The sequence below is a fragment of the Aegilops tauschii genome, chromosome 7 (genome assembly GCF_002575655.3).
Source record: "Aegilops tauschii subsp. strangulata cultivar AL8/78 chromosome 7, Aet v6.0, whole genome shotgun sequence".
Taxonomy (NCBI): domain Eukaryota; kingdom Viridiplantae; phylum Streptophyta; class Magnoliopsida; order Poales; family Poaceae; genus Aegilops; species Aegilops tauschii.
Window position 1 is genome coordinate 577,346,110 of NC_053041.3, and position 72,089 is coordinate 577,418,198.

Sequence of the window (72,089 nt, forward strand, 5' to 3'; positions counted from 1 at the left end):
TGCAATATAGGCCATCCGATTTATATCTGACAGATATGAAGGAAACTATGGCAATTTTGCAAAAAGATACCCACACCCCTCTCCACATTTGCAAATAAGGCATTCCCTTGTTCATCCTTTTCTCCCACAAGATAAACTACTCATACAAATGCATCTTGATGTTCCGTGCAACGCATGGGCATCTTGGTAGTAGGGAGAAGGAGTTTGTGTGACACATATCTATATTAAGGGATAGGTAGATAGCATGTGTGTGAGGCATACTTAAAGCATCACGAAGATAAACAAACGGTGTGCGTGCAAGTGCCGGAAAAAATGAAGCGAGAAACAATGTCTAAGCGCGTGCACGCACGCGCGCGCGCATGTGTGCGTGTGTGTGTGTGTGTGTGTGTGTGTGTGTGTGAAAGAGAGAGAGAGAGAGAGAGAGAGAGAGAGAGCGAAATCTCAAAACAAAAGGTACTCTGCTGGAATCCCATTGTATGTATTCATATGGTTCCGGAACTCGAGTTAACCTTAGGCATATGTGTGAGAGACATAACTATACTTTGAGACATTAGTGGCTGTGGGTGGGCGGAATTAAGGGGTGGGCGTGTTCGACAGAGAGAGCCTGTGTGTTGCTGTGCGAGAGACTTGTAGGATGGGGTAGAAAGACGAATTATAACCTTGACGGAGGGAGAGAAATACATGAAGTGCGTATGTGTGATTCCGATGCCCACGGGGAAATGAGATATGTATGCGTGTGAGAGAGATTGCACAATTCATTCACGTATCACTATCTAGCGATCGTGGACGTGCATTGCTTGAACATAAATCAATATCTACTTCGTATCATGGCCAAAGGTACAATATCGATTCAACGCTATAAAGTTTGGACACTCACATATCACATTTTTTCTATCTAAATAAACCTTTTCAATTGTGCATGCCAAAGTTATAGTGGTGTTTCTTCAAACAACCAATGTAGCTATCATGTACATGCACCATTGTTACTCTTGCATTCAAATTCATTAGTCTTGGATGATTTAAGGTTCTATTATGAAGTAATATATGTAATATTCATATATGAATTCAACGGGTACGCAGTTTATGAAACGGAGGCTATGTAATCATATGAGGTAACACTTTTAAGTAGCGGACTACAATATCCATTTCTTTTGTGGGACTACAATATCCATTTCTTTTTGTGCGCCTCTACACTAACACGTCAACGCATTATGTTTAAAGTACACTAAATTATCTATTTACACGAGAAATGCATAGGCTGAGGGTTTGATCCCTTTTTTTGTGAATGCGCCTCTACACCCGTACGATTGGTCGCGCCCGTGTGAACGTCCAAGTTATCGGCGCATCATCCCGAGTTATTGTCTTTTTTTCTGGGGTGGACTTCACACCAGTTATTAACTGCTGACGCGTGCCCCGTGTACATAGTCTCGCATGACCTTCCCGCTAGCACGGTCCAAAATTAGTTGAAACTGGATACGAATGATTCCTCGGGCGGCAAAATCTCCGGCCTCCTTCTAAAATTTCCGCCACCTAGTCTTTAGTATGTGAAATTCCCCTTTTGTCCTTGGTGCACGGAGAACAACAGTTACAATACCGCCCTCGTCTACATATAAGGTCGGGGCTGCTTTGGTGACTTCCGGTTCCCCCCACCACATGGCACCCCCATTTCCTCTCCCCCTCCCGCAAAAACGACTAACTCCACAGCACCAGAGCATCTTACATCACGCCATCCGTACTTCATCGGCCTTTCTACCCCCCCTCTTGAAACCCTAGACTGCTCATCCACCGGCATATGAGAGCCCATTCACTGCCAGCGGCGTCCACCTCGCCGGAACTGCTTCTGCGGCCGCATCTACCCCACCCACCTCCACTAGAAACAAGTAGACTACTCATCCACCACCGTACCACAGCCCATTCAGTGCCGACATTGTCCACGGCGCCGGATCTGCTTCGCCGGTACTCTCGTCAACCGCAGCACATCTGCAGCGGCTCATTCATACTCCCCACGGGAGACGCTTCGTCCAACCCCCCCCCCCCTAGCCGCCCCACCGACGGCCCCGGCGACAGCCTCTGATCCTCTTTGCCGACACCTTCATCAACCCTACCGGAGCCGCTTCGCCAACACCATCGTCAACCCTACCGGAGTAGCTTCGCCTATACCATTCTCAACCCTACCGGGGTCGCTTTGCCAACTCACAAGTCCACGGCCTCAGATCCGCTTCGTTGCACCCTCATCCAACCTACCGGAGCAGCTTCTGAAGCCCCGTCAACGGCCGCAGATCCGCATCATCGACACCATCCTTAACCCAACAACCGGAGCAGCTTCACCGACGCCCTCATCCACGGCCACAGATCTGCTTCGCCCACACCGTAGTCCACCCTACTGGAGCTGCTCCACAAACACCCTACTCGACGGTTCTAGCTCTCCTTACCGGACCCAGACAGCCAGCACAGCTTCATCACCCTTGACGTTTCTAACCTGATTCCCACCATCTGGCAAGATGCCAAGCACCCGCCACGGCTTAGGTACCTGTCACCTTTAAACCCGTCCAGCATCACCTGCCCGATGTACTTCAAATATACTAACAGGTCGCTGTTACCTGTTATGCAGCTGGCAAAAACTACAAGGACGACGTTTTTTCTGGATCTAACAGCTTGGCCAACCAAGATCCTGGACTGAGGCATTGCTATGATCTTGTAAGTGTGTCTCTCTCTCTCTTGTATTGTTGTGTGTCTGCCAGTGTGCTTTGCTAGGATTTTCGACCAGTAATCCCTTTGTGCAGACAAGATTTCTACTACTTGCTGCTAAATTAGATATGTAGATGTCATACATGATACTACCTCATACCTCCGTTCCTAAATATAAGTCTTTCTAGAGATTCCACTATAGGCTACATACGGAGCAAACGAGTGAATCTACATTCAAAAATGCATCTATATACATCTGTATGTGGTCCATACTGGAATCTCTACAAAGACATATATTTAGGAACAGAGGTAGTACATTACACAAAATCATAGGTGGCATGTAGGAATTCCAATGCACTACATTAGGCTCCCTTAGAGTGCCTGCTAGTCCAACACACAGAGTCATGGCTAGTTTATGCTCCGCACACAATCGTTAATTGGTGGTTTAAATATGCGCAAGGGATATGCAATGTGTTATCATGTAGAGATGTCTGAAATTAGTCGTGTCACTTGCAGATGGGGTTACACAATGAAAAAGTACAAGATGTATGTGGAAATTTCATGTAACATCGCAAAAAAAGGAGAGGCAGCGGTGAGCCTATACAGTGTGCTATGGTAGGTCACTCCTCCATTGCAATCATCATGACATGTTATTTGTATATCAGTTCTATTGGCCAAGTTTCTTAGGGACAGTTATTACAAGTTATCCTAAGAAAATAAGCACCTATGAATATAAGCTCCAGGTAATAAGCCAACCAGTTCTTTTCATTGCCTTCCTTTTCAGCTTATCTTTGGTATGATCAGTGAAAAGTCTAGATTGCATTATATTTTGTCATTTTGCTGCCCATATGAAAATTAATTTGACTTGCAAACATCACAAATTGAACCCAGTGCAGTAATTAATATGATAGGAAAACAGACCATCACTATTTGTTCAAAATGCAAATACAAAGATACCATCTACTTGCCACAATCTACTTTGGTCAATGTCTTCCATAGAAATCCCATTGCCTAATTTAAACGAAGAACGCATGACCCACATTTAAATGAAGAACAATTATTTATTGAAATTCGATGGTCCAAGTGGCTGGTTATTATCATATAGCAGCACCACCTGAAAGCATCATATAGCAGCAGCAGCTCATAGCAACTCATCATATAGCAGCAACAGCAGCAGCAGTGTGCAATTCATCATATACCAGCAGCAGCTCATAGCAATTCATCATATAGCAGAAGCAGGAGCATCTCATAGCAATTCATCATATAGCAGAAGCAGGAGCATCTCATAGCAATTCATCATATACCAGCGGCAGGAGCAGCTCATAGAAATTCATCATATAGCAGCAGGAGGAGCAGCTTATAGCAACTCATCATATAGCAGCAGCAGCTCATAGCAATTCATCATATAGCAACAACAGCTCATAGCAATTCATCATATAGCAGCAGCAGGAGCGGCTCATAGCAATGCATCATATAGCAGCAGCAGAAGCAACTCATAGCAATTCATCGTATAGTGGATCAGAATGAAAATTTGGCAAAAAATCAGAGGAGATCCTCACCTTGTTGGATGAGCTCATCCTTCAACAGCACCTCAAGGCCATGGCCTGGGAGGAGGGGAGGGGGAATAAGGTGCCTTCTGCCACAGTGTGGCATCAGCCGTAGTTGTGCGGCGCCCGCCGGAGTAGTGCGTTGGACGGACCACAGTGGAGCAGCTGCTGGAGAGGATGAGAATGAGGGGCAGCGCCAGAGGGAGGAGCAGACGGGGAAATTTGGTCCTACCCACCGGCCATGTAGCCTAGCTGCACAGAGCATCATCGAGGACCAGGCCAGATGGGACCAGTGGCGACGGCTCCCTGGAGGAACCCTAGTGCTACAGGCAGGGGATCGAGGTAGAGGGAAAGGGGAGAGGAGATGCAAGCGGGCAGGGCAATGAACGCTTGTGTGTTTGTTTTTACTTGAGGGTCAGGTGTGACGCGAGCGTGAGCAGTTGCATTTTGAGTGTAATATAGGCAGACAACAGAGTCATTTCACTATTCCCCTTCCCTTCAATTTTTAGCGAGCTTCTACCCCAAACACCCCCCCCCCTCCAAAGCGAAATAAGTTAAGCCCATGCCCATAACTCAAAAATGACTTCTTTACATCTTCTATGGCTTATTCTGACAATAAGCTCTGAAAAGGCGGAATAGAACTAGCCCTTAACCTGCAATTCAATTGTGCGTGCAATGATGAATCACACCTGCCTGCTATAGTGTACATTTAGGCATCATCATACATGGCATAACCTAATACATGTGCATTCCATTGTAGAATCTGGAATATGCAATGTTTATGTTAGTTCATACGTTGCACATGATGTTTAAATGCCCCTTAAATCAGGTCAGTCAAGTGATGGTCTTTAAGCCTCCTTCTTTGCTTCTTTTCTTGATACTATGTAAGATTTGCTCACACATCTGTTCAATTGCTTGTTTGCATCAGCCAGCCATACCAAGACTGTTTGCTTTCATTACTTGCTCTTCTTGACCTAACACTCTGACAGAGCTTGTCAACGATTTAAACACTAAGGGCTGCCGTAGTGGGGGCTTGTCTAACTCATAGGTGACATAAAGGTTTGGCTGTACACTAAAGTAGGCTCTCCAAGAGTACCTGGAGATCCAGTTTGAATGTATGCCTAGATTTTACATAGTGCACACATAGTAAATGCTCATTTCATTGTGTGCAAGTGCAAGAGATGTGGCATGTTTCATTATGTGGTGTTGTTTTGTTATAATCTTATCCTTTTGTGTTGTTCACAGACTGGAAAGTATGCATATTTATCTTCCAAGGAGACGAGTAACTAGTTTGTGTCACCTTGCAGAGGGGGTGCAATGAAGATAAGATTGAGGATTTCCAAGTACAAGATGTTAGGAAGGAGCCTTGCAAGAGAAGTAGGAGCAGTGCTGAGCCTGTTCAACCAGTTAAGGTAAGTCACTGTATCAAACTCAACAGTTCAATTCCTTGTTTGTTTCAGGCATAGTTAATTTGCTCTTTTCAATTGCTTTATTTGTCCTCAGTTAATGAGATGCCCAAACAATGATGTCTGATGTTGGGTACTTGTATAACTATTAGTTGACATAATTAAAGGCCTTACCATTTAATTACTATGGCGAAGTGTGCCTGAAGCTTTGAAGTCTATTAACCAACTATTACTGTATGAGGCTCACAATCTAGTTTATACTAGGCTAATGATTGCATAGCTTTCCTTGTTGTACTAGGTTTGTATGAATCCCTCTACTGTTCATTATGCTCCCTAAGGCTTTAATTGAGCTACAGAATGGCCAACTGCTTGCTTACTTATACGCAACGTGCTGTCTAAATTTGTAACTTCTCTGTGTTTTGGATTTGGCCCCAACATCATGCTCCTCTGGTGAGCTAAGAGAGATCTCTGTATGCAGGCTGCACAGACTACCATTTTTATAATTTTTAAAATATCACCTGCTTATGCTTCATGACGTGTAACATTATTGTTAGTCCTGTTTTGCCATGTACAAAATAGTATGTCTTGCTCGCTTCACTGTTGTAACTATAGTTTTGCCCTAGTCATGTGTATTCACAGAAACATTTCAGGATGAAGTGACATCAACAGAAAGATCTGCGAGCAGTGCGGCATGGCCGTTACCGAATGATTATGGATTGGAATTGGAATGTGCTGATGTTCTCGAGCATCAACTAGAGGTGGCAAGACAACGTGTACAAGATTCTCAACGTACAATCAACAAGTTGAGACTGGACATGCAGGTATTAGATGCAGGAGTCAAAAAATGAAACAAGACACTGAGGTAACCACGAAGGAATTGGAGATTTTGCAGACTGAAATTTGTGCTATCTGAATCTGGCCAATCCTATTTTCTGAAGAGATTATAGTTCAAATGGTAAGTTCTGTTGATGCGTGTCCATGATTTATGAGATTTATTTGTCCAGTGTATGTAATTTGTTGTTTGTGTACGCTTTATTATTACTAGTGCCGAACTATAATGCCCAGTGGGTATATTCGGCTGTAATTTCTTTATTGTATAGTGTAGGATTATTCTACGTTTCTATGCCTTAGTCTTTTTATTGTATAGTGTATGTTTTTTAGAGGCGATACTATAGAGTAGGATAATTCTTGAATATGCTATATCGTTGAAACGGGGGCCAACATGCCCAAACATTTCCTGGACGCCATACAAACGAACAAACATGTGTAGTCAAAGCGGGCCTTAATTGGGCTGGTCAAAATAATATTAAGTGGATCCCAACTGATGTGGCCCACCGTAACTACGGCTCTTAGCAGGCCGTTAACAAGCCAAAAGCTCGATAGGGCCGTATAAATGGAAATGGTCCGCGGGACTCTAGCAGGCCGAAATAGATGTCAATTTTGTCTCGACCCTTTTACTTTACGGGCCAGTAAGAGGCCGAAAGTGTTATGGGGCAGAGGAGGCCCAATTTGCAAACTAGGCTTTTAGCAGGCCGAAAGTCGCGTTGGGCTGAAATGATGTCCTGCGGAACGTGGGCCCCTAATGGACCTAAAGTCAAAGGCCCAACTATTGTGCGGGCCGTTAACAGGCCGGGAGACAAAATGGGCTAGGAGTTGGCCCATTTACCGGATGGGCCGAGGACAGGCCTAAAGTCACACCGGGCTAGAATTGGCCCAACTGCAGAATGGGCCGAGAAAAGGCTGAAAGACGTTCCGGGCCGTTAACGGGATGGAACTGACGATGGGCTGCTAACAGGCCAAAAGAAGCTCGGGCCGCAATTGGGCCCAAAGACGTAGTGGGCCGTTAATGGTCTAAACCTGACAATTGGCTGGAAATTGTCAAATCTAGAATGGGCCTTTGCTGGGCCGATTCTGTGTAACTTGTATGGGCCATGCTTGTAAATGGGCCTGACTCAAGTAGGCCACTAATGGGCCGGCCCGCTTATTTTGACAAGCCCAGCCTTTTATCCTAAATGGGCCACTGTTGGGCCGGTCCACGTGTCAACATATCATAGGAGCATCTCGCCCATTGGATGAGTGACACCTGTGCCAATGCGGAGCTGACACGTGGTTCCGTCGGCCAATGAGAATTTTACACGTGAAAAATCGGCATTGGTCGTGGCTGTTAGCAGGTTATCGGATCCAAAACCGGACCCGATAGCTTAACGGCGACCCGTTACGGTGGATGCCACATGTCGGTCACCCTTGACGAAAGCACTTCCATGACGCGGCATTTATCATCATGGAAGTGAACACTTCTGTGATGATAATTCTGGTAATGTCATGGAACACTTCTATGACAGCACATGTATGACTATCTTGATTCCGTCATAAAATCGTCATGGATGTACATGCATGACAAAAAACGTGACCTACTGTGACAAACACGTATCATCACGGAAGTGTATTTTTTTTGTAGTGTTGCTCTATTAAAAGGACTATGTTAAAACTGATTTATGTGATCTTGGAGCCGGTGTTAGTGTTATGCCTTTCTCTTTGTATCGTAGGCTTGAATTGAATAAGTTGACACCAACTAAAATCTCTTTGAAAATGGTTGATAAATCAACTGCTATACCCATCGGTATTTGTGAGGATGTACCTATCGTAGTTGCAAACGTTACTATCTTAAAGGACTTTGTTATTCTTGATATTCCCGAGGACGGCAGTATGTCAATCATCCTAGGTAGACCCTTTCTGAATACTGCAGTGGCTGTTATTGATTGCAACAAGGGCAATGCCACTTTTCATGTTAATGGTAATGAGCATACGGTACATTTTCCGAAGAAACAATCTCAAGTGAATAGTATCAACTCTATTAGAGAAACTCCAACAATTGCTATTGGAGGTTTTAAATTTCCTATCCCAAAGTTTAAAAAGAAATATGATATTCTTATTGTTGGGGACGTGCATATCCCCGTCGAGGTAACCTAGTGTTATTCGAAAATTCTTCGATTTCTTGTCATTCGAAAGAAGTTTGTTAATAAGACTTGATCAACCTTGTTAATGGATTCCTTTTGATTGGCATGAGATGGATGAATTCAGAAAGCACAACTCTCTGTACCCACTTGCTACTTTCTGTTATTCAGAATAAATAGAGCAAAAATAGTATTATTTGTCTTTTTTCTGAATTATCCGTGCAATAAAAAATGCCCCGAAAATAAAAGTTCTCCAAATACCTTAAAATTTTAGTATGATTTTTTATAGAATATTTGAGAATTTCTGGCACTAAGAACTCACCAGGGGCAGCACCAGTGGGCCACAAGGGTGGAGGGCGCGCCCCCTGCCTTGTGGGTCCCACGTGGACCCCCTCACTTATTCCAGCACCCATCCACTCCTTCTTCCTCCAGAAAAAATCACCCCGTAGCTCAAACCCATGTTCTTGATCACCTTGCTGCCATTTTTTATCTCCTTTCTCAAAGCTCCAATTGCAAAACTGTTTTGGGGGATTGTTCCTTGGTATGTGACTCCTCCAATGGTCCAATTAGTTTTTGTTGTAGTGGTTTATATATTGCAAATTTTTGCTGCTGTGGTGACCTTGTTCTTGAGCTTGCATGTCAAATTTATATGGTCCAAAGTAGCTTTGATGCATGATGTAATCTCTAGGCACTTGTGGGAGTAGTTGCTATCGATTTTGTTACGTTTGGTGCACTTTTATTTTGAGTTGCTAAAATTTTTAGAAATTTTCAGAGGAAAAGAAAAATGTTGAGGAGAGTGTTCCAAGGTGGTTCCTCAAAGAAGAAACCCCCAAGGCCCGCGATATGTGAGCCTGATCTAGAACCACCAAGGAATGCCCCGGTGCAACCTTTCGAATGGCCGTCAGATGATTTCATGACCAGTGCTGGTTTCAAGGATGAGTTCTATGCGTGTGTACACAATGCCGAGCTGACAAACTTCGCATCAGATAAGTGTCCTCAATACTACAACCTTACTGAATCCTTTGTGAGGAGATTTAATTATTCTGTTCAGCGCAACACGCATTCTGTTCTGTTTGATATATATGATAAATCGTATACCATGGACTTAGAAGATTTTAATGATGCATGCAAAATTCCACAATGGGGCATTCTTAGTGAGCTTCGCAAAACAGAATATAATAATTTCCTTGCTAGCATCACTATGGGAGAAACAAGAAATATTACACAAGCTACTATAGGGAGCATTCACTTTCCTACCATACATTATTTTGCTCTCTTTATAGGTAGATGCATTAATGGTAAACATGATCATAGCCACCTTTGCGCATCAGATCTTAGTATTCTCAAGTGTGCGGTAATGGGTGATAAATGATATAACCTGGGGGCTATTATTGCAAGGCGGCTGCACCTTAATGCTAAAGATGGAGATTTCTTTGGTGGGATTTATGCCACCCGTTTAGCTAATTATCTTGATGTCCCAATAAGAGGAAATGATTCTCCTTTGCCACCTACTTTCCTTGATTATAATGCTATGGTTCGCTGCCAATTTCTTGAAAGGAATGAACAATCCCTCATGTACCGACTAATCTTTAACAAACAGAGCGCTGTCCATATTACCCTTCCTGCTCCTGTCTTCTTTAACTCTAAGGTAAAACGGAGATACTTTATATCCAGGGAGGAGGCAGCTTGGTACGAAAGAGAGAGGGAATCCGCTCGCCTTCATGAGGCAGCCCTCCAAGCGGTAGCTGCCGCATCCCAGTACAACCCCAATTACAACTTTGGATACCCGCCAAGCCAACCGTGGCCATAGACCAACTTAGGCCAAAAGCCTAAGCTTAGGGGAGTACATGTCTCTCACCGACATTACATTCATGTTCACACACTCATTCCAGTCGTCGGTGTGCATACTTTTTGATTGTATTATACATGTTAGTTTATTTTTCTCGCTTTCTTTTTGTGTGTTTGATAAACTTTGAGAAAATTCAAAAAAATAGTTTTAGTTTCCTTCCAGTTTAATTAGTAGTAGTACTAAAAGAAAACCCAAAAAGATTTCTCGTTCTTCTTTTGCTTGTTGGGAGCTTTCCCGTGTAAATAGTTTTTCTCGTTTTTTGTTATTTGCCTTGTTCTAGAAAAACAAAAACTCTAAAAATATTTCAGTGTGTTTCTTTGAAATTCTTTTTCCTTTCTTTGGGTCGAGAAGAGAAGACCACGGTGAAAATGATGAGTGGCTCTCATATGCATTATTGTTGATCTAACAAAGAGCCCATATTACGTTGTCTTCTCCCTTGTATTAAATGTTTGTAGATTCCAACTTAGTCCAATGCATGTGCACGCTTATTATTATTCACATCGTTCGGTCGTGCAAGTGAAAGGCAATAATGACGATATTTGATGAAATGGTTGAGATGAGGAAAAGCTGGTATGAACTCGACCTATTTGTTTTTGTAAATATGGTTAGTTCATTGTTCCTGATTCAGCCTATTATGAATGAAACATGCTTGCAATGACAATTAGATATTATAGTTACTCATGACATGCTTAATTAGCTAGGTGTATATAATGATTTGTCTTGAGTGCCAGCATGAAAATTAAAATGGTTATGATGTAGTATGATAGGATGGTATCCTCCTTTGAATGACTTAAGTGACTTGACTTGGCACATGTTCACACATGTAGTTGGAAAAAATCAACATAGCCTCCATGATATTTATGTTCATGGTGATTTATATCCTACTCATGCTTACATTCAATGTTGGTTAATCTCAATGAATGTTTATGACCGTTATCGCTCTCTAGTTGGTCGCTCCTTAATCTTTTGCTAGCCTTCTCTTATACTAAGCGGGAATACTGCTTGTGCATCCACTTCCATAAACCCAAAGTTGTTTCATATGAGTCCAGCATACCTACCTATATGCGGTATTTACCTGCCATTCCAAGTAAATTTGCATGTGCCAAACTCTAAACCTTCAAATAATAATCTGTTTTTAGTTAAGCGTCTATCCTGTACAAATAAGCACCGGTGCTTAAGAAAACCTGGTTTATTTCTCTAAGCACCTCCCCTAAGCACCTTCCATTGTACAAGGCCTTATGCGCTGCGGGCTAGATGGCCGCGGCTTTAGAGAACGAATAGGACCAGGCATGGAAGGGGCTGGAAATTAAGGTTCCGGAGGAGGCAAGGCGGATCTATCAAACTTACGATCACAACAGTGGGGGATGTAGTGCTTTGTTTTGGAAGGATCGATGGATCCATGGCCTAAGAGCACAAGACCTGGCACCAAATATTTCCGTAAAAATACGGAATCAATAAGTGCCAAATGTCAGGTTTCTAGGATAGTCACGCCGAATGCCCTAGAAGCCATTGGATCACTGGCACGAACCTTCGCACACTGATATCTGCCACGTCATGTTTTCTGTTCGTTCGGTGCAGAGACAAGTCGGCCCGAGCTCCTCCGCCATCGGTCTTCCTCATCCGCGTCCCAGACGCGTCGGCGCAGCTGCCGAAGCCGGTCACCGCCGTCGTCCCCGCCTACCCGCACGGCAGGAGCCCGACCCCCCGCTCCTCTTCTGCGTCTCCCGTCAAGGTCAGACGCATTCAGTCACCCCTTCATCTCCCTTTTTCTTGCTGTAAGGCTAAGATGAACACATGGCCCTCTTTCTGCAGCCTGCGTCGGCCGCCGCTGCTCCTCCTGGAACACCGGCGGCCGGCGCTGCTCCTCCTGGAACCCCACAATCTCATCTTGCAGTCTGTAGGATGAGATTGTGGGGTTCCAGGAGGAGCAGCGCCGGCCGCCGGGAGGTCCAGGCCGGAAGCCACGGCCCGTGTGATGTTCCTGCCGCTATTGCGTGTGTGCTGTTGCTACCACTCCTGCGTGTGTGCTGTTGCTGCCGCTCCTGCGTGCACCATGGTATGCCAAAGACTAGTTTTCTGTTACGTGTATGTTTGTTTCAGCCATGGTATGCCTAATGCTAGCGATTTGTAGAGTACAGTTAGAACCACGATGATTCACATGTTCTTTTTCTGCATCCCGTTTTTAACGTGTGCGCTGCTGGTCCATGCTTTTTTAGAGTGCTAGATTTGGGACCCATACTGTTTAGTGGACTTAGATTTTTGGATTTGTCGTTGTCTTTTTGGGTAGATGTTGAGTAGAACATGGCACAAAATTGTAGATAGAGACAATAATTCTAAGTTTTTACCAAACATTTGCCATGGAAAATTGTTGAGAGAAAAATAATTCTAAGTTGTTATCGAAAGTTGCCATGGCAAATTGTAGAGAGACAAAGAATTCTAAGTTTTCCTCAAAAATTTGCCATGGCAAATTTGTAGAGTGAAAAAAATTCTACGTTGTTATCAGAAAGTTGCCATGGAAACTTGTAGAGAGAAAATAATTATAAGTTAGTTATCAGTAAAGTTGCCATGGCAACTTAAGAAGTTAAAAACATGGCAAAGTTATAGATATTTAAAAAGATGGCAAACTTGCCATGGCAATTTTAAGATGTTCAAAAACATGGCAAACTTTACGATGTGCGAAAACATGGCAAACTTCTTTCGATTAAGTTTGTTCAAAAACATTGCAAACTTTTTTAATTAACATGTTCAAAAACATGGCAAACTTTCCATGGCAAAGTTATATATGTTCAAAAACATGGCAACTTGCCATGGCAACTTAAGATGTTCAGAAACTTGGCAAACTTACAGATGTTCAAAAACATGGCAAACTTGCCATGTCATTTTACAATGTTCAACCATTTGCAAACTTGCCACGGCACACTAAAGATGTGCAAAAACATGGCAAACTATTTTCAATTAAGTTTGTAGAAAAACATGTCAAACTTTCTTTAACTAACATGTTCAAAAACATGGCAAACTTGCTATGGCAACTAAAGATGTTCAAAAACATGGCAACCTAATATGCTAAAAAATATGGCACACTTGCCATAGCAACTAAAATCAGTATTCGTTTATAGCTATGTTTTTTTCCACGGCAAGTAAATGCATTTTTTGCCATGGTCCGTTCTGTCTTTTTGCCATGTCCATCCGAAGAATGTTTGTCATAGCCTTTACAACGTAGTTTGAGAAAACGACAAGTTTGTTCTTTCAAATTTGTTTTGCCATGGAAAAAAGTTTCGATCCTTTAAAATTTGTTTTGCCATGGCGATTACATGTACGGTATTACTACAACTTAAGATGTTTTTTTCCATTTTTTTCAAAATTTTCTATGTGTCTATAGAGAACATTTTTCACCGTATTGTTGCCATGATGGCAACTTTTGTATTGTAAACTTCATTTTTGTTTTTGCCATCTTGTATACATGTTGTATCCATATGTATGTAAACTTCATGACAACTTTTTCATAGTGATGGCAACTTTTTGAAATGTAAAGTTGCATATTAGCATGACTTTCTTCCTTTTTTGCGCCATTTGAAAACATATACTTGAACATGGCAATTTTTTCCATATAATGGTAAAAGATCATGGAAATTTTGTCGCGCAAAAGACCAGTGTTTATTAGTCACGTATAAAAACTGGGCTTGTACTAGTCATAACTTAATCCGGCCTTTATTTTTTGTTTTCTTTTTCACAGGAAAAAAGGCCAATAAGGCCCGGTGGGTGGGGCATTCGCGCTATGGCGCTTTTTCTCCCGAACGACTGGGTTCGGTCTATCTCCCTCTGGTAACGAACAAGTCATTCGGTCTGGGGGTCTCCCAGACCGAACTTCAGCGCCATATCGGGGTCCAATTAATTGATGGACCATGGCAAGTTTAATTCAAGTACCATGGAAAATTTCTTTTGTCACATCACGTCTATATTTTTTACATAAATGAAAATTTTCCTTTATAGTTTTTACATGGCAAGTTTAACTCAAGTATCATGTCTAATTTTTCCATGTTTTAGACATCTCTAAAATTGCCATGACAAAACAATCACTAAAACATGACAAATTCTGAAAGTTTTTAAATCATGGCAAACTTTCCATCTTTCAAATAGTTACCACCATTTTTTCTTCAAATATATGTTACCATGGTCCATATAGACATGGCAAATTTGCTATATTTTTAATCTCTTTTTTTAACATGGCAAACTTTTTTTTATGGACCATGGCAAAGTTAATTACAGATCATGGCAAGTTTAATCCAAGTACCATGGCAAATTCATACTTGATAACATGGCAAAAACAATTACAAGTATAAACCTTTTGTTAGCTAAGTTTTCCATGATAGATAGAACATTTTCCATCAAACATTACTATGGCCCATGGCAAAAACTTTTACATCTGCATGTTTTCTCATTTAATACCAATGCATTTTCTCGTTTGTATGTTGTTTCTCTGTTTTTTTTACCAGGGCCAATTTATTTCATATTCTACGCCAAATTCATCAAGTATACCATGGAAAAAATTTAATTGTGCCATGGCACTTTTGTCCCTGTTTTTTACTTTCTGTTGGTTGTGTGTAAGGAAAATGCAAGTACATTTGTGTATTGAAAGATGGCAAAGTTAAGAAATTTTGATCCATTGACGTGGCATTGCTCAAAAAATTTCTATACATGCACAATGGCAATTTTTGTTCTATCTTATATGGCCATTTTTTGTTTTTCCTAATATCATGGCAAATTTTCCCCACTGATTTGCCATGAAGCGTGCATGAACATCATGGCAAATCATTTCTGTAATATACCATTTTTTCATGATCATATGGCAGTTTTGTTCATTAAAAGGTGGCAACTTTTTGTTCCTGGATTTTTTCCAGGTAGTGTTTTTCTTCATCCAGTGCATTTTTAGGCCTTTTCGTGTGTTCTCTTTTTTTGGACAGAAGCGGTTTTGGGCCTTCAATATTGTAATTCTTTGTTTTTTAATTCTTGAAGGCAATGATGTTTCTGGGCTTGTCCCATTTTGGGCTGGTTCGCTGGAGGGGGGGAGCCAGATCGCTAGCGACAAATTTATGCGATGAGAGGTCGTTCGGGCTGGAGGGGTACTTCTACCGAATGAGTTTCTTCGTTCCAGCTACCGATCCAGCACGAACGATTCGTTCGGGATGGGGTGTCTCCAGACCGAACGTACGCGCGTGACCCCGATAACGCGCGACCATTCGTTCTGGGAGCACCCAGACCGAACGTCACGTTCGGGACGGGAGGGGGGTCGATCGAACGAGTTGTACTCGTTTGGGAGGAGAACGCGCCGGCCCGAACGCCCCCACCAAACCGGGCCCGGCCTTTTTTCTGTGAAAGGAAAATGAAAAATAAAGTCCATATTAAGTGGCGTAGTAGTAAAAAAAGCATTGTTGTCCTGAAAAAGTAAAAAGTTGTTCGACAGTTTGCCAAGGTACGAAATGGACTCCGTCGATGAGTTCTTTTTCCACAATTTCCATTGCGACTCCTACGATTCGTGGTCCGACGACGAGGAGGAGATATTGGCTGCCGTGTTGGTCCATCACCACCTCAACAGCCAGCGGCCGTTGTTTCGTGGCTCCATTCCGGGCCACCTTCCGGCGTTGAATCGCAACCGAGAGAGCGGGCATTTCCTTCTCTGGAAGGACTACTTTGATACAGCAAACCCGTTGTTCAAACATCACAAATTCCGCCGCCGGTTCCATATGAGTAGGCATGTTTTCAACCGTATTAGAGAAGGAGTGGTCGGCTATGATGACTACTTCGAGTGCAAAGAGGATGCCGTCGGCAAGATTGGTTTCTCCTCTTATCAGAAATGCACTGCAGCCATCCGAATGCTTGCATACGGAGTGCCCGGTGATCTCATTGACGAGTACGTCCGTATGGGCGAGTCTACATGCCTAGAGTCACTGTATAAATTCTGCAAGTTGTGATTGCTGTGTTTGGCCCTGAGTACTTGAGAGAGCCGACAACTGAAGATACAACTCGTTTGTTGGCGATGAATGCCAGCAGGGGCTTCCTGGGAATGCTTGGCAGCATACACTGCATGCACTGGGAGTGGAAGAACTGCCCTTCTGCTTGGCAAGGGCAGTATAAGGGACATGCTAGGGCTTGCACTGTCATACTAGAGACCGTGGCGTCTCAAGATCTCCGGATCTGGCACTCTTTCTTTGGCATGGCTGGATCACACAATGATATCAACGTGCTTCAGCGCTCGCCGGTGTTTGCTAGGCTTGCCGAAGGCAACAGACCACCGGTGAACTTTACTGTCAACGGCCACAACTACGACAAAGGGTACTATTTGGGTGACGGTATCTATCCTCATTGGACCACTATTGTCAAGACAATACCCAACCCTGTCGGAGAGAAAAGGAAAAGATTTGCCCAAGAGCAATAGAGTGCTACGAAGGATGTCGAGCGTGCCTTTGGTGTTTTGCAATCTTGATGGGGCATCGTTCGGTATCCTGCTAATACTTGGAGCACGCGGAAACTATGGGAGGTGATGACTGCTTGTGTGATCATGCACAATATGATCATAGAAGACGAGCGCCCAGAACGTTTGTACGATCAAGGCTTTCAGTTTCAGGGTGAGAATGTTGTGCCTGAGCATGGAGTAGCGGCAACATTTGAGTAGTTCACTCAGTTTCATGAAGACATGCGTGATTGGGAAACTCACGTGCAACTGCAAAATGATTTGGTTGACCATATGTGGACTCATGTTGGCAACTAATAGATGTATCTTCTTTTATTCACTTGCAAAACTATGTGAAACATTTTTAATTGTATTTGGCTTGTAAAACTATACTATTTATTTGGGCGGCCAGACTATTTGGCTTGTTAAATATTTTCATTTCACAATATGTTTGAATGCAAATAATTGTAAAATTGGGCGGCCAGCCGGCCACGCCTGCACATATGGATCGGCGCGTTGGACGTGCTGCCGACCCATATCAAAAACAGGGCGGACGCCGGGTGGGCAGCTGACCCAAACGGAGAAAAAGCGAACGAAATCGCCGTCCGTTTGGGTCGGCCAATTGGAGTTACTCTAACAACTCGTAAAACATTGGCGGACGGGGCTCTTCTCTCTATCACTTTCTTTAATGCATGATATATATATGCATGCTTGTGTGTGTTATAGAAAAACAATTGTTCTATGTATTGATTGATACACCACCGTACAACATATATATCTACACCTGGTGTATTACATGTTAACACACACCATGGCAGTAGTAGTTTAATCATGTGCCTTAGCTAGACTACTCACGTTAAAAGTTGGAACCTCATAATTGTCACACATGTGGCATGAACACATGATAACTCCGAACATTTTTTATGACAAGTTTAATAACGCGTAGATGACAAAAAAAATTCGGATGGTAAGTTTTAGTTTTTTTAGTTTGATTTTTCTTTCCGGATGACAACTTTAGTTGTAAAAAAAGTCAGGACCGGATTGCTTCGTGCCATACTTGTCATATTTATCATTTGGGTAAAAGTTTGTGGACTAAAAGAGCTTCTAGCTTGCCAATTCCAACTTCCAATGGGCGCATCCTTGAATTTCTGTTGGGTTCATACGCGGAATCACCTACCTGCACGTGTGTGCCAGGAAAATTTTGTTGGGTTTTTTCAGAGTACACAAATAGCGTATCACAGGTTATAAAAGAAGAGAATTGCAATACAAAATTACCGCTCACTGTGAATAATGAATGTAGCATGAACTCGACACACAAGCTAGTCCAAAGAAAATCACCAACGAAAACACAATTACAAAGCAAAAGAGCGTGTCCAAAACAGAAAAACCTCATCGTGTCTACCGCCCTCAGCCACCTCTGAAGAACAACATCTCCATCAAGCATCCCTTGTCGACGCATCATCCTCCCTTGATGCCTAAAGGAGGTGGCAACAGGATGGAAGCACTCGATCCGCCCCGAGGAAGGCTCTGTCTTGGATTCACTAGCAAAAAGATTGAACCGTAGTCGAGTTAGAATCTGCACCCGTCGTCCCATGCACTGTGCACCTTTAGTTTCATCCAACGATGTATGAACGTAAACGACCTACACTTGGCCATGTAGTACATCATGGCAACGCGTCCGGGTTATACAAAATGATGATTATCAAGTTGCAGCATTGAGTGAATGCAAAAGCACTCGTCCATGTAGTAGAGCAACAAGAAGCAAAACTTACGATCTCAATGATTGCGAGCCCCATGACCACCTTCTCTCCTTTTGTGCAATCGTACCGCAAAACTTCATGACATTGTTGAAGATGGTGTACCACTGATGGGTGAGTGACTTCACATTACAATCATGGATCATGTGCGAGTTGTTGGGTGTGTCGTGTTTTTGCTCATAAACCGAAGCATGCATGTTTTGCCAAAAGATCAAGCCCCCCTTGCCTCATGCCTACAAAGTCCGCAGATCTGACTTTCCGCGCATCGCATAGAAACTCATCCTCTATCACCTGGTCACCGAGTACCCCCGCCATCATGCTTACCCTAGAACACATCAAAGACTTCAACAAAAAATTCAATGGCATTTGACCGAACACCTGCCAAGTGTGTTGTATCACTAGTGCAGAGCCGGACTTTAGCACCGGTTCGTAAGGGCCTTTAGTGCCGGTTCGGTAACCGGCATTAAAGGATGGGGGCCACCACGTGGCACAAGCCAGGGCCGTGGGCGGGGAGACCTTTAGTACCGGTTGGGGGGTTGGTTTTATTTTTTTATTTTTCCTTTAATTTTGTGTTTTCCATTTAATTTAGAGATTGTTTTTACATTATAATGAGTTGTTAAATCACTAGGTGAAAGTACCGCAGATTAGTTTGAAGTGGATATGGATCGTCCTAAGTGATCAAGTAATATGGATATGGCATATTACGTGATGATCACTTAGCTAGCTAGGATCCATCCAGTTGAAACTAATCCGCGGTTTTTTTCATAAATGATATAATAACTCATCATCATCATCATATTAATATAAAAACTCTTGCATCATATCATCACCAACAACATTAGCTAGCTAATAATCATCATAGTCGTCATTACCACTATTTAATCATCATAGTCATTACCGCTATCTAATCACCACCAACACCAGCTTAAAGAAGAAACATTCACTTGTACCGGAAGCAAATATATCATCGAGTTCAACATGGTCATGAGATTATAAGCGTTCATAAGACCACAAAAGCAAATCACTTTGAGATTAAGTTCAGGACGAAGAACACGGACATGAGAGGACAAGTACTAAGAGCATGAACTAGCTAATCACTCCTGCTGCTCTCTCTCAGGTAAAATAGCATAGAACATCTGTAGAAATCCTGATTCATCATATTGGAGCATGCAGATGAACCTGTCTCCTAATCGTGGGTTGCGCTTCTCATTGTTGCCCCCTAGTACTTCTCTGCGATCCTTTACAATTTTGCTCCAGTCTTTCACTATTAAGCATTCCTCGGTTTTAGAAATCCTGAATGCACTCATGTGGGCTGTAGGATGTCTTGGCCGTAAGCTAACCATTGACATGCAACCTTTAGTCTCGATCCACTGAGGCACAACTATCATCGGGAGTCCCTATTGAAGAACATCGTATAGTAACATACTTAGCAACGAAGTTTAGCTTAAAAATAATGTATGCAAAAGATGCACTGAGGACAAATATACTAAAAATCTTACCATCTTGTCTAAATAGATGTGACCGTAGTTCAATACGAACACTATTGGTCGCACGTTTTGAGTACTTTCAGGAAAATAATTTCTCTTGACAGCATCAAGATCCTCAAGCCATGAAACATAATGACTTATCTCCTCGCAGTTTAGTTCAGCCCCGGGACAATGGACGGTCCTGTATACCAAGCGCCGGACATGTTTGCTTGAATGGAAATAAGCTGTCAATAGAAATTAGTTGTCAACTATTTTTGAATAAACAGTATCGAAGACATAAATATGGTTGAGAAACTCACATAATGGTAGAACTGGAGGCGTCTCCACATCGACCCAAATGTCTCTATTACCTTCAATATCATCTTCCGTACGAATATCAAAGGTGATAACCATATCAGGCTCAAATGCATAAGCCTTGCATTGTGCTTGCCAAGTTTTGCATTCAAAATGGGTGTAGGTGTCTGCATTGTATAATTTGACGTCGAAGGTATAACCATGCTCGGTCTTCAAGCAAACTCTCTTTACCTCCATAGTTTTGTTAGGACTGAAACCAATTTTATCCAAGACAAAAATTCTTGCATGGCAGAGGATACACTAATAGAATAATGAAAATTTAAAATTATAAGTTGAAGCAAATGAAGCATAAGTCATGCTTAATTACGAAAAAAGACTTGTCGTTGTGACTTACTGTATCCACTTCGAAGATCTCATCTAGCTTGATGCTGAAGTGCCTATCATCAACTAGGAAATTTCTGTCGTACAGGCTGCGCTCGTCTTCACAGTATTCGCGCATAACGTAATCGTTTTCGTCGTCAGACGACATTTCCTATGTTCATATAGTTGAAACATTAATTGATAAACACTTACTAGTTCTATTAATTCAACTAATTCAACTATCTAGTTCTATTAATTCAACTAGTTTTATTAATTCAACTAAGCACTTACTAAAAATAAACTAGTTCTATTAATTTTCTTACTAAAAATAAAGTAGCTAGTTTTATATATAGTAAAGTTTTAATTAGGTGATCAAATCTCATATACCTAAATTTAATATATCTAATTCATCTAACATTTGACATTAATATATCTAATTCATCTATAACTTAAAGTATAATAAACTAACTCATCTAACATTAATATCTAGATAATTCATCTAACATTTGACATTAATATCTAACATTTATATATATATAATCATCTAACAATTGACATTAATCTAACATTTATATAAACTAAAAGTATAAAAAAAACTAGAAAACAGAAAACAGAAAAAATCACTAAGAAAAGTTTGTCTTTGTTTGTGTGTGTGTGTAGCAAGTGAGAGGCGCGCGCCGGCGCGCGGCAGGGGGCCGGGGCGGTCGATCTTACAGCGGGGCGAAGGCCGGCGATGCGAGGCGACGGCCGGCGATGCGAGGCGACGGCCGGTGATGCGAGGCGACGGGTGGTGGCGACGGGGACGGGCCAGGGCGGCGAGGCCGGGGACGGGCGCGCGGCGACGTACGAGGGCGGGGACGGGCGCGCGCGACGGGGGCGGCGACGGGGACGGGCGCGACGAAGCAGATGAACAGAAACTAACTGAATTTTTCGTAAGTGATGTATATATAGGAGAGGCCTTTAGTACCGGTTGGAGCCACCAACCGGTACTAAAGGTCAAATTTAGCCAGGCCAAGCAGCGGGAAGCGACCCCCTTTAGTACCAAGTCGTGGCTGCAACCGGTACTAAAGACCCCCCCCCCTCTAGTACCGGTTGGAGCCACGAACCGGTACTAAAGTGGGTGCGCTCCAATCCCGCGGTGCAGAAAGTTTAGTCCCACCTCGTCGGGCGAAGGGCAGGCGCACTGGTTTATAAACCCAGCCGCGGCTGCTCCTTCGAGCTCCACTCTAAAGCAGGCTTCTGGGCCTAACTTTGGCACGTTGCCCTGTGAGCCTGCTGGGCCTTATGGGCCTGCATATCCACGCCCAAGGCCAAGCAGGCCCACTAGGCAGCGCCCAAATATTTTTTATATAGCTTATTTTTTCTGCTTTATTTATTTTCTTCTATTTATTTCTCAGTACTTTTTTGCTGTATTTAGAGTTTATTTGTGAATATTTATGCTTTAAGTACATTGTAGTGTTTTTCAATTTCAGGGTCATTTAGCTCAAACCAAATCAGCAAATGCATGAATAATAGCAAATGAAGGCACAAAGGGTTGAAAGTTGACGACGTGGTTTTGAATGGTGCATAATGAATGCACAAAAATTCTGGAGTTGTAATAAGTTTTAAAAAATGAAGTGCCTTTGTAACAGATGAGTTTTCGTCCGAAATCTTGATACTTCGGAAGAGAGTGTCCAGTTTGTACAGGAAGTGCGTCCAGTTTTTGCCGTAACCCTCTCTACTTTTTTGCACATACTATCTGGGTAAAATGATGATACCATGCCAAGTTTCAACCTTTTCAGAGTTCATTTGTAGTTTTTTTTAATTTTAGGGCCATTTAGCTCAAAACAAATCAGTAAATGCATGAACAATAGCAAATGAAGGCACAAAGGGTTGATAGTTGACGACGTGGCCTTAAACGGTGCATAATGAACGCACAAAAAGTCTGGAGTTGTAATAAGTTAAAAAAATGAAGTGCCATTGTAACAGATGAGTTTTCGTCTGAAACCCTGATACTTCGAAAGAGAGTGTCCAGTTTGTACACGAAGTGCATCCAGTTTTGCCGTAACCCTCTCTACTTTTTTGCACATGCTATGTGGGTGAAATGATGATACCATGCCAAGTTTCAACCTTTTCAAAGTTCATTTGTAGTGCTTTTCAATTTTAGGGTCATTTAGCTCAAAACAAATCAGTAAATGCATGAAAAATAGCAAATGAAGGCACAAAGGGTTGAAAGTTGATGACGTGGCTTTGAACGGTGCATAATGAACGCACAAAAAGTCTGAAGTTGTAATAAGTTTAAAAAAATGAAGTGCCTTTGTAACAGATGAGTTTTCGTCCGAAACCCTGATACTTCGAAAGAGAGTGTCCAGTTTGTGCACGAAGTACATCCAGTTTTTTCCGTAACCCTCTCTATTTTTTTGCACATGCTACGTGGGTGAAATGATGATACCATGCCAAGTTTCAACATTTTCAGAGTTCATTTGTAGTGCTTTTCAATTTCAAGGTCATTTATCTCAAAACATATCAGTAAATGCATGAAAAATAGCAAATGAAGGCACAAAGGGTTGAAAGTTGACAACGTGGCTTTGAATGGTGCATAATAAATGCACAAAAAGTCTGGAGTTGTAATATGTTTAAAAAATTAAGTGCCTTTGTAACAGATGAGTTTTTGTCCGAAACCCTGATACTTCGAAAGAGAGTGTCCAGTTTGTACACGAAGTGCATCCAGTTTTTGCCGTAACCCTCTCTATTTTTTTGCACATGCTATGTGGGTAAAATGATGATACCATGCCAAGTTTCAACATTTTCAGAGTTCATTTGTAGTGCTTTTCAATTTGAAGGTTATTTATCTCAAAACAAATCAGTAAATGCATGAAAAATAGCAAATGAAGGCACAAAGGGTTGAAATTTGACGACATGGCTTTGAATGATGCATAATTAACGCACAAAAAGTCTGGAGTTGTAATAAGTTTAAAAAAATTAAGTGCCTTTGTAACAGATGAGTTTTCGTCCGAAACGCTGATACTTCGAAAGAGAGTGTCCAGTTTGTACACGAAGTGCATCCAGTTTTTTGCCGTAACTCTCTATACTTTTTTGCACATGCTATGTGGGATTCCATGCCAAGTTTCAACCTTTTCAGAGTTCATTTGTAGTGCTTTTTAATTTCAGGGTTATTTAGCTCAAAACAAATCAGTAAATGCATGAAAAATAGCAAATGAAGGCACAAAGAGTCCGGAGTTAAAGTAAGTTATTAAAAATGAAAGAGAGGCGTAATGCTCACCTGCACGGTGCTTATCTTCAGGCCTTGAGGAAATAGTTTAGACTGCACAGAGCTATGTGTAGTTTTCGTCCGAAACCATGATAGCTCCGTGCAGTCTACACCACTTCCTCAAGGCCTGAAGCTAAGCAACATGCAGATGAGCATTGCGCCTCTGCTTAATCGTCTCGGCACTCAGGGCTTATAAACCGCTGCGAGTGACACTCGCTTGGCGAGGTGGGACTAAAAAACAGCTGCAAAATGAATCAACTAAAAAACCCTAGTACCGGTTCATGCCACGAACCGGTACTGAAGATGCTGGTGGGGTCCCAGCCTGGCCATAGCCTGCCACAGCCTCTTTAGTACCGATTCGTGGCACGAACCGGTACTAAAGGTTCGCCACGAACCAGTACTAATGAGCTCCGCCCGCCTAGCCGTTTGAACCGGCACTAATGATCACATTAGTGCCGGTTTTGTTACAAACCGGGACTAATGTGCTTCACATTAGGCCCTTTTTCTACTAGTGTATGCCATAGACGACGTCGACGGGGGACGAAGGGTGCCTTGCTGCGGACAGTGGATGGCAGGGTAGTCCAAGGTGGGCGGGCACGTGGGTGGGGCTACGTATGTCCAGCAAATGCCTGGGCGGCAACCACAGAGATATAGTGATGGCGTCACACAAGGAGGGTGCAGATGCAAAGCAAGGAAGAAGCATGGACAATGACGGAAAAGTAGTCCTAGGAGGATTTGAGTGGGCCGGAGGTGTCAGAGTCCTATGTGGCAGAGGTCTGAACGCCCGCAAACCTCATCCATTTGTGGATGTTTATGGGAATTCGAACAAGCGATGGCAAAGGTCCGAACACCCGCAAATCTCCTCTAATTTGCGACCAGTTTGAGGGATTGGATCAAACGTCAAAGTCCTATGTGGCGGAGTACTGAACACCCGCAAACCTCACCCAGTTTTTTGGCTCTTTTTGGGAATTCGAACAAGCAATGGCAAAGGTCCGAACACCCCCAAACCTTCCCTAATTTGCGAAGGATACGATGAAACGTCCAAGTCCTATGTGGCAGAGGACTGAACGCCCGCAAACCTTGAATGTTTATGGGAATTCGAACAAGCGATGGCAAAGGTCCGAACACCAGCAAACCTCCCCTAATTTGCCACCAGTTTGAGGGACAAATACGGCTCCGCATTGAAAGATTTCCGGAGCAGACGAATGTATGGGGCGCATTTTGAGGATCCCCGATCAAGATGCCTTGCTGCGATTGTCCGCAAATGGTGCCACATAGATACGGCTGTCCATATATACGGCTGTCCTGAGCTGCATGAACTTTCCAGCTACGAATGCGACGACGTAGGGAACTAACATTGATCTACTGGCAGTCAGGGTAACAGAAAAGCAACTCTACTTGAGATCCTTTCGGAACTTGAGAACCAATTGCCATGAGTTGAAAACTGTTAACCAATTGAAACATGAATTGCACAAAGGATTCTAAATGCAACTCAGATATTTTGATTGATATACCGCAACCAAATTGTATACAAACAAGCTCCAGCAGAAGATTATAATGGATAAAAACCAACAGTCTTACATCCACGCAGGATTATGAAACAACTAGTGAACTGGTGCAAAATCATATGATAGCAAGTCCAAGCAGGATTAAGAAACCGTCGGGTGAAGCGGGATTAACAATCTGGTAAACTAGTGCGACTTCATTCAACAACAATACAGGGCACGGTCCTTAGAGCTTGTACTTGGCCAACCAGGTAGCGATGGCAGGCGGGGTGGGCATGACAAGACCTTGAGGGTCGTCCGACTGCAGTGGCCTGCACACTTGAAGTCTTTGAGAGATCGTCTTCAAGACGGCTGAAAAGAAAAGGAATTTATTTATGAATTTCAGAATATGTGATGAAACTGCGATATGTATAAACAAGATAACTAGTTGTTAAATTAGCACTAGGAAACAAGTGATGTTCTCCCATTTGTCTTTCTACAGTGGGAAGGGAAGAACATCAATTGTGAAAATCAATTACATTTTCAGTTTAGATTAACTAATCAAAGAGGAACTGTTGTGGGCTGACGTACATGCATAGGTGATAAATTTACAACGCATTACCTGTGAACTTGGCCTTCACGATAGACCTCTGTGCTTCATCATCTTTCTGCATCAGCAATTGATGCATGGCCTTATCATTCAAGTAGTCCTCCACCTGCAAGATAAGAAGGCGAATCCATTCCATGTTGATTTCAACAACGATGTTGTCATTGTTTCTCTCCAGGTGGTCCGGTAGCATCACCTACAATTGAAATTTGAGGCGCTTAAATGACATATGCAAACTAGGCCAAAACAAGGCCAAACTAGGCAGTTCATCAACAAGATAGAAAACACAGAGACTACCCCCACAACACGATGGTACAGAAGTCCTTGTTTAAAAAATCCACAGGTTGACCACAAGTAAAGTGTCACAAAATATACCATAGCAGGTCATCAATAGTCACATCATTCTTGCAGAATTCGGAGACTAAGCAAACATAGCAACAAGCTCACCAATCTATGAGCAGCAACTCAGATCCAATCACAGTTATATGTTATGATCTACAAGTACTATAGGTACAGAGCTCAGAACATTAACTGGAAAGAAGGAAGACCTGTAACTCTTCTATTTGTGAGCTTTTTGTTGAATGTAAAATTTTGGACCAGGAAAAGGAAAATATTTCCTTCACAGCAGGAAAATCCTACTTCGGTATGTAACTCTTCTATGTGTGAATTCCGGATTTGGTGTCTTGGGCTGTACTACCTCCGTCCTGGTTTATTGCCCCGCTTCGTATTTTATGTCAAATTTAGACTGAGATTTAACTAACAAAATATTAATGCATGTCACAAAAAAATATATGATTAGTTTGTATTTGAACATAGTTTCTGATGATATTACTTTTTGTGAAATGCATTTACATTTTATTAATTAAATTTAAGATCAAATTTGGCACAGAACACAAAGAGGACCAATAAATCAGTTAGGGGGCACCGGAGGACTGACGCAATGAGTGTGTCCTCGGGATCGACCGGCGTGCGTGCGAGTGCCCGACGCCTCACCGACGCGTCGCTCGCCACCATGGCCTCCCTCATGCATTGCCGCTCGCATCGTGCAGCCCCCACCTCCGACTCGGGCGCCCTCGACCGGCCCGACACCGGCAAGGGCACAAGCACCCAACGGTGCCCGTGGACGCCCTCCGGAGGTACAATGGATGAGGTGGCGGGGGGACAGCGTACCTGGAATGGGGCAGAGCGGTCAGCGCGCAGCACCGGCGGGGCGGCCTGACAAAGTTGCCCGGACTATGACGACGGGCGAAGGGGGACGGCGTGTTGCTCTGTGAGCTGCCTCCACTGCTACCACCCTGATCTAGAATGGAGCGATGCGGAGAGTGACCGCATCGACGTCGCTCTCGTCGCCGCCGGAGCCGCTGCGGTCATCCGCCATGGATCGATAGCTTGGAGGAAAGGACGGATTGGGAAGAGGAGAGTACGGAGAGTGGAGTGGACTGAGCGGGCTGCGGTCTAGGGTTCATCGGAGGGGATATTTGTGTGGGTCAATTTTTGTAACCTATCACTGACTAGTCCGCCCGCCTGGGTGTTTGAGACGGGTTTGAGGCCCCGGCTGTAGATGCTGGATTCTGTCGATTGTATGCATCAGCGATGGAAGAACTGCACAAAAAGTTTGCATGGGCAATATCAAGGTCATGCCAAAGAAGCCACCATCATACTTAAAGTAGTGGCATCGAAGCGCTTGTGGATTTGGCATGTGTTTTTTTGGCAATGCTTGGTTCTATATCAATGTGCTCCAATGATCTCCTTTGTTCAAGAGACTTTGTGATGGTATCTATAATGACTTGTGGATTTGCTAGGTATGCTGGGAACATGGGCTGTGTTTGTGAAGACTATATCGAATCCTCGTGGCAGGAACTAATGTCTCTTTGCACAACCACAAGAAGGTGTTAGGAGATGTGGAGAGGGAATTTGGAGTACTCAGAGCTCGTTGGGGTATTGTTCGTAGAGCTGCAATAATGTGGGAAGCAGAGACAACTTGGCAGCTCATGATATGTTGCATAATCTTGACTACATGATTGTCCAGGATGAGGGCGATGGGGCATCCCACACACATTGAGAAGCTCGGTGTTCAGGTCCGCCTCCTGAAACAAAAGGCGGGACACATTGCAAACTTTTTGAAGATGCATCGACAACTGCGAGATCAACAGGTGCATGTTCAATTTCTCAATGATCTTATGGATGATATGTGAATCCGTGCTAGAAATGTTACAATTATACCGTGTTCAATTTCTATGTTTGCGCTATGTTTCAATTTTGTATTCTTAAATATGAATAAATTGTATTTGTGTGCACTACTCAATGTTTGGCCGCGATGATCGACATGCATGTGTCTGCATGTATTTAATATTTCAAAAGTTGAGGTTATGGTTGCAAATGGGGTCAATTGAGGGCCGGTTGGTCACTGTCCATGGACGCATGGCTAGGCTGCCATAATAAGAGCATCTACAACCAGATCCTCTATTTCCTCCCAAAACGTCCGCAACATCCGTCAGTCAATGTTCGGTCAGAAAAAGATGACTCAACCAGACCCCTCACTTAGTCCCTAAACGCCTGGACTGAGCGACACCCCTCAAATCGGGACCAAATGTAGGGACGATGAGGGCGACCGGACGCGACCGGGCACCCCATTCCAGGCCATAGTGGTCCCACCTGCAGCCACCCGAAGCTCCTTCCTCTCTCATCCCTACACAGCGTGAAGGATACAACGACGCGCGCCTGCTCCTACGCGTCGGAGAGGAGCTCGCCCGAGCTGGTTTTAGTCCCACCTCGCCACGCGAGGCGGACGCTGACTCGCTTAAATAGATGTGCGCCACGCGAGGCGGACGCTGACTCGCTTAAATAGATGTGCGCCGGCGGATGCCAGCAAGTTTCTCTCTTGTTGCATTGGTCGATCAATTCTCGTTGTGTGAACGAGGTAGCTTGACACTAGATTGCCTCTCATAAACTAATGATTGGTCATCGAGTGTCAAGTTTGCCTTGTTCATATACGCTGATAGCCCTGCTAGAATGAAAGGTATATAAAAAAATCATATACGTTGATAGCCCGGTCGACATATTCAAAAAGAGTCATGCAAACATCAATGTTCTATTTGTGAAGGAGATAGACTATGATTATTAATCTTCTCTGTGATAAGCAGAGAAGATTAACAGGTCCATCTTATTAACAAATGGTGCATTAATAGTAATAGTCCATCTTAACAAACGGTGCAACGATGACTGAAACTTAACGTTTCTGGACCAGCTATTTAAGCTGGTTGACTAGCTCCTTATGTGGCGAGGTGAGACTAAAGATCTGAAACCTGGCTATTTGGTGTTTATTAACAGCCCCTCCGGCCCAACACGGACTACACATTCTATAAATGATCGACGTGCATGTGTTTGGAATGCATCCGAAACCTGGCTATGTGTTTGCATGTATTAAGTGTTTTGGATATAGGATTTGTGGTTGGAAATGACCAAAATTGAGGACCCCTCGGTCGCTGTCCACGGGTGCATCCGTCAATGTTTGAGGGCCCAAATTTACAAGCTGCGGCTGTAGATACTAAGAACTTCAAAGGGTAGATCCAAAAATGGTGTGTGCTCTAGTGCGGCTCCTCGCCGGAGATGGTCAATGTTGAAGATCGAGGACAGATGGATGGGGGCGGGCAAGCTCGCAGAGGGGGCTGGGGCAAGAGACACCGCTGCTACATGGAAATCGGGCAGACATGGTCGGGAGAGGAAGAGCTCGAAGGGGTGGGGATATGTCGCTGCAAAGAGAAAACGAGAGCTTCGCCTAATTGGAGTAATAATAACACAAATTAATTGCGGCAGGGAGCGACTGGATTCGACGGTGCATAGGCATGGGACTTTTTACATGGGATTGGGATTTGCATATGGCCTACGGTTACCAAACACAGGTACCAGTTTGTGATGCCGTAGTAATCAGATGATGGACGGAAAACTTCGATCCAAGCACATCCTTAGTGGCAAGGTGCAGTTGTGGTCCGATCCATTCGGAGTGAAGCGATTAAAGCATCCACAGCCAGTCGCCTCAAACCAGTCTCAAACATTCGGGTGGACGAACCGGTCACAAAAAATCGATCCATCCGGACGTCTCAAACCAGCTTTAAATGTCTGGATTGTCTGACATCCCTCATATCCAGCATTAATGTAATGTAGGGCGGGGACGGACGCTCGCCGCCTACGGCGAAAGAAGGCAAAGGTGCTCCAGCTTGTCATAGAGCAGTCTGAGCGCGAGACAAGGCAGCGGCGGAGGCGGCTCGGATGGCCAAGTTGAAGCGGCAGCTGGACAGGGCCGTCCAGCGGACGAAGGGGCTGGTCGTCCTCTTCGACTCTGACTCCGACGATCAAGATCCTCCACCAGCCACAGACGTCACGTCTACAGCTACGCTAGCGACCGAAAGGGGAAAGGCCCAACAAGAAAGTGGTGAAGACGCTCCTACTCCTATGTTTATTGTCATTTTTAGTTGTTGGCAGTTATGACCGGCATATTAGGAGCTTAGCCCAGTGGGTTGTGGCCCAAGTTATCTTGTCGTTATTAGAGGCTTAGCCCAATTATCTTATCGTTATTAGGACAGTTTGCTTAGGAGCCAAGTAAACCTCTTTATATAAGGACAGGAGATGTATCAATCTAATCAAGCAAGAAGCAATCATTATTTGCTCGGCTTCCCGAAAGGAGCCGAGAGACCTAACCCTAGCCGCCTCTTGCGCCACCGCCGCCTCTTCTTCATCGCGCCACGGCGCCCCGCCGCCGGCAGCCGCGATCACATCTCTGTCAACTCCCCCCCTTCCCGTACAATCTACGCCCTAGACCAGGTAGGATCCTAGCTCCTACCAATTTGGTATCAGGTAGCTTGGTTCCGATCATGTCTGCACCACCACCCAACCCGCCGCTGCCCGTCACCACCGCGTCGCTGGCTCTCCCCACAGCGCCGCTGGACTCCACCGTCGGCGCCTCCACCGGCCAGACGTCGCCGCCCTCCACCGCGCCGCCCGTCGCCATCTACTCGCCGGCGGAGATGACCGGGGTCCTCAACGACCTTGTCACCGCCGTCCAGGGCATACGCCTCTACCTGGCCGGGACCTGCGGGCAGCCGCCGCCCATGCAGCCGGCCGCCGCGATCGGGCCAGCCGCCCTGCCCTGGTACGCGGTCACCACGGCGCCGATCGGGCCTCTACACCACCACTGGCCCGGTCAGACGCCGCCCGCCGTCGCCCCCCACTGGCCGCAGTGGCCGGCTCCGGCGATCGCCGCGCCCCCGACGCCTCCCGGGTCCGGGCAGCCACAGCTCCAGCTACCGGCCCCACCGTCGCTCGCTGTGGCGCCTCAATGGCCACAGTGGCCGGTCCCGGCCCTCGCTGCGCCCCCCACGGCACCCGGGTCTGTACCGCCGCAGCTGCCGGCCCCGCCCCCGCCCAGCACGGGGCCTGGGTCACCCTAGCAGGGAGGCGTACCGATCCAGCAAGTGCGCTTCCCGCCGTCGCCGTCCCCAATACCGGCCTGGCTGACCGGATCAACCCCGCCACCCGTCTACACGTCGGCTGGAGACCCGCCGGCACCCACTCTGCAGTTCGGCAATCCCTCCGGCTCGGCGGGGCACTCCACGGGCCGTGGCCATACTGGCCGGGCTCCCCAATCATCGCTGCTTCGCACCTCTGAGGCAGTCGGCCACGGCGCTCCGACTCAGACACCACCGCGGTTTGCCAAACTGGACTTCGCCACTTATGACGGCACGGAGGACCCCCTCAACTGGCTCAACCAGTGCGAGCAGTTCTTTCGCGGGCAGCGCACCCTCGCCTCGGAGTGTACCTGGCTCGCCTCTTACCACCTCCGCGGCGCGGCACAGACCTAGTACTACGCTCTCGAGCAGGACGAGGGCAGCATGCCCCCTTGGGAGCGCTTCTGCGAGCTCTGCCTCCTTCGTTTTGGGCCACCGATCCACAGGAGCCGCCTGGCAGAGCTAGGCCGCCTTCCCTTCATCTCCATGGTTCAGGACTTCGCCGACCGTTTCCAGGCCATGGCATGCCTCGCGTCGGGCGTGACGGCACATCAGCGGGCCGACCTCTTCGTCGGTGGACTTCCGGATCACATCCGCGTGGACGTGGAGCTTCGGGGACCCCAGGATCTCCAGACGGCCATGTACTACGCCCGCGCGTTCGAGCGCCACGCGGTGGCCATCCAGCATGCATCACCGTCCCGGGCCGATGGGCCGCTACCCTGGCCGGATGTTCCCGCGTAGGGTCGGCCTGCACAGGCTTCCGCGGCACCCCTCACCGTGACCATGGCGCGCCCGTTCCGCCAGCTCACCTCGGTCGAGCTACTCGAGCGTCGCCGCCAAGGGTTGTGCTTCAACTGTGACGAGCCCTACACGCCCGGCCACGTCTGGACGCGACTCTTCTACCTGGAGGTTGCAGACTACATTGAGGAGGACGCCGTCACCACCGACCTGGCCGCCCCAGCTGTCACGAAGGTGTTTGACGCTGGTTGATCACCTCGAGGAGTTCAGCAAGTGCTTCCCCACCTTACAGCTCGAGGACGAGCTGTTTGTGCAGGTGGGGAGAAGTGTTATGACCGGCATATTAAGGGCTTAGCCCAGTGGGTTGTGGCCCAAATTATCTTATCGTTATTAGGGGCACTAGTAGGAAAAGGGGCTTTTACCCCGGTTCATAAGGGCCTTTAGTCCCGGTTCTGGAACCGGGACTAAAGGGTCGTTACTAATGCCCTAGCCCTTTAGTCCCGGTTCTTACACGAACCGGGACTAAAGGCCGTGCACGTGGCCGGTGCGGGGAGCCCAGGCAGGAGGGCCTTTGGTCCCGGTTGGTGCTTCCAACCGGGACCAATAGGCATCCACGCGTCAGCCCCTACCAGGAGCTGAGGTTTTTGTTTTTTTTGAAAGGGGGTGGTTTAGGGGTTTTGGGGGGTTAATTTAGGTGTTTCATATATTGTGTTAGCTAGCTAATTAATAGAGAGAAGTGTCCTCTCTTATCTCCGTGCTTTGTCGACGCTACGTACTATATACATATGGAGAGGAGTAGACACGCTAGCTAGTAATCAAATGAAGAAAACAGAAGATCGTCATGAACATATATATATGCATACAGAGAGAAGTGATATCGACCACCTCTCCTTCTCTGAGATATTGGTCGAACAACAAGTTCTCGTATATCTATCCGACACTACCGGCTACATATATACAATAATTATCTCTTACAATACAATCTCCTAATTATATTGTAGGAACACAGGGTCCACATAGTATTCTCCGTTTTCAGCGATCACGTGGTAAGGAAGAATGCCGCCAATTCCTCTTGAATTCCTCGCATATGATCTGGTGCTAGGAGTTGATCCCGCTTCCGAAAAATCTAATTTGAAGAAGGGGGTCAATACATATATATATGAATAAATGAAACTCAACACAAATGATGGTAATAAAATAAAATTGTGAATATTATTGCTTACGCACTTCATATTGTTCTTCAGTGTAGCCCCGCTCACAGGTATGGTAGCGGATGGACTCGCAAATGTAGTATCCACAGTAATTATTCCCGGGTTGCTGCCACAACCACTTTACAAGAAATAGAGGTCAATCAAACTGATAAGCAAGCATGCTAAATGGTATTGATCAAACTAGCGCTTGAATCACTAGGAGATGCGCGGAACATGCTACTATAGTACTTACTTTCGGGTGTCTAAATTGCAGCTGGTTCGGCAGTCCCGGGGCTTTTGAGGTGAATTTTCTCCAAACCCTGCCAGACAAAGAAAACAATTACTTGATATCAGGAAATGAACAAAGTTGCTGATATGGTGGATAATGATCGATTTAACTTACTTCTGGAGCATTTGAGTCATGTTCGCATAGTCCTGGGGATCTTTTCGTCTCAAGTCTAAGACGGTTACTACTCCCGGCTCAAGCTTAATCTCTAGGAGAATATAGTGGAAACTGCGCATACATGCATAAGTCATCAATTACATTACCATAACCTGGACTAATAAAGGGAAACCGAATATGCAGAAGACAGTAACACTCACTTGAAGTTGTAAGGAAAGAGTATTATATCTTTGTTTTGATTTATTACCAACGATTGTAGCAAGTTGGCCTCGATATCTTTGGCATGAAATTTAACCTGATAATCATCTATGAGATTTGTGTTAATGAACCGAATATCACCGATTTGTCTTTTCTTCAATTCGGCGATCTTCAATCTGCATAATATAGTGAGGATAAGTATAAATACATGCAATGAAAGAGCTGACCTATATAGAGAGACTTAATGACAGAAGTAGTACTACTTACAGACAGTAGCAAGTGATCGTTGTTTTATCGAGGGACTTTAGATTGTAAAACTGGAAGAAATCCTCAAATGGAACATTCAGCAGTTCAATTCCAACGAGGTCATGCTCCGATTTCACTCTCAGCGTTAAAGTACTCATCCCATCAGACTCTCTGCAGGTTTTCATGTACCAATCATGTAGTCTTCGCATCATCGTGCTTAGAGATTTGACATCTTTGACGAGAGGCTTCCCGTAATGGTATTTGTGTTCGTCCACCTCCATGATTTCATAATGTACATCGTCGGGCAGGTAATCTCCAAGATCGGTATAACCGGGCACCATACCCGGATCATTAGCGACGATGTCTTTTGACACCTTGAGCGGGGGGCACGATTGGTTCTCTTGTTCGCCGAGCTGGGCAATTTTTTTCCCAGCTCGTCGTTCTTTCATCCTTTTATCACTGACAGTACTTCCCGACCGCTCCGCTTCGGCATATGCCTTTGCAAGAACGCGCTCATAGTTGCCTTTTGGCGGAGACTTTGGTGGTTTTGTCAGGGCAGCCAGAGTGCGCTTTGTTTTCACCGGATCTACCTTCTCCTCCGGAGGTGGATGTTTCTTTGCTTTGACCCCTTCAAAGAAGTTCTTCACTTCGGCTCGCACGATCTTCGCGTTCTCCTCCTCGGTCCTCTCATATGGCAACTTCTCTGGAGTCTTCAGAGAAGGACCGAATCTGTATTGCCTCCCGCCTCTGGCAGCTGTACTGCTAGACGCCGGCAGAGCAGACGGAGCGGCTGCGGCTGTCTTCTTTCCTTGCTTACGAGGCGGAGGAGAAGGACTACGACGCGCCGGAGCAGCCGCAGCGGCGGGTCTCTTCCGCCCTTGCTGACGAGGCAGAGAAGGAGGAGGCTGGCTGCTCTGGCACGCCGGCGCTGGCAGAGAAGGAGGCGGAGTGCCGCCACGCGCCGGAGAAGGAGGCTGAGTGCCCTGATCACTCGCCGGAGGAGGAGGCGGAGGAGGAGGCGGAGTGCCCTTACTCGCCGGAGCCGTCCAGTTCGGAAGCTTGATGAGCTCCTTCCGCCATAGGCATGGAGTCTTCAGAGCTAAACCCAGCCGAGTCTCCCCTTCACCGGTAGGGTGGTCAAGCTGGAGGTCCTCAAATCCCTCTGTTATTTCATCCACCATCACCCTAGCATATCCTTCAGGAATCGGCCGACAGTGGTAGGTTGCGCCGGGTTCAGTAGGTAAAACAGAGCCAACAGCCGCCTTGACTTTCAAGTTCTGCCATTCCGCCATAAGGTGGCAATGTTGAGACTCCGTGATAGCATCCACGGGGTAGCTAGGAGTAGCCGCATGCTCCAGCTGAGGCAGCTCGGTGGAAGCCACGCTGCTTCTACGCTGAGATGGCGGTGTAGCTTCGGGGGCAGTTTCGGCATCTCTATTGTTGTCTCGTTCCTCTAGCACTTGAACCCTTTCGTGCAGACGCTGAATTTGGATATGCTCCACTTTTTTCCTCCTCTCCTGGGTTTTGTAACCGCCCGCGTCCGGAAAACCAGCCTTCCACAGAACGGAGCCTGGCGTGCCTCGTGTCCGTCCAGGGTGCTCAGGATTCCCGAGGGCCATTGTGAGCTCGTCGTTCTCTCTGTCTGGAACGAACGTCCCTTGCTGCGCTGCATCGATATAGTGCTGAATCTTCTTGACCGGTATTGCAAGTTGCTCGTCCGTCCAACGACACCTCCCTGTACAGGGTCCAAGGTTCCACCAGCCCCGAAGAACCAAGTCCGGCAACGGTCTGGCCAGTTCATTGTCTGTGGTTCGATCCCTTTATCAAGCAGATCCCTCTCAGACTCGGCCCACTTAGGCCGGGCTTTGAGGTAGCCACCTGACCCCGTGCGATGGTGAAGCTTCTTCTTCGCAGCATTCATCTTGTTTGTCGCTGACATCTTCTTACTCTTTTCCGATGTCTTGTGGGCCACATATGCGGTCCAGTGATCTCTGATCTTCTCATACCGGCCGATGAATTCAGGTGTCTCTTCTTTGTCGACAAACATTTTCAGCTCAATCTTCCACCTCCTGAATAGGTCTGCCATCTTCTTCAGAGCATGAGACTTGATTAATTGCTCTATAACTGGCTTCTCCGGATCCTCCTCTGGCGGTAGGGTGAAATTTGCCTTCAGCTCAGTCCAAAGATCATCTTTCTGCATATCATTGACATAAGACACCTCAGGGTCTTCCTTCTTAGGCTTACACCATTGGTGGATGCTGATCGGGATCTTGTCCCTAACTAGAACCCCGCACTGAGCAGCAAAAGCATCCTTTGTCCGGAGGGGTTCTATCGGTTGGCCGTCGCGCGCGATTGCTGTGATCTCAAACCTTTCATCCGAGCGCAACTTTCTCTTCGGGCCTCGTCTCTTTACCGCAGTTGTGCTCGATCTGGAGGGCTAGAAAAAAGAAGAAAGACGAGTGTTAATTAATATGTGTACATACCAAAACAATGAATGCATCAATTAGCTAGTCAGCACAGGCTTAACTAATATATTTACCTGGCCGGACTCTGTTCGGTCACCGGAGCCGTCACCACGGGCTCCTTCTTGCACCAGCATTGGGTCACCGGAGCCATCATAATCATGTCTTTCCTCCTCCACTCTTCGATCACCGCAGCCTGCTTCTTCACCCTGTTCTTCCAGACCATCATTGTCGTTAAGATACGACAAGATATCACCTCCGGCTAAGATTATGTCCCCCAACACATCTTCTGCTTGCTCATCTCGTCCGTGCTCCATTGTTTCTGCAAATATTACAACATGGCAATTATTACACAAACATGACAGCAGGTGGATATATTAGTGCAAACGTAGACCTAGCTTATTCCGGGTTTGGGGTGGGCTAGGCAACGCTTCAAGGGTAGGGGCGCGGCGGGAGGGGGTAGGAGACCGACATCGTTTTTTCTAGGGTTTGGGTGCCCTCGAGAGTTTTGGTCGAGCGAGAGGGCCGGGCGGTGCTCCCGTGGTATAAGTTATCACGGCCGAGAGGGGGTATACATATCGACCGTCCATCATGTCGAAGTTATCTGGGAGGGAGTTATATATATCGACAACGACGACATACATATATACACGGGAAAATAATGTTATCGGGGAGGGGGTATATATCGACCCCCCCCCCCACACGTGTTGAAGTTATCGGGAGGGGGTTTTATATCGACAACGACGACATACATACACAGGAAAATAATGTTATCGAGGAGGGGGTATATCGACCCCCCCCCCCTCGTGTTGAAGTTATCCCCCCTCGTGTTGAAGTTATCGGGAGGGGGTAATATCGACAACGACAACATACATACACGGGAAAATAATGTTATCGGGGAGGGGGTATATCGACCCCCCCCCACGTGTTGAAGTTATCAGGAGGGGGTTATATCGACAACGACGACATATATACACGGGAAAATAATGTTATCGGGGAGGGGGTATATCGACCCCCCCTCGTGTTGAAGTTATCCCCCCTCGTGTTGAAGTTATCGGGAGGGGTATATATCGACGACGACAGACCCGATAAAACATAAGAAAACGAAGAAGAAATAAAAAGAGGAGAGAAGAAGAAAGGAATAGAGGAGAGGATTGAAGAAAAAAAAAAGAAAAAAAAAAGAAGAAAAAAAAGAGGAGAAGAAGAAAGGAATAGAGGAGAAGAAGAAAAAATAGAATATCTTCTTCTCCTCTTCTTTTTCTTCTTTTTTCCTCTTCTTATTTATATCTCCTCTTCTTCCTCTCCTCTTCTTCTTTCTTTCCTCTTCTTATTTTCTTCTTTCCTATCCTTCTTTTTCTTCTTCTTCCCTTCCTAGCTAGATATATAAAACTTTTCTAAAATTGTAACTTTTGCATATATAAAACTTTTCTATGTGGATCATCATTTCTCATATATATCGAATATATATCCATTGTCATATATAAAAACTTTCTATATATGAACAAAAAACTTTCTATGAACAAAAAAACATTTTTGACATATATATTCATACATTTTGAACATCTACATACATACAAAAAAAATTTGTTCACATATACATTATAGCCACATACACATATACATCACATATGAACAAAAAAATTAAACTAATAAAAATAAAAAAACAGAGCCGGGGCGGCGGCTCTCACAGCGGGGGCGGCTAGGACGATGGCGATGGCGGGGGCGGGGGCAGCGAGGGCGCCGGCGCACGGGGCCGGGACGCGGCGGGGGCGCCGAGGGCGCCGGCGAGCATGCGCGGGCCGGGCAGGGGGGCTCGGGGCGCCGAGGCTGCGCGCGCAAGCAGGGGAGCACGAGGCGGGGCGGCGCGTGGGGGCAGGGCGACGGCGACGAGCACCGGGCGGCGACCCGTCGAGGCAAGGGCGCAGCGCGACGGCGATGAGGAGCGGGCGGCGACGGCGAGCACGGGCAGCCTGGCGGCGTCGGGGGCAACTGGCGAGGTATGTCGAAAATTTCCTAAGTGTGGACTTATATAGCAAAGCCTTTAGTCCCGGTTCGTGGCACCAACCGGGACTAAAGGTGGGCATTAGTCCCGGTTGGTGCCACCAACCGGGACCAAAGGCCTCTTTTCAGCAGCCCAAAGGGCGGGAAGCGGCGGCCTTTGATCCCGGTTGGTGGCACCAACCGGGACTAAAGGGGGGGCATTGGTCCCGGTTGGTGCCACCAACCGGGACCAAAGGCCTTGCGCTGCCCGCGGCCAAAAGTTTAGTCCCACCTCGCTAGTTGAGAGGGGCTCGGAGTGGTTTATAAGCTCCACTGCGGCTGCCCTCTCGAGCTCCTCTCAAATGCAGGCTTACGGGCCTAATGTCACACTGTGCTGTCTGTTGGCCTATTGGGCCTTCTGCGGGCCTGAATCCTGGCCCAGGTTGGGTTTCTAGTCGTATTCAGGCCGTGGTGGCCCAATAGGTGGCAGTTTTTTAAATTTTTTGCATTATTTATTTTCTTTTGTTTTTTGCTTTATTTTTTAATTCTTTTTGCTTTTAGGTCAGCAAAATTATAAACTGTCTGTTAGTGCCATTAGTTTTAGAAAACATATAAACTTTCTATTAGTGCCATTAGTTCTTTATGAAAATTCTTTTTGCTGTATTTAGTTTTTTATTTTCTTTTTTGCTATATTTATTTTGTTTTATTTCTACTTACAACAAAAAACTTATTTATTTTATTTTATTTTGTTTCTAATTACTTATTTATTTTACTTTATGATAATTCTTTCTGCTATTAAAGTTTCTATCAAAAAAAGTTCTTTATAAAAATTCTTTTTGCTTTTAATGATTAAAAATAAAAAAGAGGCGCAATGCGCGTTGATTTGCTTCAAGCCTTTCGAAATAGTGTAGACTGCACTGCACATAGCTCGATGCAGTCTACCTTATTCCTCAAGACTTGAAGCTAAGCAACGTGAGCATTGCGCCTCTTCTTCATCGTCTCTGCACTCAGGGCTTATAAACCGCTCCTAGTGCCTCTCAGCTAGCGAGGTGGGACTAAAAAACTGCTTAGCTAGTAAGAAACTCTAGTACCGGTTCGTGCCACGAACAGGTACTAAAGGTGCTCGTGGGGCCACAGCCTCATTAGTACCGGTTCGTGGCACCAACAGGGACCAAAGGGTGGAATTGGTCCCGGTTCATGCCACCAACCGGGACCAATGGCCTTGCACAGCGGCGTGGTGGTGAGTTTAGTCCCACCTCGCTAGCTAAGAGAGAGCCGCGCCTGTTTATAAGGTGCGGTGCGCCTGAGCTGTCGAGCTCCTCTCTAAAGCAGGCTTACGGGCCTAACCTCTCTGCACTCAGGGCTTATAAAGCATTTCAAATGAACTCTGAAAAGGTTGAAAGTTGGCATGGTATCATCATTTCATCCACATAGCATGTGCAAGAAAGTTGAGAGGGTTACGGCAAAAACTAGATGCACTTCTTGTACAAAACGGACAATGGTATCATACTCGTCTATTACAAAGTTGGCATGCTATCATCATAATAGTTGCGGGAGAAAGTCTTCACTTTTTCTTCGCTTGTGTCATTTGCTTATTGCGCCGTAACCATGGATAATCTTCATCGTTTATCAGGATGCTTGGGTCAGCCTTGACTTTGAAGGGAGGAATTTCATGAAACTTTTCATAATCTTCAGACATGTCTGTCTTGCCCTCCACTCCCACAATGTCCCTTTTTCCTGAAAGAACTATGTGCCGCTTTGGCTCATCGTATGATGTATTCGCTTCCTTATCTTTTCTTTTCCACGGTCTGGTAGACATGTCCTTCACATAGATAACCTGTGCCACATCATTGGCTAGGACGAACGGTTCGTCAGTGTACCCAAGATTGTTCAGATCCACTGTTGTTATTCCGTACTGTGGGTCTACCTGTACCCCGCCTCCTGACAGATTGACCCATTTGCACTTAAACGAAGGGACCTTAAAATCATGTCCGTAGTCAAGTTCCCATATGTCCATTATGTAACCATAATATGTGTCATTTCCCCTCTCGGTTGCTGCATCAAAGCGGACACCGCTGTTTTGGTTGGTGCTCTTTTGATCTTGGGCGATCGTGTAAAATGTATTCCCATTTATCTCGTATCCTTTGTAAGTCAATACAGTCGAAGATGGTCCCCTGGACAACGAGTACAACTCATCACAAACAGTGGTGTCACCTCTGAGACGTGTTTCCAACCAACTGCTGAAAGTCCTGATGTGTTCACATGTAATCCAGTCGTCACACTGCTCCGGGTGTTTGGAGCGCAGACTGTTCTTGTGTTCATCGACATACGGGGTCACCAAGGTAGAGTTCTGTAGAACTGTGTAGTGTGCTTCAGACCAAGAATATCCGTCCCTGCATATTATTGAGTTCCCCCCTCCAAGCGTGCCTTTTCCAGTCAGTCTCCCCTCATACCGCGATTTAGGGAGACCTATCTTCTTAAGGCCAGGAATGAAGTCAACACAAAACCCAATGACATCCACTGTTTGATGGCCCATGGAGATGCTTCCTTCTGGCCTAGCGCGGTTACGGACATATTTCTTTAGGACTCCCATGAACCTCTCAAAGGGGAACATATTGTGTAGAAATACGGGCCCCAGAATGACAATCTCGTCGACTAGATGAACTAGGACGTGCGTCATGAAATTGAAGAAGGATGGTGGGAACACCAGCTCGAAACTGACAAGACATTGCGCCACATCACTCCTTAGCCTTGGTATGATTTCTGGATCGATCACCTTCTGAGAGATTGCATTGAGGAATGCACATAGCTTCACAATGGCTAATCGGACGTTTTCCGGTAGAAGCCCCCTCAATGCAACCGGAAGCAGTTGCGTCATAATCACGTGGCAGTCATGAGACTTTAGGTTCTGGAACTTTTTCTCTGGCATATTTATTATTCCCTTTATATTCGACGAGAAGCCAGTCGGGACCTTCATACTGAGCAGGCATTCAAAGAAGATTTCTTTCTCTTCTTTCGTAAGAGCGTAGCTGGCAGGACCTTCATACTGCTTCGGAGGCATGCCGTCTTTTTCGTGCAAACGTTGCAGGTCCTCCCGTGCCTCAGGTGTATCTTTTGTCTTCCCATACACGCCCAAGAAGCCTAGCAGGTTCACGCAAAGGTTCTTCGTCACGTGCATCACGTCGATTGAAGAGCGGACCTCTAGCTCTTTCCAGTAGGGTAGGTCCCAAAATATAGATTTCTTCTTCCACATGGGTGCGTGTCCCTCAACGTCATTCGGAACAGCTAGTCCGCCGGGACCCTTTCCAAAGATTACGTGTAAATCATTGACCATAGCAAGTACGTGATCACCGGTACGCATGGCGGGCTTCTTCCGGTGATCTGCCTCGCCTTTGAAATGCTTGCCTTTCTTTCGACATTGATGGTTGGTCGGAAGAAATCAACGATGGCCCAGGTACACATTCTTCCTGCTTTTGTCCAGGTATATACTTTCAGTGTCATCTAAACAGTGCGTGCATGCGTGGTATCCCTTGTTTGTCTGTCCTGAAAGGTTACTGAGAGCGGGCCAATCGTTGATGGTTACAAACAGCAACGCGTGCAGGTTAAATTCCTCCTGTTTGTGCTCATCCCACGTACGTACACAGTTTCCATTCCACAGCTGTAAAAGTTCTTCAACTAATGGCCTTAGGTACACATCAATGTCGTTGCCGGGTTGCTTAGGGCCTTGGATGAGAACTGGCATCATAATGAACTTCCGCTTCATGCACATCCAAGGAGGAAGGTTATACATACATAGAGTCACGGGCCAGGTGTTGTGATTGCTGCTCTGCTCCCCGAAAGGATTAATGCCATCTGCGCTTAAACCACACCATACGTTCCTTGGGTCAGCTGCAAACTCAGCCCAGTACTTTCTCTTGATTTTTCTCCACTGCGACCCGTCAGCGGGTGCTCTCAACTTCCCGTCTTTCTTACGGTCCTCACTGTGCCATCGCATCAACTTGCCATGCTCTTCGTTTCTGAACAGACGTTTCAACCATGGTATTATAGGAGCATACCACATCACCTTCGCAGGAACCCTCTTCCTGGGGGGCTCGCCGTCAACATCACCAGGGTCATCTCGTCTGATCTTATACCGCAATGCACCGCATACCGGGCATGCATTCAGATCCTTGTACGCACCGCGGTAGAGGATGCAGTCAATAGGGCATGCATGTATCTTCTGCACCTCCAATCCTAGAGGGCATACGACCTTCTTTGCTGCGTATGTACTGTCGGGCAATTCGTTATCCTTTGGAAGCTTCTTCTTCAATATTTTCAATAGCTTCTCAAATCCTTTGTCAGGCACAGCATTCTCTGCCTTCCACTGCAGCAATTCCAGTACGGTACCGAGCTTTGTGTTGCCATCTTCGCAATTGGGGTACAACCCTTTTTTTTGATCCTCTAACATGCGATCGAACTTCAGCTTCTCCTTTTGACTTTCGCATTGCGTCCTTGCATCGACAATGACCCGGCGGAGATCATCATCATCGGGCACTGGTTCCTCTTCATCTTCAGCAGCTTCCCCCCTTGCAGCATCATTGGGCACATCGTCTGGTTCCTCTTGATCTTCAGCAGCTTCCCCCGTTGCAGCATCACCGTATTCAGGGGGCACATAGTTGTCATCGTCCTCTTCTTCTTCGCCGTCTTCCATCATAACCCCCATTTCTCCGTGCCTCGTCCAAACATTATAGTGTGGCATGAAACCCTTGTAAAGCAGGTGGGCATGAAGGATTTTCCGGTCAGAGTAAGACTTCGTATTCCCACATGTAGGGCATGGACAACACATAAAACCATTCTGCTTGTTTGCCTCAGCCATTTCGAGAAAATCATGCACGCCCTTAATGTACTCGGAGGTGTGTCTGTCACCGTACATCCATTGCCGGTTCATCTGCGTGCATTATATATAATTAAGTGTGTCAAAAACCATTACAGAACATCATGAATAGATAATTAAGTGACCAAATTAATAGAAGTTCATCATCACATTAGAACCAAAGTACATACATAGTTCTCATCTAACAACATATATATAGCTCTCCAGAGCATCTAATTAATTAAACCATACATTGAAACTATGTAAAACATTTCAATGCGAAAACAAATGCGATCATAATCGCAACCAAGGTAACAATTGATCCAACGGCATAATGATACCAAGCCTCGGTATGAATGGCATATTTTCTAATCTTTCTAATCTTCAAGCGCATTGCATCCATCTTGATCTTGTGATCATCGACGACATCCGCAACATGCAACTCCAATATCACCTTCTTCTCCTCAATTTTTTTTATTTTTTCCTTCAAGTAATTGTTTTCTTCTTCAACTAAATTTAACCTCTCGACAATAGGGTCGGTTAGAATTTCCGGTTCAACCACCTCCTAGATAAATAAAATCTATGTCACGCTGGTCGGTATATTTGTCATAAACGATAAATGAATCAAATAGTTATAAAAAGATAATATATACCACATCCGAATCATAGACAGGACGAGGGCCGACGGGGGCGGATACCAAAACCATCGCACTATGTAATAAGAAGGAATAAAATAGTAAGAAAATTAGACAAGTATCTATCTAAAGTAAGAATTTTTTTCTTTCAAAAAGAAGATAAGAACAAGAGATCGGCGCGGGCGGTCGACGGCGGTGAAGACGGGAATGGGACGTGACGGGCCGCTAAACCTAGACAAATCTCGAGGAAAATGGAGCTTTGAGGTCGAGCTTCGAGAGGACAAAGCTTAACTAGTGTGGCTCGGGCATTTCATCGAACACCTCATGTGCATAGGAGGTGAGCTAGAGCACCACAAAGCCCACCCCTCGCCGGCCAGAGAAAAACAGAGCACTGGAGTGCTCTGCTCGCGGGCGAGGGGTATATATAAGCACCTCATTGGTCCCGGTTCGTGGCATGAACCGGTACTAAATCCGGGCCTTCTGTCCCGGTTCATGCCAAGAACCGGGACAAATGGTTGTGGGCCAGGAGCGAGGACCATTAGTCCCGGTTCGTGGCTCGAACCGGGACAAATGGTTCCATACGAACCGGGACCAATGCCCACGAGGCCCCGGCCGGCCCCCTGGGCTCACGAACCGGGACGAATGCCCCCATGGGTCCCGGTTCGTGACTGAACCGGGGCTAATGTGAAAACTGCCCTGTGACCTATGCCTTGTTTTCTACTAGTGGGGCTTAGCCCAATTATCTTATCGTTATTAGGATGGTTTGCTTAGGAGTCAAGTAAACCTCTCTATATAAGGAGAGGAGATGTATCAATCTAATCAAGCAAGAAGCAATCATTATTTGCTCGGCTTCCCGAAGGGAGCCGGGAGACCTAACCCTAGCCGCCTCTTGCGCCGCCGCCGCCTCTTCTTCATCGCGCCACGGCGCCCCACCTTCGGCAGCCGCGATCGCATCTCCATCAACCCTCCCCCTTCCCGTACAACCTACGCCCTAGACCAGGTAGGATCCTAGCTCCTACCATTGGCGCTAAGAACTTGTCCGGCGATGAACTCCGATGATCTTTGGATGATGTACAATTTGTTTATGTGCATTTGGTTGTCCGTTTGATGCCGAATTCGTTGTGCATTGTTTGATCATATAGAATAGCTCTTACTTTGCATGCGTAGTATGAATATAGGTGTCGAGGGGAATTTGAGACGTGACCGGTCAGTGTCTGTGCAAGCGCCCGGTGCTTCCGCGGATGTTTGAGGGATAAGATTTGTCAAGTCCGACCGTATATGCTCTTACACAATCTATAAACTTGCAAAACAACATGCACAAGCAAACATAGCAGCTCCTGCTAGGGTAGGGTCCTACTGAGTGAAAGGATTGCACAGGGCTGACAAAAGCGATATGTAAGTATGTCTGGCTTGCCTGTATTTGTTCTGATGTAGGCTTATGGTTCGATGCCAGTAAGCGTTTGTGGGCGCAGGAGTGGCATGTGTGGATTTCAATCCAAAAGTTGGGAGTTGCGTCGAGCACGTTCATCTCAAGGATAACTAAATGGGGCCGATGTTTATATCACATATGTATTAATTAATATATGTATAACAACCAACAAAATTATGATACCAGAAAAATACTTGACGAGACAAATTTATGCATATGTTTTTCAAGTTTCCAACCTAAAGCCCTACCTTTTGTGTACCGTGAGAGAGTATTATACAGGAACAAAAATGAGAATATTAAACAATAGATACGGTTGATCGATACAACAAAATTATAAGCGATGATTACATACCTTGTAGCAAGTTACTTCTCGTCTGGAGCTCGCGGACAACCACTACCTGTTAATAAAAGTCCCAGTTAGTGCTCATTATGTTTCATAGGATTGAGGGGGGAATAGATGTATTTCATTTACGACCACAATGATCTACAGCTTGACATAAGGTAATCTCAGAGGAAAATAAAGGTTTGAGAAAATACAGGAAAAAAATTAAGAACACAAGGAAAATGAGAACGGATGAAACAAAAAGAAAAGGTACTCCAACAAACTTGCTCAATGACTCCATCGAAAGATAAAATTTCCGCCAAACTCGACCGGTAAATATCAATCTACATATTTTTTGAAGAGAAAATAAAAAGTAAATCATATAAAATTTGGATTAGATCCAACAAAGGATCCTTCTTCTATACAAGGATATATATTTATATACTTAATTAGCCATATTCAGAATTTCACAGAGACAACTTGTACCTACTACATGTGCACACTTACTTTAGAAATTAACAAAAAGGGCATCATATAGCTCGTTTGCGTCGACATTGATCCCACCGTGCAACCTCCTTCTTGTATTGCTCTCCCACCGCTACGGCGCCAAATTGTCATGACCCTATATTGCAAACGGGCAAGGACTGATTAGATTAAGGGGATCAAGGGGGGCATAAGATTAGAGCCAAAAAAAATAACGGTGGATGGGCATACAACTAACCCCTGGTTGTAGAGGCTCGAGGATGGATAGATAGATGTGTCAAGTCAGGCGCTGCTACCGATTATATGGCTACGAAAAGGGCAGCCATGCCAGCCATGCACCTTTGGCCGTCGGCAAAAGATGTTTCTCACCGGACGACGAGGGGAAACGGCACGGACCGCCATGAGCACCGCCGGCTACCATGGAGACGAGCTTCCCCCCTACCTGCATGTGGATCCAGAAGCATATAGTTAGAACATTACAGGTGATAATAGAACACCTTGAAGCGAGGGACAATCATCCAGGAAAACAAAATACTTCACCTAGCGATAGTTGCATGCTCTGCCGCCGGCGCGAGACACGGTCAATACTATGTAGGCGTGTGTGCGTCCGTGGAGAGGGAAGGGCGCGTGAAGAGCAGAGGGAGGGAGTCGACGCCGCGGAGGCGAGAAGGGCGGCCAGCCGTGCGGCGCGGTGCCATGGCCGCCGGCAGCAGACGAACGAGGTTGGGGCAAGGGATGAGAGGTTGAGCCAGATCTATTCTAGGATCCCAGGGCAGAGAGGGATGATATGTGTTGGGGGGAGGAGGCGGCGGTGCAGCCCATATGCGTGTCGACGCATGTACTACGAGAGGAGAGACGCCCTGACCGGCCAAGGTATTTTCGTTTCTTTTTTACGTGACAAAAAAGATACTACAGTATATGTGGTACAGTATGGTTTTATATTTATATTACTGTACTTTCCAAAACAAAGGAAAGGAATACGTCCACGGCACGCTGGCCCGCAGTCCGGCACGCACCACCACATCTCTTTGTGGAGACCGGCCAACAGGTGCGCAGAAAAAGAAAGGAGGAGACGCGGCCAACGAGGTCACATCGCAGGCCACACCATGCAGTCGGGTACTACGTCCAAGCTTATTTTTTGTATCTTCTCAATACAATTGCTCGTGGTGGGTGGGGACTAGTACCACTACAGCCTGGTGGACATAAATTACAGAGCACGATCTTCTGCGTAGCAAGCACTGCAGCCCTTGCTGCGGCGAGCATGCATGCAGCCCGGCAGCCCCTGTACCTCACCGACGAGGGGGAGAGATTGGACAAACACCGTACCGACGACGGGGGGTGATTCCACAAAGGAAAGGTAGGGGGCTTGAGGTGAGGCAACCAGAACAATGAGCGACCAAAACCGTTTTAAACCTCGTTAATCTTGTGTAATGGGTATGAGCTGTGACGACGAACACATCTCACTCACCAGCGTTTAAAACAACAACGGCGATGATCGGGGGGCTACAACGGAGAGATCACGTCGACTATATCTCAGACATGTGTCGTATCGTTCAATCTTGACGATGATAATGACGTCATGGAGTATGTACATGGTCATGGGCTCGATCAACATACGCAAACATGGTGGTGATGGCATATGTTGGATTCGTTCAATGATAATGATGATGAGGGTTCTCAAAAAGCTAGAGTCTCGGTCTCGGCAAGGCTCGGCATGGAGGTTGAACAAGGCAAGCCCAAGCCGAGTAGCCAAGCTCGGTGAGCCGTCTCGGTGAAGCTAGGGCCACTCAAGAAACTCACACCAACTAGTTCAGGAAAAATCAGCAGTCAAATATAAATATTGTCTTTAAAGTACAATTTTGATCACTGATTTGTGTTGTATATCTTGAAAGTGTTTCAATGGACAAATTTAAGCATATGTTTCGAAGTACCCAGCGAGAGAGCATAATACAAGAACAGGATAATAAGAATATTGTTAGATAGATTAACCAAACTTACCGACGATAACTGCACACCTTGTCGAAAGTCACTTCCCGTCTAGAGCTCACCGACAGGTGACAACCAAACTACCTATCAATGATGAAGAAAATCAAGTTAGTGCACCGAACCCAGCTGCTACACATCACCTCCGCCCGCTAAAGAGCATGTTGGTGCCTTAATCCAGTGAAGCCAAAGAAGATGATCAATTCCTACCATGTAAAATTCCTATACCTATTCGTGCGTCCAAAACAAACCAGTGGCCCTTTAAATCCTATATATAAGCATTTTCACTTGATTTTTAGAGATTCAGACATCCAAATCAAAGAACTGGAATCCTTACAAAATTTTCCTACGGATTATTTTGCAATACATTAGGTGAACTCTTTTTTGCCAATCCTATAAGATTCAAGAGTGCGAGTGCGTGACATTGCACTTTTGGTGTTCATGTGTTCTAGAAATTAATCCTGTGGGTCAAAGGAGCCACAAAGGTTCCATAATGGATCAAGAAATCATGATATACCTACGAGATTATCGTGAACAGGACACAATGAAACTGGCAGTCGAAAATAGTATTAAGACTATACTTACTTCTCCTGTCTCTAGAATACTGGTAAATCTCTTTTTTGGACGAGAAATTTAAATGAAGCAATATTACTTAGGATCTAGATGGAACGATCCTTCTTCTATAAAAATCAAATAAAGTCATATGTTTATTTACTTCACCATGGATATATCCTTTGTTCATCGACATATTTGATGCCACCGTGCTCGCGCTCTCCTTTGGGTATCTCTCTTCCACTGCTACGGTGGCATGGCAGAGAGGAGCAGCATGAACTCTAAATAGCAAGCGGGCTGCAGAGGATAAAATCTGATGAAAAATACAGAGCTGATTACTACGGAGTATAAAAGGGGGAATTAATTAAGGAAATCGTCTGATTAATTAGAGAGAAAATTACCGGTGGATGGGTATGCAATTAGCTCCTCGTCGCAGATGGATTTGTCGATCTCCAGAGCTAGGAAACACCATGCAAGCTTAGAGACCTACACGGCGCAGTCAGCTGGATGAAATATCCAAGCCGGCGATTGCATGCACTGCTGGCCGTTGGCGGAAGGTGCTCTTGGCCGCCAGGAAACGGCACGGAGCTCCTGTGAACACAAGCGCGGAGATGAGCGAGAATATACAGGTCAGGGTAGAAAAAACTTGTGATGGTTCGATGCAAGCATACGCGGATCGACGACGGCGCTCGATCTGCCGTCGGCGAGCGGCATGATTCCATGGACGCGTCTCGCGTGCATCAACTGCCGATTACAGAGGGGCGCCAGAAGGGCATGGGTAGCGGGTCGAGGCGAGAAGGGCGGCCGGACGAGCGGCGGGCGCGTCGCCATGGCCGCCGGCAGGAGGATGAACGAGGGTAGGGGATGAGGGAAGCCTGATCCAGATCCGCCTGTGTCAGGACGGAAAGATGGGGGAGGCGGCTCCTGGGCCTGGGGCAGAGCCCTCGGTCAATTCACAGGTAGGGTTAGCACCCGCGCGCACACATTGGTATTTTCCTCTCTCTCGAGTACGCTCGCGCGCGTTGGCCCCGCGCCACCACGCCTCTCCGTCCCCCGACACGTTGCGCCGAAGTAGACGAGGAGCGGGTGGCTGGGTGGGCACCCCGAGGTCACGTCGACGGCCACACCACGCGGTCGCGTCCAAACTTTGGTTTTGCACTGATTCGTAGAGGACAAACTTAATTTTGTACCGGTGGCGGGTGGGCAGCGGCGCCGGTAGATGCTGTCCGAACGAATGGCTGCCTTGCATCGCCCCCCGGTGCACAATTATCGACTGAAACCATTTTAAAATTAGTTAATTAATAATCTAATGGAAACGGATGTGAGCTCCGGCGACGATGAGGCCATCTCGCTCACCGGCCGTGAGAACAGCGACGACCAGGATTGGGGCTACAATGGAGAGCTCGTCATCTAGGGCATCGCGCCCAGGGCGACGACGAGCTCCCGGGCATGTGTCATCTCATTCAACATCGACGATGATCGTCGAGGATGTACATGACTCGACCAACGCGGCAAGCATGGTGGTGATGACATCTCCCCCACCCCTTGTCATTCCATGGCGTAGTCGTCGTGCGTGATCTCAAAAGGAGATGAATAGGAGAGGAGACAACCGACCTTGCCGAAGAGTACATCGGCGACCGGAGAAATGCCAAAGCTGAGTTGGCCAGCTTGGAGTCTACTTGTCGTCTTTAGTCCTCGGTTCCATCGTCCTCACCCCATGGTCATTGGCAACGAGAGAGAGGGGGAGGGGGAGGGGGAGGGAGAGGGAGAACGTGGACGTCGTGCCAACCCAAGTGGCCAAATCACCTAAACCGAGGGAGGATAAGTACGAAGAAGAGGGAGTACATACAAAACACATGGCACCATATACCACGACGACGCAAACACATGATCCGGTAATGACCACCACTTGCGGGCATTTCGTCGTTGTTTCTGGTTAGCATTTCGACTGTCGGCGGCTATGGCACCCACAACCATACACACAACAGGGGTGGGGGGAGGGTCGAGGCATGTCATAACAATGAATAAATGGACAGTGGCGTGTCCCGAACCAATATAAGTAGTGTGCATGGGTGGCGGCACCCGACGAGCTGCCAACGTCTAGAGACATGTACTCAAGCACCCCCCCCCCCCTCCCCCACCGTATGCGTCGCCAACTTCGTGTCCCAACGCGAGCAAAGCAACCGCACTCAAGCAACACCGTCAAGAAGTCACATCCCATTGTGGCTGCCACACTGAAAGATCGTGGATGTCGCCTAGAGGGGGGTGAATAGGCGCTTTAAAATAATTACGGTTTAGGCTTGAACAAATGCGGAATAAACCTAGCGGTTAATTTGTCAAGCACAAAACCTACAACAACTAGGCTCACCTATGTGCACCAACAACTTATGCTAAGCAAGAAAACCTACTTAGGTGATAGCAAGATATATGACAAGAAACAATATGGCTATCACAAAGTAAAGTGCATAAGTAAAGCGCTCGGGTAAGAGATAACCGAGGCACGCGGAGACGACGATGTATCCCGAAGTTCACACCCTTGCGGATGCTAATCTCCGTTTGGAGCGGTGTGGAGGCACAATGCTCCCCAAGAAGCCACTAGGGCCACCGTAATCTCCTCACGCCCTCGCACAATGCAAGATGCCGTGATTCCACTAAGGGACCCTTGAGGGCGGTCACCAAACCCGTACAACTGGCAACCCTTGGGGGCGGTCACCGGTACCCGTCAAATTGCTCAAGGCGATCTCCACAACCTAATTGGAGACCCCGACGCTTGTCCGGAGCTTTACACCACAATGATTGAGCTCCGAACACCACCAACCGTCTAGGGCGCCCAAGCACCCAAGAGGAACAAGCTCAAGGGCACCAAGCACCCAAGAGTAATAAGCTTCTCAACTTGTAACTTCCACGTATCACCGTGGAGAACTCAAACCGATGCACCAAATGCAATGGCAAGGGCACACGGAGTGCCCAAGTCCTTCTCTCTCAAATCCCACCGAAGCACCTAATGCTAGGGAGGAAAAAGAGAGGAAGAACAAGAAGGAGAACACCAAGAACTCCAAGATCTAGATCCAAGGGGTTCCCCTCACATAGAGGAGAAAGTGATTGGTGGAAATGTGGATCTAGATCTCCTCTCTCTTTTCCCTCAAAAACTAGCAAGAATCCATGGAGGGATTGAGAGTTAGCAAGCTCGAAGAAGGTCAACAATGGGGGAAGAACACGAGCTCAAAGGATAAGGTTCATTGGGGAAGAAGACCTCCTTATATAGTGGAGGGAACAATCCAACCGTTACCCCCACTTCAGCCCCGCAGAGAGCGGTACTACCGCTTGGCCAGCGGTACTACCGCTTGCCCCTATAAGCGGTACTACCGCTCCCCCTCGCGGTACTGCCGCTGGGCCCAGAGCGGTACTACCGCGGTAGCAGGGCGGTACTACCGCATACGAGCGGTACAACAGCCCCCACTGCCATGGCCAGTACCGTAAAACCCGACACGAAAAAAAGACCCCTCGAATCGAGGCGGTACTAGTACGAGACCGCAGCGTTACTACGGCTGGGGGCTACCAACGGTACTACCGTTCTGGAGCGGTACTACCGCTCTAGAGCGGTACTACCGCTTGTAGCACCCAAGCGGTACTACCGCTCCGGCACGCGGTACTACCGCTGGGACCAAAACTGCCATAACTTCTGCATATGAGCTCCGAATTGAGCAAACTCAAGCTTGTTGGATAGAGGAAGACGAGTAGCATCAAAACAGCGACAAATAGAGGAGTGAAACCTCCAACCGAGAAGAATCGGCATAACCTCCAACATCGAAAACATCATAGAAGATGCGAGTGAACTCCGTTTTCGATGAACTCGAGCTTGTCATCAAGATGACCATAAGCTCCAAAACTCACAAAGAAAAGAACCAAACAAGAACCAATAAAGATGATGCAAGGATGCAATGGTTTGAGCTCTCTACGAATGATACGATCAAGCTACTCATCGAGAGCCCCCCTTGATAGTACGGCAATCGATCCTATAACCCGGTCTCCCAACTACCATCATGAGACCGGTAAAATAGAAAACCTATCAAGGGCAAACCTTTGCCTTGCACATGGTCCACTTGAGCTAGATGATGACGATCTTGACTCCCTCAAGTTGGACCACCTTTCTTGGTTGTGTTGGCTCGATGAAGACTAGTTGATTGCTCCCCATACTCCACTATGGGTGAGCCACTCTTCCGCACATCTTCACAAGTCCATTGTCACCACAATGGACGGCAAGCTTCAAGCATTTGATCTCTTCATGATGCTTCACTTGAACTTGCACACCGCCACCTAACCCCACAAAGAACTCTCACGAAGATCATGGGTTAGTACACAAAGCGTAATTGACAATGCTTACCACACCATGGGATCACTTGATCCCTCTCGGTACATCTTCTACGCTTTGTGAGTTGATCAAGTTGATTCACTCTTGACTTAGTCTTTATCAACCTTGAATCTTTTCAGCTCTCTTCATTTGGATGATGTCTTGAAGATATACATGAATGATCACACAATCTTCTTCTCCAAGACATGCTTGCAATAAGCTCAACTCTCACATGACCAATCTTCATTTGGATAATTCCTTAATAACACCTTGGTCACCACATAAACTCCTTGAAACCAACACATGGACTTCAAGAAATGCCTATGGACAAATCCTTCAAATATAACTCAAGGCAACCATTAGTCCATAGAGATTGTCATCAATTACCAAAACCAAACATGGGGGCACCGCATGTTCTTTCACACACATTGCACCAGTGGCGACGAGGCCAGCAACGACGAAGAATGACATCGACGACGCAAGGCCCCCCTATGGTAGCACATTGAGGGCCCGTGTGGTGGCCTTCATACGACAGTGTTCCTTATCTTCCCGCTCTTCTTCTCCGGCAAATAGTTGGTTCAAACGAGGGCGGTCGAATCATTCGTCGATTTTTTGGCACGCCAACAACGCCCATGATTTGACGGGCGAGCGGTGGGATGGGGGCAGGGGCGGACGCACGTTCAGGTGAGTGGGGGCCCAGGACCCCACTCAATTTTTGATCCTCCCTTAAATGCTCAGTAGTGGTCGAGCAAGGCCCCCCGTCGGCCCAGGCCTGGTGCCCCACACTCCCTTGCTAAAGCCCAGAAAAGATAAACGCAAGGAAGGCAGTCGTGCCATGGAGGAGCGATTTTCGCTGCATGGAAATAATTCCAGCAATTAAATTGGAAGGCGAGACGGCACCGCTGCGTTGATTCTTGTTGGAAATTAATTATACAAACCAAACGAACCGCCGGCTCGGCCGCTGCCTGCTGCGACGATCTCCCTCCGTGTCTCCGCAGAGTCCGCCGCGCGCCGCCGCCGACGGCCGGCCTGGCTACATACGTGGCTGGAGGCTGGTCGCTCCCCTGCTCATCATCCTCATCCTCATCCCCAACTGGCCAACTCTGAAACTAGGTTTGTTCTTCTTGAGCTGATCCATTCATGAAATGATTTTTTTCTTCTTTTGGATTTCTGGTTATGTTTCCTGTCAAATCAAATGCAAAGATGCAGTTCGTGCTAGTCTAGAACTGCTAGTCCTATCAGCCATGTAAATAAAATTTGATAGGATTAAAATGTGACACACTACCCGTAGGTCATTTTCTAGGATTTGAGAATACAGTGCTAGTACTTGTGTGCAGACGTGCAGCGTGCTAGCCTGCTAGTAGCATGCTTTGTTCTAATCAAATTCTCTATGAAATTCAATCTTGGAAGCCATTCTGTTGAGGCTGGATTTTCTACTCTCAGGTGTACTAATACAGAACTAGTACTCGCCTGCTAGTCTGCTGATAGTATCATACCTTTATCTAAACTCTTTAGAGTTAGTATTTCAATGCTTTGGCATGGAAGAAGGAAGATAATGGAGAAGTATTTGATAAAGAAATGAAGAGATGGTAACGCCACCACTCGTTGCCACTGTCACTGTTGAGAAATGTTTTTCGGCTATGAAGATTGTGAAAAATGCTTCGCGTAACAAAATTGGTGATTATTATTTGAATTATTTGAATCACAGCCTAATTTTCCTTGTTGAAAAGGAATTGCTAAATACAATCACCAATGAAGTGATTCTTAATCGTTTCCATAAAATGAAAGATCATCGTGTGGAAATGTAATGGTCTAATACATTGCACATTTTACATGTTTACCATCTCCATTAGTATTTAAGCAGCTAAGCCAAATATGTGTTTTCTCTTTGCAGGTAGCGGCATTTACGTTGGAGACAAATTTTCTCTTTTGCAATATGTGTACTATTGAGATATAAACTCTTTTTTATAAGGTATGTTCACTTTAGTGATAAACTCGTCATGGCTCTGTTGGATGAAGTATCTTTTTTTTTTTAAACTTGGTTGAAGTATCTTATGACTTGGAGTAATTGGAAACTGCTACTCTCTCAGATCCATATTGATTGTCGCTCACTTAACAAATAATATGGATCAGAGAGAGCATTTGTGTATAACATATTGTGAGGTTTATAAGCCTTTGTAAGTTTTCTTATTGATGAGTGCCCCCGGTCAGTTTTTATTCTGGGTCCGCCCCTGGATGGGGGGTTGGGGTGGGGGAGGAACCAAACAGCGTTTACCACAGGATGTATGCTCTCAAATTTCTCCCCAGACAGAGATGGATGATGAAAAAGGGACAAGTAACTTTCTTCCTTTATGGCACGACGGAAAACCAAATATCAAACGCACCTGGAGTCCTGGACGCCTCGTTGGGGCATCTTCCATCGCATCACGCATGCGTACCCCGACTCAATGTCAAACTTATGTCGTCTGCAGCTGGTGGGTGGCACGCAGTAGATGCCGACACCAACCGGGCAGACGGTCCGGACGAGGAGATCCTCTGTGGATGCATTTGTGCCTGTGCATCCCAGTTTTCAGCCTTGCTAATCTTACGCTTGCAAGTGGGAGCGATCCAGCTACGGCCGCAGCTACCTATGCACTGCGGGGTAAAAATTTCTCGGGATACGTACTGCAGCTGGTGCGTGCAGCGCAACCCAGCCGCGACGGTAACCTGGCCAAATGGACGAATTACGGGCTGACACCTGACAGAGCTAGCTACGGTTGTACGTGTACATGGATGAAAACAGACATCTTCCGGCTGTCTGCCCGATCGATCGAAAGCCTCGGAGAACGTGCGGCTTAATTTTTTTATATATCTATTGGATTATCCTCGGTAACGATATTGTCTAACTCTGTTCAGAAAAAAAATAGTGTCTGACTGACCCTTTTTTGGAATTGCTAAATAGCCGGATTTTTAACGGAGCCAACCGCAACCATATGAGCAATTTTCCGAAGCTGCCCTCGCTTGGCAAACCCTGGCGCGGCGCCTCCCCCTCCCCCGCCCCTACCCTGCCTGGCCACTAGTAGAGTTTGGTCATTCGCAATCCTACGTGGCGCAGACAAAGGTCGCACTGAGGCGCTAGCAGCCCAGCCTCATGCGATGGTCTTAGGCTCCTGACGTGGCGGCCTTGTTCAGTGGAACCACTCCATCAAGTTTCAAGTCCTAGGCTTCGCATCAGAGTCGGGCGCCGTGATGGATGATGGAGGGACGTCGACTGCGCTATGATCCGGAAGGAGATCCGAAGCCATCTCCTACCAGCATGGAGAACCGAGACTTTAGCATCATCGACGGTCGTGAGTGGAGACGGAGAGGAGCGGATCAACCGTGATATGGGAGGAGAGGAGAGGTGTGGCATGGACGGCGTCGAAACCGTGCTTAAATAGTCGCAACCAGACGAAAGGACGGGCAACCGGTTTCAATGAGGCACACCCGCCGGAGTAGGCTTCTCGGTGGCCTGCTCCTCCGCCTTCTTCGCTGCTTTGGCGACCCGACGTCCTCCATTGCGAAGCCCGCAACTGGCGCCGGCTCTTCGTTCGGTTCCGCCTCCTCCTCCTCCTGCGGATTGGCCACCTCCAACGGCACTGGCTGCTGCTCCGGCTCCAGTTGCTACTCCCCCTCCTCTGGCTCGGGCGAGTCCGGAGGCATGCCATCTGCGATGCGGACGGCGCGCCTCGCCCGGGTCTTTTCCAGCATCTAGAAGCGGCGCTCCGACGTTAGCATAGCATAAGTGCCTTCTTTCTGCCGGGTCATGGCTGAGACGGACGATGAGGGAAAAGGAAGGCGAAGAGGGAGAGAGGTGGATGGGCTCGGGCTGCCAGCGTAGAAAGGGGCGAAGCAGATGTGGCTAGGGCTGGGGGACACCTTCCGGCTTAAATAGCTGGACTTTGGCCCTCGGGTGGCGGCACGTGGTGTTCCCACCCTACCGAAGAAGACACCCGTCGGACCGTCAGATTTCCAGGTGTTTTCATGTGGGACCTCAACGTGGCGGATGTGCTCGGTCGCACTCAGGCCGCCCCATATCCACCCCAGATTTTAGCTAGATATGAGGGGTGCCGGTCAGCCTAGACGTTGAAGGCCCGTTTGAGGCTCTCGCCTGAGTTTTTTTTTTTACCGAGTAGTCACCGGCCACCCGCCGGGGTATTGATGGTTGTTTGAGGCGTCCGGCCGTGGATGCTTTTGCAACATACAATCACCTTTGGATTTATCTTTGTATTGGCACCTCGCTCCGAACGTTTGCTTGCGGTGTTTTCAACGTCCGCGTTGGAGACGGGGCCTGACCCCTATATCAGCCCGCATGACATTGGCGCTTCAGGATCACAGGCAGGCAGGCATGCATGCCGACCCGGCCATGGCATGGCATGGTGGATGGTGCGGTGCAGGATGTCCACTAGCAGAAAAGTCGAGAGCAAAGGCCAAAAGGCAGCGTCCACTAGGTCTCAAAAGACGCTTAACGCCATCGGGTTTCGCTCTGTGTACTGCTTGTACGACGCAAGAAATCACTACTCGACCCACAAAGTGGACCAGCTTGCATCTGAAAAATGAACACGAACGCATGGTATATACGCTGCGACCCAGTACGTACTTGTTATGTAGGAGTAGTACATACTCAGGCAGTCAGGCTGTACAGGAACAAGGTACGGCACACACAGCTCATCGAGCGAGGCAAACACAGTCGGTTGTGCTACTGGTTCGTCAGAAAACAAAAGCGCAGTCGTTTGTTCACCCAGATCCAGTGGAGCTCGTGCGTGCGCCCACAGATCGGTGTGTGCTCAGTCAGACCCGGCGTGGCGTAGACCGGCATGGGTGAGGTGACTGTAACCCGAAAGGGGGAAGAAAATACTACTGTACCAGCTCTGTCTGTAAGGTTCAGATAATACAAGAGAAGGTAAGATAAAAAGGCCAGGCAGCTTGGTTTGGGTTCAGACTTCAGAGGCAGCCATCATTTGAGCTTTCGTTTTTCTGTAAACCGCCCTCAAGGCAATTTATTATTCAACAATAGGCGGAACCAAACTAGAAATGGAACTAAATTAAAACAAACAACGACGGCGACTGCGGACTGCCTCCCGCACCGGCCTTGGCAGTGGCTGCTGCCCGTTCTGTGTAGCTCTGATGAACCCCATCACATCAAGACCAACTGCAGCAAAAGCAGCCTCACATGTTAAAATTCGGCCTCGTACGTCTTTTGGCTTTGCATTTCGCTACGGTCAGCCCCTGTGCCCTGTGGCGCTTCGCGGGTGATGTTTTCAAACATGTACTACTTTGCACAACTTCTTGCAAATGATGATTTTGGATGATATAAATCAACACGCCAGCTTTGCAGGAACGTAGCAGAAAAAATAAAAAACAATATACTAGTACGTCGAAAAGATCTTCTCCCGCGAAAAGAAAAAATAATAATCTTTTAAGAGCATCTCTAGTCTCTAGCCCCCCTCCTACCCCATCCTTTAATTCCCATAATTAAACCCCAAAATAAAATTTTGCTAATTTTTCAAACGTTTGTACAAATACGCAAAACCAATGCATCATATTTCAACACAAACTAACCAATTCAAATGCACCACGGCATAATTTAACTATAAACATATACATCAAATTCAACAAGTTCATTCCAAAAAAAGGATCAACCACATGGTGGATCAAAAGATCACAAGGGCATCATTCACTCGCGCCATTACCATTGCTACCACCACCAATGACTTAGCCAAGATATACCCATGAGTGGATCCATGAACATGGTAGCATGCTCCTCGGCTTCCTACTTGTTATTTTGGTCCTCGGCCTCCAATGCAAGCCTCTACTCTTCAATCTTCCTCATGTTATTTTTGTTCATCAACCCCCATTGCAAGTCTTTGCACCTCAATTTCAAGCCATCGCTCTTCCGTTTGTACCTTTCTCTCCTCGGTCGCCGTCTTTTCCTTCTACCTATCCCCCTCAATCATCTTGACCTCGTAGAACCGAGTCAATTTCCCCTCGTTTCTTTCGTCTGACAATGCCCTCTTCACCTCCACCATCGCAACAAGCTCTTCTTTGTATGCTCCAATACTTCCATCATTCCTTTTCTCCTTTTTGCATTTTTTGCTCCATCTTTCTCGTTTCTTGGCTATAGTGTATAGACATGGCAATGTCGTCGAGTTCGAGGGTGTGTCTTGCGTCCAATTGTGTCATGAACTCGGACATCTCATCCGGCTCATTTTGCTCTCTACAATAGCAAAGAAACATCATAACAATTAGCATCCCATTATTCATCATTCAATTCAGCCATTGCAAACAAACAAAAACTTGCGGGCATTTCATCGAGCGGGGCTGCCTCAACCCTCATATCGTAGGAATCCGGCTCCTCGAAGGCCCTTGGAGGTGCAGGGGTAGTGGCAGGCCCGCAGTGCATCGCATGAGGGGGGAGGGTGAAAGAGTCCTGGACTAGGGGGGATACTCACCACGCCGTCTCCCGGCTAGCAGGGCCGGGCCGAGGACCCCCAGGGCGGTTCATTAACGGGTCACTTGGAGCGGGCCATGACGTATACAAGGAAGATTCCACAATAATTGGCGCACATGACAAGGACTCTTCTAAATCCTAGGCCACCGATACATTATATAAACCGATGCCAGGCTAGTCAATAGATCATTAGAATCGTAGATATCAATCTTGTGATAGACACTCGTGAAGGAAATATGCCCTAGAGGCAATAATAAAGTTGTTATTTATATTTCCTTATATCATGATAAATGTTTATTATTCATACTAGAATTGTATTAACCGGAAACATAATACATGTGTGAATACATAGACAAACATAGTGTCACTAGTATGCCTCTACTTGACTAGCTCGTTGATCAAAGATGGTTATGTTTCCTAGCCATAGACATGAGTTGTCATTTGATTAACGGGATCACATCATTAGGAGAATGATGTGATTGACTTGACCCATTCCGTTAGCTTAGCACTTGATCGTATAGTATTCTGCTATTGCTTTCTTCATGACTTATACATGTTCCTATGACTATGAGATTATGCAACTCCCGTTTACCGGAGGAACACTTTGTGTGCTACCAAACGTCACAACGTAAATGGGTGATTATAAAGGTGCTCTACAGGTGTCTCCAAAGGTACTTGTTGGGTTGGCGTATTTCGAGATTATGATTTGTCACTCCGATTGTCGGAGAGGTATCTCTGGGCCCACTCGGTAATGCACATCACTATAAGCCTTGCAAGCATTGTAACTAATGAGTTAGTTGCGGGATGATGTATTACGGAACGAGTAAAGAGACTTGCCGGTAACGAGATTGAACTAGGTATTGAGATACCGACGATCGAATCTCGGGCAAGTAACATACCGATGACAAAGGGAACAACGTATGTTGTTATGCGGTTTGACCGATAAAGATCTTCGTAGAATATGTGGGAGCCAATATGAGCATCCAGGTTCCGCTATTGGTTATTGACCAGAGATGTGTCTCGGTCATGTCTACATAGTTCTCGAACCCTTAGGGTCCGTACGCTTAAAGTTCTGTGACGATTTGTATTATGAGTTATGTGATTTGATGTACCGAAGGTAGTTCGGGGTCCCAGATGAGATCGGGGACATGACGAGGAGTCTCGAAATGGTCGAGACGTAAAGATCGATATATTGGACGACTATATTCGGACATCGGAAAGGTTCCGAGTGATTCGGGTATTTTTCGGAGTACCGGAGAGTTACGGGAATTCGTATTGGGCCTTAATGGGCCATACGGGAAATGTGCTGACGGAACTCTCCCGTGAAGCTTTGCTGGATCGGAGTTCGCGGGACGTCATCTAGCTGAACCGTGTGCTGAACTCGGAGGTGCCGTACGTTCGGTACTTGGATCGGTCGGATCGTGAAGACGTACGACTACATCAACCGTGTTGTGCTAAAGCTTCCGCTTTCGGTCTACGAGGGTACGTGGACAACACTCTCCCCTCTCGTTGCTATGCATCACCATGATCCCGTGTGTGCATAGGTAAAATTTTGAAATTACCACGTTCCCCAACAGTGGCATCCGAGCCAGGTTTTATCCGTAGATGTTATATGCACGAGTAGAACACAAGTGAGTTGTGGGCGATACAAGTCATGCTGCTTACCAGCATGTCATACTTTGATTCGGCGGTATTGTTGGATGAAGCGGCCCGGACCGACATTACGCGTACGCTTACACGAGACTGGTTCTACCGACGTGCTTTGCACACAGGTGGCTGGCGGGTGTCAGTTTCTCCAACTTTAGTTGAACCGAATGTGGCTACGCCCGGTCCTTGAGAAGGTTAAAACAACACTAACTTGACAAACTATCGTTGTGGTTTTGATGCGTAGGTAAGAACGGTTCTTGCTCAGCCCGTAGCAGCCACGTAAAACTTGCAACAACAAAGTAGAGGACGTCTAACTTGTTTTTGCATGGCATGTTGTGATGTGATATGGTCAAGACATGATGCTATATTTTATTGTATGAGATGATCATGTTTTGTAACCGAGTTATCGGCAACTGGCAGGAGCCATATGGTTGTCACTTTATTGTATGCAATGCAATCGCCCTGTAATTGCTTTACTTTATCACTAAGCGGTAGCGATAGTCGTAGAAGCAATAGTTGGCGAGACGACAACGATGCTACGATGGAGATCAAGGTGTCGCGCCGATGACGATGGTGATCATGACGGTGCTTCGGAGATGGAGATCACAAGCACAAGATGATGATGGCCATATCATATCACTTATATTGATTGCATGTGATGTTTATCTTTTATGCATCTTATGTTGCTTTGATTGATGGTAGCATTATAAGATGATCTCTCACTAAATTTCAAGGTATAAGTGTTCTCCCTGAGTACGTACCGTTGCGAAAGTTCTTCGTGCTGAGACACCACGTGATGATCGGGTGTGATAGGCTCTACGTTCAAATACAACGGGTGCAAAACAGTTGCACACGCGGAATACTCAGGTTAAACTTGATGAGCCTAGCATATGCAGATATGGCCTCGGAACACTGAGACCAAAAGGTCGAGCGTGAATCATATAGTAGATATGATCAACATAGTGATGTTCACCATTGAAAACTACTCCATCTCACGTGATGATCGGACATGGTTTAGTTGATTTGGATCACGTGATCACTTACATGATTAGAGAGATGTCTATCTAAGTGGGAGTTCTTAAGTAATATGATTAATTGAACTTAAATTTATCATGAACTTAGTCCTGGTAGTATTAGCATATCTATGTTATAGATCAATAGCTCGCGTTTAGCCCCCCTGTTTTATTTTAATATGTTCCTAGAGAAAACTATGTTGAAAGATGTTAGTAGCAATGATGCGGATTGGATCCGTGATCTGAGGATTATCCTCATTGCTGCATAGAAAAATTATGTCCTTAATGCACTGCTGGGTGACAGACCAATTGCAGGAGCAGATGCAGACGTTATGAACGTTTTGACAAAAGCTCGGTATGATGACTACTTGATAGTTTAGTGCACCATGCTTTACGGCTTAGAACCGAGACTTCAAAAATGTTTTGAATGCCACGGAGCATATAAGATGTTCCAAGAGTTGAAATTGGTATTTCATACTCATGCCCGTGTCGAAAGGTATGAGACCTTTGACAAGTACTTTGCCTACAAGATGGAGGAGAATAGCTCAGCTAGTGAGCATGTGCTCAGAATGTCTTATTACTACAATCACTTGAATCAAGTGGGAGTTAATCTTCTAGATAAGATAGTGATTGACAGAGTTCTCTAGTCACTATCACCAAGTTACTTGAACTTCGTGATGAACTATAATATGCAAGGGATAACGGAAACGATTCCCAAGCTCTTCGTGATGCTGAAATCGACGAAGGTAGAAATCAAGAAAAGCATCAAGTGTTGATGGTTGACAAGACCACTAGTTTCAAGAAAAGGGCAAAAGGAAGAAGGGGAACTTCAAGAAGAACGGCAAGCAAGTTGCTGCTCAAGTAAAGAAGCCCAAGTCTGGACCAAAGCCTGAGACTAAGTGCTACTACTGCAAAGGGACTAGTCACTGGAAGTGGAACTGCCCCTAGATACTTGGCGGATAAGAAGGATGGCAAAGTGAACAAAGGTATATTGGATATACATGTTATTGATGTGTACTTTACTAGTGTTTATAGCAACCCCTCGGCATTTGATACTGGTTCAGTTGCTAAGAGTAGTAACTCGAAATGGGAATTGCAGAATGAACAGAAACTAGTTAAGGGCGAGGTGACGATGTGTGTTGGAAGTAGTTCCAAGATTGATATGATCATCATCGCACACTCCCTATATTTTCGGGATTAGTGTTGAACCTAAATAAGTGTTATTTGGTGTTTGCATTGAGCATGAATATGATTTGATCATGTTTATTGCATTACGGTTATTCATTTAAGTTAGAGAATAATTGTTATTCTGTTTACATGAATAAAACCTTCTATGGTCATACACCCAATGATAATGGTTTGTTGGATCTCGATCGTACTGATACACATATTCATAATATTGAAGCCAAAAGATGCAAAGTTAATAATGATAGTGCAACTTGTTTGTGGCACTGCCGTTTAGGTCATATTGGTGTAAAGCGCATGAAGAAACTCCATGCTAATGGGATCTTGGAATCACTTGATGCTTGCGAACCATGCCTTATGGGCAAGATGACTAAGACTCCGTTCTCCGGAACAATGGAGCGAGCAACTGACTTATTGGAAATAATACATAGTGATGTATACGATCCGATGAGTGTTGAGGCTCGCGGCGGGTATCGTTATTTTCTGAACTTCACAGATGATTTGAGCAGATATGGGTATATCTACTTGATGAAACATAAGTCTGAAACATTTGAAAAGTTCATATAATTTTAGAGTGAAGTGGAAAATCATCCTAACAAGAAAATAAAGTTTCTACGATCTGATCACGGAGACGAATATTTGAGTTACGAGTTTTGCCTTCAGTTAAAACAATGTGAAATAGTTTCACAAACTCATGCCACCTGGAACACCACAGCATAATGGTGTGTACGAACATCATAACCGTACTTTATTAGATATGGTGCAATCTATGATGTCTCTTACCGATTTACCACTATCGTTTTGGGGTTATGCATTAGAGACAGCTGCATTCACGTTAAATAGGGCACCATCTAAATCCGTTGAGATGACACCGTATGAACTATGGTTTGGCAAGAAACCAAAGTTGTCGTTTCTTAAAGTTTGGGGTTGCGATACTTATGTGAAAAGGTTTCATCCTGATAAGCTCAAACCCAAATCGGAGAAATGCATCTTCATAAGATACCCAAAGGAGACAGTTGGGTACACCTTCTATCACAGATCCGAAGGCAAATTCGTTGCTAAGAGTGGATCCTTTCTAGAGAAGGAGTTTCTCTCGAAAAAAGTGAGTGGGAGGAAAGTAGACCTTGATGAGGTAACCGTACCTACTCCCTCATTGGAAAGTAGTTTATCACAGAAACCGGTTCCTGTGACACCTACACCAATTAGCGAGGAAGTTAATGATGATGATCATGAAACTTCAGATCAAGTTACTACCGAACCTCGTAGGTCAACCAGAGTAAGATCCGCACCAGAGTGATATGGTAATCCTGTTCTGGAGGTCATGTTACTTGACCATGACGAACCTACGAACTATGAGGAAGCGATGATGAGCCCAGATTCCGCAAAATGGCTTGAGGCCATGAAATCTGAGATGGGATCCATGTATGAGAACAAAGTATGGACTTTGATTGACTTGCCCGATGATTTGTGAGCCATTGAGATTAAATGGATCTTCAAGAGGAAAACAGACGCTGATAGTAGTGTTACTATCTACAAAGCTAGAATTGTCGCAAAAAGGTTTTCGACAAGTTCAAGGTGTTGACTACGATGAGAGTTTCTCACTCGTATCTATGCTTAAGTCTGTCCGAAGCATGTTAGCAATTGCCGCATTTTATGAAATATGACAAATGGATAAACAAAACTGCATTCCTTAATGGATTCATTAAAGAAGAGTTGTATATGATGCAAACATAAGGTTTTGCCAATCCTAAAGGTGCTAACAAAATAGGCAAGCTCCAGCGATCCATCTATGGACTGGTGCAAGCATCTCGGAGTTGGAATATACGCTTTGATAAGTTGATCAAAGCATATAGTTTTATACAGACTTGCGGTGAAGCCTGTGTTTACAAGAAAGTGAGTGGGAGCACTACAACATTTCTGATAAGTATATGTGAATGCCATATTGTTGATCGGAAATAATGTAGAATTATTCTGCAAAGCATAAACGAGTGTTTGAAAGGAGTTTTTCAAAGAAAGACCTCGGTGAAGCTGCTTACATATTGAGCATCAAGATCTATAGAGATAGATCAAGACGCTTGATAAGTTTTTTCAATGAGTACATACCTTGACAAATTTTTGAAGTAGTTCAAAATGGAACAGTCAAAGAAAGAGTTCTTGCCTGTGTTACAAGGTGTGAAATTGAGTAAGACTCAAAGCCCAACCACTGCAGAAGATAGAAAGAGAATGAAAGTCATTCCCTATGCCTCAGCCATAGGTTCCATAAAGTATGCCATGCTGTGTACCAGATCTATTGTATACCCTACACTGAGTTTGGCAAGGGAGTACAATAGTGATCTAATAGTAGGTCACTGAACAGTGGTCAAAATTATCCTTAGTGGAATAAGGATACGTTTCTTGATTATGGTTCGTCGTAAAGGGTTACGTCGATGCAAGTTTTGACACTGATCCAGATGACTCTAAGTCTCAATCTGGATACATATTGGAAGTGGGAGCAATTAGCTAAAGTAGCTCCGTGCAGAGCATTGTAGACATAGAAATTTGCAAAATACATACGGATATGAATTTGGCAGACCCGTTGACTTAAAGTTCTGTGACGATTTGTATTATGAGTTCTGTGATTTGATGTACCGAAGGTAGTTCGGAGTCCCGGATGAGATCGGGTACATGACGAGGAGTCTCGAAATGGTCGAGACGTAAAGATCGATATATTGGACGACTATATTCGGACATCGGAAAGGTTCCGAGTGATTCGGGTATTTTCGGAGTACCGGGGAGTTACGGGAATTCACCGGTAGAAGTATTGGGCCTTATTGGGCCATACGGGAATAGAGGAGAGAGGCCAAAAGGAAGGAGGCGCGCGCCCCTCTCCAGTCCGAATTGGACAAGGGGTGCAACCCCCTTTTCCTTCTCCCTCTCCCCCTCTTTCTTTCTCTCTTACTCCGGAAAGGAAAGGGGAATCCTACTAGGACTTGGGAGTCCTAGTAGGACTCCCCACACTTGGCGCGCCCCCTCTAGGGCCGGCCTCTCCCTCCTTCCTTTATATACGAGGGCAGGGGGGCACCTCTAGACACAAGTTGATCTGTTGATCTATTCCAGCCGTGTGCGCTGCCCCCCTCCACCATATTCCACCTCGGTCATATCGTAGCGGTGCTTAGGCGAAGCCCTGCGTCGGTAGCAACATCATCAGCGTCACCACGCCGTCGTGCTGACGGAACTCTCCCGTGAAGCTCTGCTGGATCGGAGTTCGCGGGACGTCATCGAGCTGAACGTGTGCTGAACTCGGAGGTGCCGTACGTTCGGTACTTGGATCGGTCGGATCGTGAAGACGTACAACTACATCAACCGCGTTGTGCTAACGCTTCCACTTTCGGTCTACGAGGGTACGTGGACAACACTCTCCCCTCTCGTTGCTATGCATCACCATGATCTTGTGTGTGCGTAGGTAAAATTTTGAAATTACCACGTTCCCCAACAACATGTACCTGCTACCTCTTGAGCACTACGTTGGTTTTCCCTTTAAGAGAAAGGGTGATGCAGCAAAGTAGCGTAAGTATTTCCCTCAGTTTCTAAGAACCAAGGTATCAATCCAGTAGGAGACTACACGCAAGTCGCCTCGTACCTACACAAACAAATAAGAACCTTGCAACCAACACGATAAAGGGGTTGTCAATCCCTTCACGGCCACTTGCAAAAGTGAGATCTGATAGAGATAATAAGATAATTTTTTTGGTATTTTTTATGATATAGATTGAAAGTAAAGATTGCAAAGTAAAATAGATTGGAAACTTATATGATGGAGAATAGACCCGGGGCCATAGGTTTCACTAGTGGCTTCTCTGAAGATAGCATAAGTATTACGGTGGGTGAACAAATTACTGTCGAGCAATTGATAGAAAAGTGCATAGTTATGAGAATATCTAGGCATGATCATGTATATAGGCATCACGTCCGCGACAAGTAGACCGAAACGATTCTGCATCTAGATTATTAAGTTCATAAGAACAGAGTAACGCATTAGGCAAGATGACATGATGTAGAGGGATAAACTCAAGCAATATGATATAAACCCCATCTTTTTATCCTCATAGTCCGAGGAACATGTATAAGTCATGAAGAAAGCAGTAGCAATAAAACTGTAACGATCACAATGCTAAGCTAATGAATGGGTCTTGTCCATCAAATCATTCTCCTAATGATGTGATCCCGTTCATCAAATGACAACACATGTCTATGGCTAGGAAACATAACCATCTTTGATGAACAAGCTAGTCAAGTAGAGGAATACTAGGGACACATTATTTTGTCTATGTATTCACACATGTATCAAGTTTCCGGTTAATACAATTCTAGCAGGAATAATAAACATTTATCATGAAATAAGGAAATAAATAATAACTTTATTATTGCCTCTAGGGCATATTTCCTTCAGTCTCCCACTTGCACTAGAGTCAATAATCTAGTTCACATCGCCATGTGATTTAACATCAATAGTTCACATCTTTATGTGGTTAACACTCATAGTTCACATCAACGACCAACACCCAAAGGGTTTACTAGAGTCAGTAATCTAGTTCACATCGCTATGTGATTAACACCCAAAGAGTACTAAGGTGTGATCATGTTTTGCTTGTGAGATAATTTTAGTCAATGGGTCTGTCACATTCAGATCCGTAAGTATCTTACAAATTGCTATGTCTACAATGCTCTGCACGGAGCTACTCTAGCTAATGTGACACCCAAATTTTTTTTTATTTGGCTTTATCAAACTTTTATTTGATTTGAGGGAGGTTATTTAAATTTTTTCTTCTAAAGGACTCTCCTTCTCAAAAACTTTCTTTTTATGACAAGTATTTTGCTTGGTTTCATCAAAGACTTGATCTTTGGTCTTGGAGGTTTTTCATCTTGTGTTGACTCAACACCAATGTTTTTCATTGGAAAAGTTTTTGAAAACCTTTTCTTTTTAAAATAGCCCTATGGCTTATGGAGTGATCCTTTCCCCTTTCAAAATCTCCTCTTGCCATGACCTAAGTGGAAATCCCCCTCCCAAAAACCATTCCCCCTCTTTGTGTCAAGATATACTTTAAATCCAGCAAGTTGAACCCCCCATGATTTTTGTTTCCATTTATTTCTTATCAAAAACTTTTTTCTGTCCTCTATTGTGCCCTTGGAGATTTACAAAGGAACTACCATTTCTCCTTTGAGTTTTGCCTCCAAACAAATTTCCCTGGCTAGTCCTTAGAGCCCTCAACCAAGATCCAAGAAGATCCACTGGTCTCCAGTTCAAAATTTTCGAATTGTGCTTGCTGCAAGTTTGGACCATATTTGTCAAATTTGATGAAATTCATTTGTTTCCTTCTCCTAAAAATTTGAGAAAATTCGGGAAGCCTCTGGATGCATCGAGAGGTCACCTCACCAAGTCCCAGCTCCAGAATTTTTTTCCTCATGCCAAATCATATCGTCGAACACCTGAAGGGCACTGTTACTGTCGAAGTTTAGAAAATTCAGAGATACAGTTTCAGAAGCCGCTGTCGTTTTCTTCAGAACCTCTCCTCGATCTCGCCAGTAGCCGCAGTGGCACCTTGCGCCCTGTGCCTCCTTCTTATCCCTGCGCCGCACGATCGCCTGGAAGCTTGCGGGCGTCGGCGACGAGCTGGCAGAGGTGCGCCTCCCCGTGAGTGGCAGCAGCAGCGCCCATTGCGGCTGCCAGAGTGGCGCAGCGTTGGACGGCGCCGTCCAGCACCGCCCAAGCCACCAGAGGCCACCGCGTGGCCGTCCACTCACCTGTGCATGCTGCAGGGCCGTCGTCCTGAACTGGAAGGCGCGGAGCGCGCTCCCTGCAGCCGTCGTGCCCGTACGGCTGTTCCGTCGAGGGCCAGTGTATTACGCAAGCCCGACCAAGGTTTGAGCAGAAAAACGGTGCCAGTGATCCACCACGATGATGCCGAGCCACCTAAACCCCCTGCCCAACCTCTGCCTCGCCGTAATTTCTCGCCGGCGTTATCCCGTTCACGGCCACCTCCTCGGATCACCTATAAAAGGAGGTCCCGAGCTCGAACTCGAACCCGCACCATCTCTACACACCACAAGTACCACGCCAAGCCACTGGGAGAGCCTCGAGGAAGTCTTCTTCCCCAACTCCGGCCGCCTCGACCCGCTTCGGGATCCAGCACGATTCACTCCCGTGCGTGCACCCCTGCCTCTCAACTCTTGCCAATAGCCTCCTAGTGCATCCACATCTCTGACCCGCGCGCCAATTTGAAGTTTGCAGCACCCACCAGAGAGCTCCACCCTCGCCCGAACCACCGTCCGCCGGAGACAGGGTCGCCGTCGACGTGGTGCTCGCCGCCGGTCAAGTCCACCACCCACCGACGCGGAAGGACGCCATGAACCCGTAGGTACCCTCCGATCACTCTGCCTCGCCGTGGTTCAACGCCGGCGACCACCGCAGCCTTCGGGCACCGGCGAGCTCGGTTGGATTTTGAACCTGACGGGTGGGACCCCCCCGTCAGCCTCTCTTTCCTTTCCCTTCGAACCGTTTTCTGAAGGCGCCTTCGGGCAAAGTGTGTCTTCTCTCTGGGCTGACGTATTTCATACCGAAGCGTTTTCTGCTTTTTCAAACAAGTCCCTGGATCTTTTTTGTTTCATCACAGATTAGTCCTTGGACTAAAACCCTTATATCTTTTAAATAAACGATGCTTTTTGATTGATTCTTTTTCTGTCAGTCTTATATTTTTGTCTAGTTTTTTATAGTATTTATTTTGAAATTTTTTGGCACAATGTTTATACACGCAACGGTTTTCACGTTAGTATACGGTTTCGTTATACCGTAGGTTCCGGAGGAGGTGACGGAGCCGCGAACTTCGCCGAGCTAGACTCCGACTTCTCCGAACCAGGCAAGCATGTTTGAACCTTTGATATGAGTGTTTTGCATGTTTGCTTGAATAGTTTGTGCATGGCATATGGGCATCGGTGAGTGTTACGTTGCATGCAAGGCAACTAACCGTGTGCTTCAAAGTTTACTGTGATCTTTTGATGAGAGATGACCTATCATGTGGTGACATGAGAGGTAGTAAGATGGTATTGTTGTAGCATGCCAGTCTTATGTCATCCAATAAACTCCGACGTTAACGTGGACTGAGCCACGTTACCATTCGTCCCCTCCCATGCTGCCACATGTTTTCTGCAAAGAATACGGTTTAGTAAGTTGCTAACCTCTTTCCTTGTACACACCAAATAGAGGGGACGGGATGAGGGTTCCATGGCCCTGGATTAAAGCCAGTCATCCGGTCAGGGGGCATGGGTGTTTTCGGTTGGGACCGAGAGGGGGGCACCCCTTAGAGCGCGCGGTATAAATTTGATCCCATGCTACGCGAGGTTGTAGCCTCCCCGTCTCAAAGTTTTTCATGAACGTTGCTTGGGGTGATTCCTGGCATCGGAATGTGGAATGGGTGTGTACTGGTTAGATGTGTTTCTCCTAAAATACCGTAAACGGAACTAGTCCCTTGTGACTACTGAAATCCGTTGGCTGTGGTTAAGAGTACAAACTCTGCAGAGTCAAAACCTTCCGAGTCATCGTGCCCATGGTCAAGGACCTTGGTCAACATATCCATATCAGTCTCAGTGTCAGTCCCTGTGTCAGTCTCCATGGAAATCCCCGGTGAACAAGCTTGAGTGGTAAACCCGGTTGAATGATATTCCTGTGGATGGACTAACCATTTTATTATTTCGTACCTGAGTATTTCCTTGAAATGATTTAACTTCATGAGCTACTGGAATATTAAGTATGATATATAAGCCCCTTTACGTGATGTCGCTCAGACGTCCGACTGTGGCACTCTTGTTATTTACTTTTGATATAAGCCCTTTATGTGATGTCGCTCAGACGTCCGACTGTGGCACTCTCGTTATTTACTTTTGATATAAGCCCTTTATGTGATGTCGCTCAGACGTCCGACTGTGGCACTGTCGTTATTTACTTTCGATATAAGCCCTTTATGTGATGTCGCTCAGACGTCCGACTGTGGCACTCTCGTTGTTTACTTTTGATATAAGCCCTTTACGTGATGTCGCTCAGACGTCCGACTGTGGCACTCTCGTTATTTACTTTCGATAAAATCCCTTTATGTGATGTCGCTCAGACGTCCGACTATGGCACTCTCGTTATTTACTTTTGATATAAGCCCTTTACATGATGTCGCTCAGACGTCCGACTGTGGCACGTACTGTCGTTTAAATTCCATTATAAGCCCTTTATGTGGTGTCGCCCCGACGCCCGACTGCGGCATTGTTAATTTATTTGTACCCTTCGAGGAGTCA

General features: G+C 46.0%; 1 protein-coding gene and 1 long non-coding RNA gene across 17 annotated transcripts; one reads left to right on the forward strand and one right to left on the reverse strand.

Moving 5' to 3' along the window:
- Positions 1-33,185: 33,185 nt before the first annotated feature.
- Positions 33,186-50,911, reverse strand: LOC109781402 (uncharacterized). Of its 16 annotated transcripts, none has more exons than XM_073505234.1 (14): positions 49,780-50,265; positions 49,510-49,699; positions 49,277-49,421; positions 48,572-48,643; positions 46,812-47,015; positions 46,598-46,712; positions 46,121-46,166; positions 36,950-37,194; positions 34,432-36,847; positions 34,167-34,340; positions 33,967-34,077; positions 33,817-33,883; positions 33,601-33,702; positions 33,186-33,499 (listed from the first exon to the last, which is right to left on the reverse strand). In XM_073505234.1, exons 9-14 carry the CDS (start codon positions 36,027-36,029, stop codon positions 33,413-33,415), a joined length of 2,139 nt encoding a protein of 712 aa, XP_073361335.1. In that variant the 5' UTR covers positions 36,030-36,847; positions 36,950-37,194; positions 46,121-46,166; positions 46,598-46,712; positions 46,812-47,015; positions 48,572-48,643; positions 49,277-49,421; positions 49,510-49,699; positions 49,780-50,265; the 3' UTR covers positions 33,186-33,412. The 16 variants fall into 16 exon arrangements, 10 of the variants coding, with proteins under 10 accessions (XP_073361335.1, XP_073361337.1, XP_073361338.1 ...); XM_073505236.1 differs by having other exon boundaries at positions 47,114-48,643; positions 49,780-50,153; XM_073505237.1 differs by having other exon boundaries at positions 49,272-49,421; positions 49,780-50,153.
- Positions 50,912-54,240: 3,329 nt separating this feature from the next.
- LOC120969623 (uncharacterized) lies at positions 54,241-55,649 on the forward strand. The gene is made up of 2 exons (XR_005763951.2): positions 54,241-54,572; positions 55,354-55,649. It is a non-coding gene; the product is annotated as an uncharacterized lncRNA (long non-coding RNA).
- Positions 55,650-72,089: the final 16,440 nt, after the last annotated feature.

Coding starts and splice junctions, on each gene's coding strand:
- LOC109781402 (XM_073505234.1), bottom strand. CDS start 36,029: ATGGCCCTCGGGAATCCTGAGCACCCTGGACGGACACGAGGCACGCCA. Junction 34,341..34,431: donor ACGATCACTTGCTACTGTCT/GTAAGTAGTACT, acceptor TATATTATGCAG/ATTGAAGATCGCCGAATTGA. Junction 33,703..33,816: donor TGCAATTTAGACACCCGAAA/GTAAGTACTATA, acceptor TTTCTTGTAAAG/TGGTTGTGGCAGCAACCCGG.